The sequence below is a fragment of the Citrus sinensis genome, chromosome 6, assembly GCF_022201045.2.
Source record: "Citrus sinensis cultivar Valencia sweet orange chromosome 6, DVS_A1.0, whole genome shotgun sequence".
NCBI lineage: Eukaryota > Viridiplantae > Streptophyta > Magnoliopsida > Sapindales > Rutaceae > Citrus > Citrus sinensis.
Genome location: NC_068561.1, coordinates 3,144,997 through 3,216,147, shown reverse-complemented (window position 1 = coordinate 3,216,147; position 71,151 = coordinate 3,144,997). Strand labels below are relative to the sequence as shown.

The 71,151-nt window shown below is 35.6% G+C and overlaps 7 protein-coding genes across 11 annotated transcripts in view; 2 read left to right on the top strand and 5 right to left on the bottom strand.

The window, feature by feature from the left end:
* The window catches only part of LOC107177334 (receptor-like protein 1), a 4,020-nt gene extending 3,854 nt beyond the window's left edge, over window positions 1–166 (top strand). The window contains exon 7 of the mRNA XM_025100062.2: window positions 1–166. This exon is cut by the window's left edge and continues 1,987 nt beyond it. Coding sequence (XP_024955830.2) covers window positions 1–166 — 166 coding nt within the window.
* Window positions 167–9,463: 9,297 nt separating this feature from the next.
* On the bottom strand, window positions 9,464–11,600 carry LOC127903066 (uncharacterized). The gene is made up of 2 exons (XM_052443722.1): window positions 10,760–11,600; window positions 9,464–10,650 (listed from the first exon to the last, which is right to left on the bottom strand). Exons 1-2 carry the CDS (start codon window positions 11,598–11,600, stop codon window positions 9,464–9,466), a joined length of 2,028 nt encoding a protein of 675 aa, XP_052299682.1.
* A 9,337-nt stretch (window positions 11,601–20,937) lies between these two features.
* LOC102610695 (probable transcription factor At1g11510) lies at window positions 20,938–23,337 on the bottom strand. 2 transcript variants are annotated; one of them, XM_015531027.3, is made up of 2 exons: window positions 22,048–23,337; window positions 20,938–21,359 (listed from the first exon to the last, which is right to left on the bottom strand). In XM_015531027.3, exon 1 carries the CDS (start codon window positions 23,208–23,210, stop codon window positions 22,086–22,088), a length of 1,125 nt encoding a protein of 374 aa, XP_015386513.1. In that variant the 5' UTR covers window positions 23,211–23,337; the 3' UTR covers window positions 20,938–21,359; window positions 22,048–22,085. The 2 variants fall into 2 exon arrangements, with proteins under 2 accessions (XP_015386513.1, XP_006480465.1); XM_006480402.4 differs by having other exon boundaries at window positions 22,090–23,328.
* A 4,577-nt stretch (window positions 23,338–27,914) lies between these two features.
* LOC102611212 (calreticulin-3-like) lies at window positions 27,915–34,239 on the bottom strand. 2 transcript variants are annotated; one of them, XM_006480403.4, is made up of 14 exons: window positions 34,073–34,239; window positions 33,476–33,583; window positions 32,149–32,341; window positions 31,314–31,572; window positions 31,021–31,077; window positions 30,889–30,936; window positions 30,602–30,688; window positions 30,443–30,500; window positions 30,292–30,359; window positions 30,088–30,180; window positions 29,939–29,995; window positions 29,738–29,836; window positions 28,884–28,910; window positions 27,915–28,214 (listed from the first exon to the last, which is right to left on the bottom strand). In XM_006480403.4, the coding sequence occupies exons 1-14, from the start codon at window positions 34,149–34,151 to the stop codon at window positions 28,203–28,205; spliced, it is 1,245 nt and encodes a 414-aa protein (XP_006480466.1). In that variant the 5' UTR covers window positions 34,152–34,239; the 3' UTR covers window positions 27,915–28,202. The 2 variants fall into 2 exon arrangements, with proteins under 2 accessions (XP_006480466.1, XP_006480467.1); XM_006480404.4 differs by lacking the exon at window positions 28,884–28,910.
* Window positions 34,240–38,183: 3,944 nt separating this feature from the next.
* LOC102611885 (acyl carrier protein 2, mitochondrial) lies at window positions 38,184–42,233 on the bottom strand. Its single transcript, XM_006480405.4, has 2 exons — window positions 41,945–42,233; window positions 38,184–38,666 (listed from the first exon to the last, which is right to left on the bottom strand). Exons 1-2 carry the CDS (start codon window positions 42,149–42,151, stop codon window positions 38,490–38,492), a joined length of 384 nt encoding a protein of 127 aa, XP_006480468.1. The 5' UTR covers window positions 42,152–42,233; the 3' UTR covers window positions 38,184–38,489.
* A 1,772-nt stretch (window positions 42,234–44,005) lies between these two features.
* Window positions 44,006–49,406, bottom strand: LOC102612176 (uncharacterized). Of its 3 annotated transcripts, none has more exons than XM_015531025.3 (6): window positions 49,085–49,406; window positions 47,649–47,870; window positions 47,449–47,565; window positions 47,134–47,283; window positions 45,109–45,167; window positions 44,006–44,355 (listed from the first exon to the last, which is right to left on the bottom strand). In XM_015531025.3, exons 2-6 carry the CDS (start codon window positions 47,826–47,828, stop codon window positions 44,220–44,222), a joined length of 642 nt encoding a protein of 213 aa, XP_015386511.1. In that variant the 5' UTR covers window positions 47,829–47,870; window positions 49,085–49,406; the 3' UTR covers window positions 44,006–44,219. The 3 variants fall into 3 exon arrangements, with proteins under 3 accessions (XP_015386511.1, XP_006480469.1, XP_052299537.1); XM_006480406.4 differs by having other exon boundaries at window positions 47,649–47,843; window positions 49,085–49,404; XM_052443577.1 differs by lacking the exon at window positions 44,006–44,355 and adding an exon at window positions 44,368–45,030 and having other exon boundaries at window positions 47,649–47,843; window positions 49,085–49,405.
* A 17,770-nt stretch (window positions 49,407–67,176) lies between these two features.
* On the top strand, window positions 67,177–68,688 carry LOC107176621 (uncharacterized). Its single transcript, XM_052443721.1, has 3 exons — window positions 67,177–67,329; window positions 67,762–68,350; window positions 68,465–68,688. The coding sequence occupies exons 1-3, from the start codon at window positions 67,177–67,179 to the stop codon at window positions 68,686–68,688; spliced, it is 966 nt and encodes a 321-aa protein (XP_052299681.1).
* The last annotated feature ends 2,463 nt before the right edge of the window (window positions 68,689–71,151 follow it).

Here is a 71,151-nt window from a genome sequence, read left to right as displayed (position 1 = left end):
CATGGATAGTTTCTATATCACTTTTACAGTATCTTCTGTAATTGTGATTTTGGGAATCATTGGAGTCTTATGGGCGAATCCTTATTGGCGGCACAGATGGTTTTATCTTGTAGAAATATTGATCACCTCTTGCTACTATTTTGTTGTACACAATCTTATTCCCTGAAGATCTTATTGTGGTTATACGTTTTGTGTGTAACTTTCAAGTATTTGTGTTTTTTATATTATTATGATGTAGCAACTCAATAAGAGTATTTTGGTGCAATTTGCCCAATCACGTTGTATATAATTAATGATATAATCTGACGCTGAATATGTTGATTATGAACCAATTCTCATGATACATTGAGCCAAAAGGTAGCAGTCGAGTATCTTTCATGTTACACTGCAATTTAGTAATCACAATTTTTTTTTTAACAAACATTTTCATGCATGTTTAAGTCTTTCGCAGACAACACAAAGATACTAACAAATTAATTAAACCTCTATAAAAAGCGAACCCCTGAAATATTGTACTTATGATAAGGGGGCATATCAGCTTCTAAAAGCAACAGTTGGGGTTGTTTGCGGCGATGCCTTATCATAAATTGCTTTTAGTGAATTTTATTTTTTTTCAATCGAATAGCTAAAAGCACACAAATGAAGAAGCAAATTTGCCTTTGCAATCACGAGGAAAATGATGAAAAAAACTAACATAAACTAACGGAATCCAGAAAACTAAATAAAATGCCAAACAAAAACAAAGTTTGAACGTTGGAACCTTTAAATTGGTGTGCTTGGAGGAAAATCAAATCATTTGAGTCTGCTCGCTCAATTTAGCAGATCCCCGCTGACATATTACTTGTTGCTGAGGTTCTTCGGTGGTGATCGTCTCAATACGTACTGAAACCGCCTGGCGGCTGATTCCTCACTAAAACCTATTCCATTAAAATGTAGAAGTCGAATCAACATTGTAAAATCAGCTTGCAGGTCGGGTATCCTGGACTCTATTTACAAAATCTGAATTCTGTTTATAAAAAGTTTGGATGGGAATACTTTTAATTTTAGATGCTATATCAAACAAGCCTTGAAAAGGATAAAAGATTCAAAGAACAGCTACTATTTGGAAAGCTTTACGGTCATCCTCGGAAGAGGTTAATTCTCTCATGTGACAATGAACTTAAGGACTATATCCGACGATTCTGCATCTCCGAAACAAATGGCCCAAGCCGCATATATATAAGAAAATAAAAAATAATAATAATGAGATTTCATGGCCAACTGAATCAATAAATAGGAGATTGTGAATCTCTCCCCCACTGTAATTAATACATACCATTTACTCTCTTTATGTTTTTGTAATAGTCAATAAGCTCTTAACAGTGATAAGTTTATAACATTATCCTTATTTTCAAATACACTTTTATTTATATGTTTTAATGTGAAAAAAATTAATAATAAAATATGTTTCTTGAACTTTTTTTATTTTATAAGCATTTTCTTATAATAAATACATAAGAAAATAATTATAAAATGATCAAAGTTATTATAAGAAAACTTGATGATAAATAAAAATTATTATAAAATAAATAATAAAATATTTTGCTTGTACTTTTACATTTAATTTTAAAATATTGTAAAATATTTATTATAAGAAAATGTTTACAAAATAAAAAAGTACAAGAAAAAATTTTATTATTAATTTTTTTATATCAAAACATATATTTCTTGTTTTTAATACTTAATTTTTTAATTTTAATTTTCATTTATGTGATTTATTTAATCTATAATAAATATAAATAAAATTGTATTTTAAAATAAGGATAATATTGAAAACTTAAACTATCGATAGGGTAAAATAACAAGGAAGTAAATAGTATATATTGATTACAGTAGGACGAAAATTGGCAATCTCACTAAATAAACACTAACTATTTATACTTTGGAATAGGGACAAAATATAGTAAGCAAAAAAATCCAATACAGATTAATCCTTTTACTAAATAAATTGTTGAGTACATAAAGGCACCAGGTCAGCCATGCTACTGTGGTACGAGCAGAACACGGGGGTAAACATTAGCCGAGCAGAGATGGATGCAACCAGGGAAACATACCGACCAGAAGTGTATGCCGAGCCGATACTCATCCCCAGGAAAGCGGGGACACGATCCCACAGAACCGCGGCCGTTACGCTTTTCCCAGAGCACAGAATCGCGGCCGTTACGCTTTTCCCAGAACACAGAATCGCGGCCGTTATGCTTTTCCCAGAACACAGAATCGCGGCCGTTACGCTTTTCCCAGAACCGTTGAAGGACACGTAAGTTCCCACGTTTGCCACGATGCAACGGTTAGAGTCCCATGAGGGCTGCCATTACCCGAAAAAGGTGGGAGGAAGGGCAAACGGAAACATGGGGACAGCGGCTATAAAAGAAAAGGAACTCGACGGAGAGAGGGAGAGAAAAAAAACGGAGAGAGGGAAAACGCTGCCAAATTGCATCCAGATCATTTTCTTACAAATTTCAGATAAACTTCTTGAACCCAAATTGATTTGTTTTCCCGTAAACACCTTGAGCTAACTTAGGCATCGGAGGGTTTACGCCGGCAAAACCACCGGCGTCTCTGATCCGTTTTTTGTGAGCGCAGGCTTATTTAGAGAAATGAGGGCGATTCCAATCTTAGCGAACGAGTAACAGTAGATAACACAAGCGTTGGTGAAAGAATCTGGTCGGCTAAAAGGCGAGCAGATTTCAGCATCAATATTTTGGCGCCGTCTGTGGGGATTCTGGATAAAAAGCTACCACCAAATTAGCGGTTACCGGAGAAGCAGTGAACGGTCAGATATGGATGTGTCGAGAAAGGATACTCTGAGGGAGGACAATGAAACGGTGGAGACAACCACTCTCCGGGAAATTGCGAATGAAGCCCGAGAGAGGATGATGCAAGACAGACTGGAGCGGATGGAAAAGCAAATGGAGACTCTCACAGCCGTATTATTTGAGCTGAGGGACGAGCGGTGAAGGGATTGTGACACCCCCGTGGGAAGAGATGAAGTCGGAGTAGAACCCAGCCTCCGGAGACGTAGAGTCGAGGACATTCCTCCGCCCGCAGACCAACCTAATGAGGCGCATCCCCACAGAAGGGAGAGACCAACCTCGCCCCGGACGGGTACTGGAAACTACTGGCCGAGGTGCCGGTGTTGATGAAGGGGAGCTCAGACAGCGGCTGCAGAACGCCGAGCAGGAGCGAGACCAGATAGCTGCGCGTGATCCTAACCGTGCTATAGAATTGGAGGGAGAGGTGCGCAGGTTGGCGCAGGTGATAGAGGAGATACAAGGCAAGAGAAAGCCCCCGAGCTGGAGGATAATGTTAGATGAAGAATCTCCGTTATCAATTGAGATCATGGGTACCATAATCCCAAGAGATTTTCGCTTCCCCGACCTCAAATACTCCAGGCGAAGTGACCCATTGGTGCACATTGAGCGTTTCAACGATATGACGGGTGTGCAGGGGCTGACATCAGCTCAGAGGTGCAGGGCGTTCCCGTTGACACTAGAGGGACGAGCTCGAGATTGGTATCGCAAGCTGCCCCGAGGAAGTATAAAGGGGTACGAGCAGATGTGCCAGGAGTTGGCCGAGCAGTTCCGAGGGGCAGTAGCCCCAGAGGACGACATGATGGAACTGATGGGGATGAAACAGGAGGAGCACGAGTCCCTACGGGATTTTGTAAAGCGATACCACCGAGCCGTACTTGATTTGGGAGCCTTCAATCACCCGCAGGCGTTGAGGGGTTTAAAGGAGGGTGTGAGGATAGGCCGGCTATGGTATAACCTGAGAAGCCCCTTGGTGCAGAATTATTCAGCAGGGTATGAGCAGGCGAGACGAGATATTGAAATTGAAGAGGAGAAATCAGCAAGACTAAAAAGTGAACAGCTAGAAGAGCTGAGGCGGAAGGAGCGGAGAGCCCCGAAAGGGAGCGGAGAGCTCCGAAAAGGAGCGGGTTGGGAAAGCGAACTGGAGAATCTTCAGGGATGGGCGGAACATCAGCTCGGTCCCGCCCTTACCCCATAACTCCGAGAGCACAACAGTTCCAACACAACCGGGCTCAACCTCCACGCCCCCCAATCCCAGAGCGGCAGCGAGAATTCCGGCAGATGGCTGCCCACCCCTATCACAACACTCCCAGAACATTACATGCAACCGATTCCAGGGCTAGTCAACCAGATCAGTTAGCAACTGGGACGGCCCGAGGTGACATTCATGATAGCCGATCAGTTCAGCTAATAGATCAGAGCTCGGCCTATAGACAATACACCCCATTAAAGATCTCAATGGAGGAATTATATGAGAGGATCGAGGGAAGAGGCCTGCTATACCCTTCAGCCCCAATAACAAAACCGGCTCATCGACGGGATAAGAACAGATTCTGCAAATTCCATGACACTCACGGTCACACTATCAGCCAATGTCGTGACCTGAAGATTCAGGTGGAAGATTTAGTAAGGAACCGATACTTGGATGAGTATGTAGACGGAGTGTCCCCTGTCATTGAGTCAGAGTACACACGGGATGAAGGAGTCGAGAGGGGTCTGGAACGAGAACAGCCGACCATCCGTGTGATAGCAGGAGGGCCAACATTGGCCGGGGATTCAAACAGAGCACGGAAGAACTATGGGAGATACGCCATGGCTGGCAAAGAGGTGCTTCTGAATTTACCGGCAGCCAAAAGAGCAAAAGTGCAGCAAGTTCCTATTATGTGGACGGAGGATGACGAAGAGGGTATTTTGTATCCTCATGAGGATGCCTTGGTGATTAAGGCAAAGGTGGCCGGTACAGAATTGCAGCGAATACTGGTAGACACGGACAGCTCAGTAGACATTCTGTTTAGGTCGTCCCTAGATGATATGGGGATTTCAGATTTGAAGCTGGAGCGGACAAATACTTCCTTGAAAGGATTTGGAGGGGGACGGTTAACTCCCTTGGGGATCATTGAACTCCCGATTACTGTGGGGACAAAGCCGTTTGAACGAACGATGATGCTGGACTTCGTCGTGGTAGAGGAAAGAAGCCCTTACCAGATGATATTGGGGAGACCGTTCATGAGGATAAGCCAATGTGTAATGTCCACGCATTATTTAGCGCTGAAGTACAGAATAAATGGAGTTGTGGGTGTAGTAAAGGGCGACCAGAGGATGGCCAGGAGCTGCTATGCTACAGCGGCCAAAGAAACGTTGCAGGTCACCTCTCTAGATAACCGAGGGGAGACAAAAAACGGTCGCCAGGAACCTGTTGAGAAGCTGGAGGAAGTTGTTGTTAGCAGGAGTGACCCGAGCAGAGTGGTTAAAGTCGGATCGGAATTGGGTGAAGAAATAAAAGGCGAGCTGGTGAAGTGTCTACAGTCCCATGCGGACATATTTGCCTGGTCTCATGAGGATATGCCAGGTATTGATCGAGGGGTAGCTTGTCATAAGCTGGCAGTCAGGAAAGGGGCAAGGCCGGTGAGGCAGAAAAGGAGGTGCTTCAACCAGGAACGGTACGAGGCCATAAATGCGGAAGTAGAAAAACTGTTGAAAGCGGGATTTATAAGGGAAGCCAAGTACCCGGAGTGGATTTCCAATGTAGTACTGGTAAAGAAGACCAATGGGAAGTGGAGAATGTGTGTAGACTTCACGGACCTCAACAAGGCATGCCCAAAAGATAGCTTTCCCCTACCAAAAATAGATCAGTTGGTGGACTCAACCGCGGGTCATAGTCTGCTCAGTCTCATGGATGCCTTCTCCGGATACAACCAGATACCCATGAACGAGCAGGATGAGGAAAGCACGACCTTTATAACTAACATGGGTTTGTTTTGCTACAGGGTGATTCCTTTCGGCTTGAAAAATGCAGGAGCTACCTATCAAAGGTTGGTGAACAAGATCTTCAAGCCATTGATCGGACATACAATGGAGGTATATGTGGACGATATGATCACAAAATCCAAAGAACCAAGGGATCACGTGAAGCATCTTGAGGAAACCTTTGAATTACTGAGGAGGTACGAGATGAAGCTAAACCCGGAGAAATGTGCATTTGGGGTCAGCTCGGGCAAATTTCTAGGATTCCTGGTGAGCCATCGAGGGATTGAGGCCAACTCGGAAAAGATACGAGCAGTGATAGAAATGAGGTCGCCACGAACAGTAAAGGAGGTGCAGAGCCTTACGGGGAGGTTGGCAGCATTGAACCGATTTATTTCGCGAGCCACTGATAAGTGTCACCCTTTCTTCCAAGTCATAAAGAAAGGGAGGAAGATGGAATGGACACCGGAATGCGAGGAGGCATTTGGACAGTTGAAGGAATATCTAGCCTTCGCCCCGTTACTATCAACTCCGAGAGAGGGTGACCAGCTGTTTTTGTACTTAGCAATCTCTAAGTGGGCTACCAGCTCGGTTTTAGTCAGGGAAGAAGAAGGGAAGCAACACCCGGTATATTAAGCAAGCAAGGCCCTAGTGGACGCAGAAACCAGATATCCGCTAATGGAGAAGTAGGCGCTAGCTCTGATAACGGCGGCACGCAAACTCCGACCATATTTCCAAGCCCACCAGATAGTTGTGATGACCGACCAACCCCTTCGGCAAGTACTTAAAAAACCGGACGCGTCTGGTCGGTTAGTAAAATGGTCGGTGGAATTGGGCGAATTTGACCTGTCGTACAGGCCCCGAGGGGCAATCAAGGCTCAAGCCCTGGTAGATTTTATGGTGGACCGCGTTGAACCAAGGGAAGGGGTCCAGGAGGGACAACCAGCGGAACAGGAGGATTCGAAGGGGATATGGTTGGTGATGGTTGATGGGTCACGTAGTGAACAGGGATCCAGGGCGGGAGTTATAATACGAAGCCCAGAAGGTGTTGAGGTATCCTACGCTGTAAAGTTCGAATTCCAGCTTACGAACAACCAAGCTGAATATGAGGCCTTCATTATTGGTCTCGGTCTTGCGCATACGCTACGAGCAGAAAGGGTTGAGATCCGAGCAGATTCCCAGCTAGTATGCAACCAGCTCAGCGATCAATTCCAAGTAAAGGAAGAGAAATTGGGATTTTATGTAAAGAAGGCGAGGCAGATGGTTGAACTATTCAAGGAAGTAGAGGTGAAGCAGATATCCCGGAACGAAAATTACCGAGCTGACATGTTGGCTAGGATGGCCGCAACTGTAGATCCCAAATTACCTAAGTCAGTTCCACTAGAGGTGAGAACCTCGCCGAGCATAGGAGAAGAAGTAGAGGTAATGAGAGTAAGCACTGAAGAATCCTGGATGGACCCGATCCTTGCATACATCCGCGATGGAGTTTTACCAGAGGACAAAAGGCAAGCGAGAAAGCTAAAATGCCGAGCAGCGAGGTACACATTACTCGATGGAGTACTCTATCGCCGAGGATTCACTTTGCCCCTGTTGAGATGTGTGGATGATGAGGAGGCAGATTATGTATTAAGGGAAATTCATGAAGGAATTTGCGGCAATCACTTGGGAGCGAGAACTTTAGCCTTCAAGGCACTCCGACAAGGATACTTCTGGCCAACCATGCATCAGGATGCGAAAAGGATGGCAAAGAACTGTAAAACCTGCCAAAGCTTCTCCGAGGTTCCTGCACAACCCCCAAAGAAGCTGACCACCATGACATCCCCGTGGCCTTTCGCTCAATGGGGAATCGACTTGATCGGACCATTACCTAAGGGCCGAGGAGCGGCGACACATGCAATTGTGGCGATAGACTATTTCACCAAGTGGGTGGAAGTGGGAGTCCTCAGCCAAATCACGGAGAAGAAGACAACAGATTTTATTTGGAGAAATATCATCTGCAGATACGGGATCCCCTATGCCATCGTTACAGACAATGGGAGACAGTTTGACAACGGCAATTTCAGGGAATTTTGCCGAAATTTGGGGGTGGACCTGAAATTCTGCACCCCCGCACACCCCCAGGCAAACGGACAAGTGGAAGCAGCCAACAAAGTGATAAAAAAGCTCCTGAAAACTAGACTGGGAGAGAAGAAAGGGGCCTGGGTTGACGAGTTACCAGGAGTGTTATGGGCCTATCGGACAACTCACAAGACCGCCACAGGGGAAACTCCGTTCGCCTTAGCTTTTGGTCATGAGGCGGTAGTCCCAGCAGAAATTGGAGTGGGGACACATCGAACGGAATATTTCAACGAGGAGCAAAATGACGAGCAGATCTGCTTAAACCTAGACCTGCTTGAAGAGAAGAGGGCAGGGGCATCGCAGAAAGTGGCCCAGTGTCAGCAAAGGATGATGCGTTATTACAACAAGAACGTACGCGTGAGGCAATTCCGAGCAGGAGATTGGGTACTTAGGAAGGTGAACCAAAACACCAGGGAACCTAACCATGGCGCCCTCGGCCCGAAGTGGGAAGGCCCGTACAGGGTGATACGCGCCACTGGACCAGGAGCTTATAAGCTAGCATACCAGGATGGGAGAGAAGTGAAAAGGTCGTGGAACGCCAAGCACTTGAAGAAATATTTCCAGTAAGCAAAATACTCTACTGAATTTTCGCTCTAACAAGTTATTTTTGTTAAATGCATGATAGTCTGTTGTACATGCATATGTTCTATGTTTTTTGTAATGCATTCAAATTTCAATAAAGATGAATTCAGCATGAAGTCCCCTGGTAGCAAGACCAGTAAAAATATTACTAAGGCAACAAAATGCCTGCTTCTGCTCGGTCAATGAGGACCAGCAGCTAAATTTATGAAGATGTTACTAAGGCAACAAAATGCCCGCTTCTGCTCAGTCAACGAAGACCAGCAGCTAATTTCTCGAAAGTGTCACTAAGGCAAGTAAGTGCCTGCTTCTGCTCGGTCAACGAGGACCAGCAGCTAAATTTATGAAGATGTTACTAAGGCAACAAAATGCCTGCTTCTGCTCGGTCAACGAAGACCAGCAGCTAATTTCTCGAAAGTGTCACTAAGGCAAGTAAGTGCCTGCTTCTGCTCGGTCAACGAGGACCAGCAGCTAAATTTATGAAGATGTTACTAAGGCAACAAAATGCCTGCTTCTGCTCGGTCAACGAAGACCAGCAGCTAAATTCTCGAAAGTTTCGCTAAGGCAAGAAAATGCCTGTTTCTGCTCGGTCAACAAAAGACCAGCAGCTAAAGCTACGAAAATTCTACGAAGGCAACAAAGTGCCTGCTTCTGCTCGGTCAACAAAGGACCAGCAGCTAATTTTTCGTAAATTTTATTAAGGCAAATAAGTGCCTGCTTCTGCTCGGTCAACAAAGGACCAGCAGCTAATTTTTCGTAAATTTTATTAAGGCAAATGAGTGTCTGCTTCTGCTCGGTCAACGAAAGACCAGCAGCTAATTTTTCGAAAAATTTTGCTAAATGCAAGTAAACACCAGACAAGAGATCCAATAGAAAGTATCTGAAAATCTCATAAATGTTCAATTCTTTATCAAACGAATACAACTCAAGAGTTCATACAAAAAAAAAGGGGCCTAAAGATTATGAGAGTCAGCGGCTCCAGCAGCTGAAAAATCAGCGACCTCGGGAGGTAAAGGGTCAGTAGTCTCAGGAGGTGGGGGATCAGCATTACCGGGAGGTGCAGGCACGGATCCTTGACCTACTTCGAAAGCACGTCCCCCAATTTCCTCCTCCTGCGCCCTATCCAAAGGAGCCTCCACCTGATCCTGCTCACCCTGCTCCTTATCTCCCTGGCTGGCCCCAGCCATATACCTCTCCACCCCAGATTCCAGCTTGCTCATGTCGAGCTCGGGGTATTCTTCCTTGAGTACAGACATGATACACTTATAGCTGAAAGCAACCCCGGAGTTGTACTCAGCATCCAACCGATCATCCACATCAGCGGATTTGCCTTTCTCTTCAGCCAGCTGGTCACTCAGGGATTTGATCTCTCCCTCAAGGGCGGTCCTCAAAGTATCCCTTTCACTTTGAGCAACTTGAAGGTCAGACTTTAGGCCACCCAACTCGTCCTCAAGATTGGAGGAGGTGGACTCAGCAACCGCAACCTTCTCCGCCAGCTCCAACATCTGCTGATTCAGTTCGGCCAGCTTCTCCTTGGAACGATCAGCAGAGTCAGCTTTCTTCTTCAGCTCCTGATTGTCAGCTTGAAGCTTCCTCTCATGGCGCGCGGCCCCGGCCTTGTAACACGAAACCATGGTGGCCAGCCTGAAGGATACTCTCTTAACAGAAGCAGCCAACTCTGAGAGGTCTATACTCTCAATGTCCTTCACCATCTTAGGCCCCACCGATCTTTTGTAATCCTTCTGATACAAGCTCAGGTAGTCGCCTTGTTCCCGAGATGGCAGAGAGGAGGATCGGTCCCCAGACTGGAGGCTGACCTCGGGACTCTTGTCAGAAATTCTCTCCCCACCACTCTTATGGGGCGGGGGAGGGGGCAGAGCAGGAACAGGAGCCTTGGATGGGCCTACGCTGGTTTTCTTCGGAGGAGGAGGTGGGTTGCTGGAGCTGCCTGAAGCTCGACCACGCTTTCTGGTCATAGCACTGAGAATCTTGTTATCCATCCCGGCAGCTATATCCACTAAGCCCGAGCCGACCAGACTTGTTGGTGACAGGAGGTCTTGGCAGGTAGACGCGTTCAATAGAGCCGTTTCCACCTGAAGTAAAGGCCGATCTTCAAGCCCCCCAATCAGACCCCACGATTCTGAAATAGCACAAAAGGTTAAAGAACTCAATAAGTAGCAATTTTATCAATAATATAGGCAAAAATGAACGACCTGGGGTGACAAAATTCGTTGGAAGGTAAATATCACCACTCAGCGAGTGAGCTGCTGGACACCAATTCCCCCCAGCAAAGAAGAATTTGTTCTTCCAATTTTTGCACGAGGAGGGGAAGCCGGTGATTGGTTTCCTCTTCGCAGAGCTCGACATGAAATAATACCAGCCTGCTTCCCTCGGGCTACTCCTCAGCTGGTATAGATGCTTCACTTCAACAAGGGAGGGCTCCTCTGATTCACACCTCTTCCACAACACATACATAGCCGAGAGAACCCTCCATCCATTGGGATGTAGCTGACCTGGGGCCAGGTGCATACCACCCAATATCTTAGCAAAATAACGTTGAAGGGGCAGTCGAGCTCCTAATTTGAAGCTCTCCAGGTGCATCGTCACATACCCCCGCGGAGGCCGACTGGGGACGTCACCTTTTCCTGGAACTACCAGGAGAACCTCTGAAGGAATGTCGTAAAGGTTCCTCAGCTTGAACAGATCGGTTTCGGTGGTAGCACAAGCTGTGTAGTCAATAGGGTAAGAATCCGCCTCTGCCCTATGACCAAGATGCCTTCTTTGAGGAGGTCTGCTCGGTCCGGAGCTGCTCCCCTCACCATCACCGACTCCTTCAGGAACCCTAACCCCACCATAGCTGTGGTTCTCACCAGAGCCCGAAGCAGGTCCGCCTCTATTACCTACAAGCTCTATTTCGGAGGAGGGAGAGACAATTAAGGGGCGTGGATACTCAAGGGTATCCCTCCCATGGGAAGGACCTACACTACTGGAGGGACCTAAAAAATCGGTGGGTATTGGCACGTTGAGGCCTGAATCCCCTGACTCTTCATCACCCTCATCAACAATTAATTTTCTTTTCCGGTTTGACATGTCGGAACTTCAAAGAAAAACCAATACAAACCCAAGTACACAGGTACAAAAAGGGGTAACACAGGACCCAAACAACAACAGCCAAAGAAAGGGTTAAAGGCTATACCTGGAGTAGACTGACACCGATAGCGCTGCCGCGACAAAGAAAACACCCAGCAAACGGATACTTCGGACGCTAGAAGTAGTGAGCAAAGTTCAGAGAAAATTTGTTTAATGGCGGAGAAACGAATAACAAGATGATGATGACTCTAGTCTAGGGATTTGAAACGAAAAGGGGAAAAATGGAAGTATTTAAGTGATGGGATATGCCAGCTCACTCCCCATATATCGAGGACGGATAGCCCGTCGTTTCAAATTTCAAATACGAAGAGTCTGGAGATGCCACGTCACCAACCGTTACAAGAGGCCAGGTTAGATATAAGCCCAGATATACAATGGACATGTTCACTTAGGCTCATGCTCAGGTTGGAGTCTCCCCAGAAGAGAAGCTCCCCGGGCTGGTGAGATTCAACCATCAGTTTCTGCTCTTAACTCATTTTACTCGCCAGACCAGAAACTGGGGGACTGGTGTTGAGTACATAAAGGCACCAGGTCAGCCATGCTACTGTGGTACGAGCAGAACACGGAGGTAAACATTAGCCGAGCAGAGATGGATGCAACCAGGGAAACATACCGACCAGAAGTGTATGCCGAGCCGATACTCATCCCCAGGAAAGCGGGGACACAATCCCACAGAACCGCGGCCGTTACGCTTTTCCCAGAGCACAGAATCGCGGCCGTTACGCTTTTCCCAGAACACAGAATCGCGGCCGTTATGCTTTTCCCAGAACACAGAATCGCGGCCGTTACACTTTTCCCAGAATCGTTGAAGGACACGTAAGTTCCCACGTTTGCCACGATGCAACGATTAGAGTCCCATGAGGGCTGCCATTACCCGAAAAAGGTGGGAGGAAGGGCAAACGGAAACATGGGGACAGCGGCTATAAAAGAAAAGGAACTCGACGGAAAGAGGGAGAGAAAAAAAACGGAGAGAGGGAAAACGCTGCCAAATTGCATCCAGATCATTTTCTTACAAATTTCAGATAAACTTCTTGAACCCAAATTGATTTGTTTTCCCGTAAACACCTTGAGCTAACTTAGGCATCGGAGGGTTTACGCCGGCAAAACCACCGGCGTCTCTGATCCGTTTTTTGTGAGCGCAGGCTTATGTAGAGAAAGGAGGGCGATTCCAATCTTAGCGAACGAGTAACAGTAGATAACACAAGCGTTGGTGAAAGAATCTGGTCGGCTAAAAGGCGAGCATATTTCAGCATCAACATAAATGATAAACTCTTCCACTTGCGCATAAGCTTAAGATTTTAGTGATGGCAACAATCTTTTAGTGATGGCAACAATCATTATTAGTATTGAAAAAGTTGCACGACATTTCATTTTAGAGAATCCAATAAGAATTTAAATTACATAAAATAACTAGGGATAAAAGATCTTTCACTGATAATGTCGTTTGACTAATATGTTAGAGTTTTATCTCAAAGATGAGATTAGATGAGAAAGAACTTTATAATGCAATATTTGGTTGCCAATTTTTAGGAAATTAAGGATCCCAACAATCCTATACGGCAATGCTGTAACGAAAGTGAAATTGAGAATAAATGAAGATAAATGGGACATAAAACTTTTATGTAGAATAAATTGGACTAAAAAACTCTAGGGCAAAATAGAAAGATTTCACCATTGGAATGAGAATTACAACACTTATATTTAAATACAAGGAGGGGAAAATTGTACTCCCTCTTGTACTAGAAGAAAACAACTCTCACTTGAATTTGGGGACAACCATTGTAAAGGAAAAATTATGTTTCTCTCTTCATAAGGTCACAACTCTCTTTTCTAATATTAAATGAGATTTCTTTTGAAGGCAATTAAACTTCTATTAAGTAAAAGAAGTGAATAAAGATATTAGTTCTGAAGCTGCTAAAAGCAATTAAAGCAGAAGTCACGGGCTAGCAAAAGAGCTAGCCATTTGAATTAATCTCCATAACTGGTTTGATCCATTCTTTTATCCCTAAATTAATTATGTGCAACTAAATCTTCTATACTATGGTAAGATGGTAACTTATTCAATGAAATAAATTACTTTTTATTCAATTAATTAACTACATGTGTGCTTTAATGTTTATGGTTCTTATTTCACATGTTTGATTGAACATTATTAAATCATTTCACCAATTTTATCATGCATTATTGATTATTAAGATTAATATTTGACTAAACCGATGTTTGGATCTATAAAGTTTATACATGATAATCTTTAAATATGTGTCTTTCATTAAATTGTTTATACAGAATACTTAGAAAAACTTTAACTCTTTGTTATCCAATATTGTTTACATGAAATGCTTAGATACATGCTATTAAGTAGAAAAAATAGTTTTAATTGGAATCAATTGTTATATTCATGAGTAGACAAATATTGATTTCAAGTTGTCACGCTGAAATTGGAAAATAATTAGCAGTTAGGAAAAATGGCTGAATTAGCAGTTAGGTAAATTTTACAACCTATAGCCAATGAAATTGAGAGAACCTTTCATCAAAGAAAGAAAGTTGCTTTAAAAGAAAAAATTGATCAAATTGAGAAAAATATAATTGAAGATAAAATGGCTGAAGAACCGCAACAAAAACCGTTTAAAGATTACTTTAGTCCGTCACCTAATCTAAACATCTCATGCATTTGATATCTAGATGTTGCTGCTAGGAGTTATGAAATAAAACCTAATATCCTTAATTGTCTCCCATCTTTTTATAACTTAGATAATAAAGATCCCTATAATCATTTGAATAATTTTTATGTTGTCTGTCAAGCTTTTGATTATGAAGATTTTTTGTAGATGATGTTAAACTTCGTTTGTTTCCATTCCCATTGAAAGAAGAGTCATATCATGGTTTAACATGTTACTAGTTAATAGCATAACATCTTGGGAGAGAATGGCTGAAAAGTTTTTAATAAATATTTTCTTGTGCATAAGACTAATGATATTCACAAGGAGATTATAGAGTTTACACAATAAGAGAATAAACAATTCCTTGAACAAGGAGATTATAGAGTTTACACAATAAGAGAATAAACAATTCTTTGAAGCATGGAAGAGATATAATGGCTTCATCTTGAAGTGTCCACATCATATGTTTGAGCAATGTCATCAATGCCAATATTTTTTAGAAAGTTTATTGCCACATATTCAAGAGAGGTTAATGGCAACTAGTGGAGGTCAACTTACGTCCATACGTGCGACGGAAATTTGGGACTTTTTCTAGAGACAAGTAGATAATTCCTAACAAAGGTGTCAATCTTCAACGAATAGTAAAAGAATAAGAGGATTAAATGAGGTCTATGGTAGTGAATCTAAATATGATATCAAATAACTTAAAAAGTACATGGAGGGAATTTCTAGCCAACCAGCCTTATTGATGAGTGTTAATCCTAGTGTGCCATATGCTTAAAACCAATCTAAATAGGATTCTTATCATGATCAAGTCAACTCCATTAATATGATGAGAAGACGACCAACCTATAATCCCTACTCCAAAACCTATAATTCAAGATGGAGGTCGCCCCAATTTTCATGGTCACAAGGCTTTCAACAAAATAAGACAACAGCTCAAGTTTCTCAACTTCCTCAACTTACCTTTAGACTTTTTCATAACCTAAACCATGAGAGGAAGCTTTTCAAAAATGGTCAAAATCTATAGGGGGTACTATATCAGAATTAAGGAATGAGAGGAGGACCACCCAAAATTGTCAAGTGCAATCCATGTCTAACCTTGAGAGGATGATTGGACAAACAACTTGATCAGTTCAAAATATAGCAATGACTGTAGAAAAAGGGAAAATTCCAAAGTCATTCCATTCTTAATACTCAAGGAGTGTATGCAGCTAGATCGAGTTCAAGCCATTAGCATAAAGAGACAAAATATGTCATGACTTTAAGAGGAGGAAAATTGTTCAACAACAAGCTAAAGTTTCCAAAAAGAAAGACATCTCAACCTACTTGCTTAGATCCAGTTCCACCAAATGACTCATCACTAAATGATCCAGAAGAAAATAGACCACCAGTGTACATTCATAATGCTCTTTTTCCTCAAAGGTCAAAAAAGTTAAAGAAAGAGACTTCAATAGGCGAGATTATTGAAATCTTCAAGTAGGTAAGCATACATATCCATTTTCTCAATAGTATTAAGAAAATTCCCTCTTATGGCAAGTTTTTAAATATGTGCACTAAAAGAGAAATTCCATGTTACCAAGAAGCCATTTTTAACTAAACAAACTAGCGATTTACTTCAATGTAAAATGCCACCAAAATTTAAATGTCTAGCCCTTCTATATCATGTGTTTAAGGAATCAGTTGTTTGATAAAGCATTACTGGATTTAGGAGCTAGGGTTAATCTCTTGCCATATTCTACTTACATGCAGCTTCGGTTAGGTGAATTAAAGTCAACTTCATCGTTTTTCAACTTACTAATAAGTTAATGAAAATAATTCCTGGTACCGTTGAGGTTGTGCTGGTACTGATTGAAAAATTTTATTATGCTATTGATTTTATTGTTATTAATGCTCAGGTTCTACAAGATCTTAATAAGAAACACACTTCAATTCTTCTATGTCGTCCTTTCTTAGTTACAGCTAATACTCTTGTTAATTATAAAAATGGAAATATGCAACTACCCTTTGGTAACATGACCATGGAATTAAATAATTTAAAATTACCATTTTCAACATTTAAAAAAAAAGTATCACAAATTAATATTACTAGTATATCAACAAATTAAACATAAAAAATAACTGACACTGAAGTATCAAAAGTTTAAAAAAAATATTAATATACAATTTGTTTTAATTCCAACTCAATCCTAAGACTTCTGAAACTCAAAACTTTTACATTTGGACCACAAACCACTAGACTATAGCATGAAGATATAAATATTATATTAAAAAACTTAATAGTGCATATATATATATAATTAGAAGATTCATTTTTTATCTGAAAGAGTCATTGCCTTTTCTTTTTTTTTTGTGGTGGTTCGATAGACTTTTCATAGACCCTTTCTACCCTACCGCAATCGAAGAGTTGAGAATCCCTACGTACACTTCGGGACAAGCCTAGGTCCCCAACAAAGATATTTGATATTGGTTTGGTGGACAGAGCCTGGGTCGCCAAGCCCAAGCCCCCCGACAAAGAGTATGGATCACTATATCACAAAAATTCGTCTTGCTTAGGTTGAAGCAAATGCCAGTGTAACCTGTGGCTACCTCAGGACTATCTGACTACACTATTTGCGTTAAGGCACTGAAGCCAGAGTTTGCTTGGTAGGGGTTAGCTTATTCCCAGACGAACTAACCTAGTAAGAGCGATTCCCCCAGACACCAATACATGCAAGAACTAGTAGCCACACTACAACGTATGAGAAATTCCCTTGTGGCATCCCTTAACTGAAGGTCACAGTTGCTTCCTTCGCTTTTGAATCTAAAACCATATATGGTTTCGCCTCCCCTTGGAGCGACCCTTCCGAAATAGCATTCTAGCAACTTTGTTTTCATCTAGTGTTCTCACCAACCAGTGTGTGTGTGTGTGTGTGTGTACGCGCCTGAATGCAATCCCTAATTCTCCTTCTCTTTCTTGACTTCTTTTTTTTTAATCGATACATTCGCTCAGAGATGCCCATGTCCACGCTATAGCATTTGGTAATCCCCTTTGCTTTCTTGACTTCCTATGTCTATCATTAAAGCATTCACTCACACACACCCACACTACAGCCACTAGCGCTGCTAACAAATGACCAGAACCATGGTAATATGACCATAGAATTAAATATTTTTAATATTACCAAACAACTGCATAAAGAAGAGGAATTTGTTATGCAGATATGCTAGAAGAACTAAATATTAATTCCATGGTAATATGACTAAGGAATTAAATATTTTTAATGCTACCAAGTAGCCACATGAAGAAGATGAATTTATTGATGCAAATATGATAGAAGAATTGGTAGAAGATTCATTTATTTCTAACCACAGTGATGATCCATTAGAAATATGTTTAACTCACTCTAGTTTATCTTCTAATGATGACAGTGTAATTATAAAAGTCAATGTCTTACTAGATGCAACTCCAATTATGGACACAGTTAAATAGAAGACAAAGCTAGAAACCACTGCCTCATTTGAGAATAAGATTAGTCATCTGCTGTGTCACCACCAAAATGGAACTTAAAGCACTATCTGACACTCTGAAATATGCATTCTTAGGAGAATCTGACACCTTACCTATTATTATTTCTTCTTCCCTTAATCCTGAGCAATTGGGTATTCTACAAGAGCACAAAGAGACAATAGGGTAGACCATTACTGTTATTAAAAATTATTAATCTAGTAGATTGCACGCATCATATTTATCTTGAAGAAAATGCTAAGTCTATTAGTTAGCATAGATTAAATCCAAATATGAAAGAGGTGGTAAGAGTTGAATGAGATTACTAGATGCAGGAATTGTTTAGCCTATTTCAAATAGCTCTTGGAGTAGCCTTATAAGTTGTTCTTAAGAAATCTAGTATTATAATAGTTACTGATGCTAACAATGAATCAATCCATACTATAGTAACTTTAAGTTGGCGTTTTTGCATTGATTACAAAAGATTAAACTTAGTCACAAGAAAAGATGATTTTCCTCTTCTATTTACTGATCAAATACTTGATAGACTTGCAGGTCATGATTTTTATTGTTTTTTAGATGCTATTCAGGTTATAATCAGATCCATATAACTCTAGGGAATCAAGAGAAAACTATCTTTATTTGCTTTTCTTGGAACTTTTGTATATAAGATAATGCCATTTAATTTATCTAATGCACCTATTACTTTTCAAAAATGCATGCTTAATATCTTTTCTAATGTGGTTAGGAGCTTTCTTGAAGTGTTTATGAATGATTCTCTATTTATGGAGAATCTTTTGATGAATGTTTGCATCACTTAACATCAGTGTTGCAGAGATGTAAAGAAAAGAATTTGGTTATAAATTTAGAAAGTGTCATTTCATGATGAAATAAGGTATCATTCTTGGTCATATAATTTCCAACAGAGATATAGAAGTTGTCAAAGCCAAGATGGATTTAATTGTTTATCTTCAAACTCCTTAAATCAATAAAAGAATAAAGATCTTTCCTTAGACATGCTAGTTTTTATGAAAGATTCATTAAATATTTTAGTAAAATTTATATTCCTTATACAATTTACTTGTTAAGGATACACATTTTATCTTTGACGATTCTTTTCTTGATACTTTTGAAAAACTTCAAAAATAGTTGAATTTTTCACTTATTATTCAACTACTTGATTAGGATTCACATTTTGAAATTATGTATGATGGATCTAATTATGTTACAAGAGCAGTTTTAAGACAAAATTAGATCATTTGCCTTATGTGATTTATTATCCTAGTATGACACTCAATGATGTCTGATTAAATTATTCAACTACAGAAAAAGAAATGCTAGCTACAGTGTTTGCATTGAATAAATTTAGATCTTATCTTATTGGTTGTGTGAGGTGATTATTTTATTGATCATGCTGCTCTGAAATATTTGCTTACTAAGAAAGATGTCAAGAAAAGATTGATTTGTTGAGTGCTACTTTTGCAAAAATTTGACATTGCATTTTGAGATTAAAAAAGTTCTAAAAACGTTATGACGAATCACTTGCCTTGCCTTGATCTTAAATTTATTTTAAAATCTTTACTTTTGAATAATTTTTTCACAGACGAACAACTTATGAGTGTCAATATCTTATCATAGTTTGCTAACATAGTTAATTATTGTTTTGTAGGTTAAATTCCACGACACTCGACCAAGCAAGATATAACAAAACTCTTAGATGAAGTGAAGAAATTTTTCAAAATGATCCTTGTTTATCCAAATATTGTACTGATCAAATTAGTAAGAGATATATTCCAGAGAATGAAATTCAAAGCGTCTCTTTTTGCCATAAACAAGCTTGTGAAAATCATTTTAGTACTAAAAATGTAGAGTACATTTTTACTGTGCATCCTTGTCGATCACTTGATCTGGAGAAAGGGCGTACCAGCTTACAAAAGAGTGCTTGGTGAAGTGTAAAAACCTCCTCGAAAAGTGAAGCCTATTGGGAACCTTTGGTAGTTCGTGGAATATATTAAGAGATTCAAGCACAAGAACACGACAAGGATGTTGTAAGCTTAAGTGGGGAAAGATGTCACAGACCACCCAAATTTGCAAGCCAAAGAGGCTTGTGTGCTAGCTTAGCTCAATTCTAGAAGATTTTAGGTCAACTCTCCATACTTAGAATACTCTAGAATTAGCAAGCCTCTCTATAAAATAGAGCTTGGCACTTGCCATTTGCAACAAGCAAAAGCAACTAAACACTCATAAGCAAGCTCTCTTGTACACACACTCTTATGAATAATATATTTTCTCTTTGCCTCAATAGTTCACTTTTCTCTTTAACTTTTCCGCAAACATCTTCGTTTAGCTAGTCGAAAAGCTCATAGCTACTTTAATAATTTTTGCGCAAGAGTTGTCTCAATACACAGGGGTTTGCCATGCAAAATACTCATCCCATGACATATTGCTAAGGTTATATGGATGGTGAACAAGACTCAAAACCGTAGGGTGAAAGCTTGGTATAATGAAGGCAATGCCATGTGTCAATGCAGTATTTTTCTTCCTATGTGCTGCTGTCATCTTTTTAGCTCTAAAGTGATGAATTTTTAACTCTAAAGTGATGAAGTTGGGTGTTTTGTGTTTTTGTAGTTTGCAAGATAAGTCTTTCATGTCTATCTAGTGCTTAAGTGCAAAAACTATATATGCAAGTCTTCTGTCTATATAGTGCTTAAATGCAAATCCTATGTAACATTTTTGTCTAGGTAAGTGCTTAAAAGAACGCTAATACGTATTTTCAAGCTAAATTCATATCAAAAATGTTTATTCCATCTTGCACACTTTGTATCTAAATACACTACCAGCAAAATGCAATTCTTAGAAACAGCATCAAAATGAGATTTGATTCACAGCCAATCAATAAACTTTGTACAACCTAAAAGACCACTATCAGCATACTCATCTAAATGCAATAGAAGCATGCAAACTAACAAGGAGTTCAAATTGTCAGAGTATCACAATGTAATTCTTCCGCAGCCACACGATCAAATTATATACAACCTAAAAGACCACCGACAGCATTAACTATCCGATGAAGCGATAATAACACAGGTCACCTATGTAACACCCAAAATACGAAAACAGCATCAGAATATTTAAACGAAACCAGCAATTGCATTCCAGCAGAAATATAACATAAACAGTATCTGTTTTGGCAACATGCAGTAGCCTTAACACAGCAAGCAACAGCTACAATCAGCATTTCAAACTTCTGTCCAGTTTGCAATAATTAACCAAGCAGGCGTAACCCACAACTCGTCTTTGGCGACAATACATGAGTTCGTACAAACTAAACAAAATAATAAAAGTCTCAAAACTATGGTCAGTCTGAGCATAGTATGATCCATCATCTCCCAAGCTAGGCCCAAAAAGTATTGTATCATCTAATCCCTTCAAAAAAAAATAGTTAGTGGGATTACGTAGCTCTGCCTCTGCCTATTTTCATCACAGCACCACCATGACTGATCTGCAATATGCTGGATGCTCTATCTGTTATGGTTTCATTATTGAGTTGTCCTGAATGAATTCAAACAGATTATACAAATTAAAAGTTTGATTCTTGATAGAACAGTAGATAATCAAGTTAAGTTATGAAACAGAAGCATATGAGTTCACCATTGTCAACGACAGTGGACTGGTGCATATTCATACACAAATTCACTACAACAAGCAAGCCCAAAACCACATACAGCACCTATGTCATTATCTTTATAAAAATTTATGATAAAGTCATTTTACCATGTACAGCTGTTGTATACTGCGACCCAGCCAAGCATCAACAAAATAATTTATATGAATCAATACACTCAAAACCTGAACGATGCATCTCATCAACAGCAAAACCCAAACGGTCATAGACAAAAAAATAGAAACTTTTAATATCACTCTTCATTTTTACCGACTAAAAAGCATGAATCAGGAGCAAAAGCCCAATTTTACTTATTTTACTTTTGATTTTAGCACAGTGATTTAAGCAAAACAAACCTCCTAAACATTAGACTTGAAGGTTCCTGCAAAATAATTAAACCAAATTGAGTACATATCAGGAACGTGAAATATAGTTATCTGGCTCTTAGGAAGACTAAATTACAATCCATCTATCCATGACAATAACCATTACAAGAAAATTGCACAATCGACCAAAACTAAACACAAAAAAAGAACTAATCACCAACTAATGAAAGAACTATTAAGTATCTTATACCTAAAGAGTTGAGACAAGACAAGCAGCAGCTTAGTTACTTACTTCCTTGAAGCTTCCAAAATCAACAATGCCTGCTCCTTAATCAACTCATTCCGCTGCAAGAACAACTTCAACTGAGCAACCTGCAAGTTTTTCCACCTTTCCTCCAACTCTGCCTTTTTCGCTCCACTGATCATGTTAAATCCATCATGGAGCACAAACTCCTCCAAACCAGCCACACCCAGAGTTTTATCAAAAAAAACCGCTGCATTCCCTTTCTTATCTCCTACGGCCCCTTCTTCACCCAACAACTCTGCTTTCAAAGCAGCCAATAACTCATTATTCCCCCTTTGGCTCTGATTCTTCTTATAAGACTTAGCAGCTGATAATGCCATGACTCCACCAGTACTTTCTTCGCTTCCTTCCCATAACTTTTTAGACAGATCATACGCTCTCTGCTCGTGTGGATTCGAAAAAGTACGGACGCCTCCTTTCTTGGCACTCTTTCTAAGATTATTCACACACTTTTTCTTCAATCTCCTAATCTTATCCATCAACTGAGCTTTAGTATAGTCCCCGTGTAGCGAATTCTTGACATAATCATAAAAAGCTTGTGTATCTTGACTCGGATCAATACCCTTTTCTGTCGAATACTCGATCATTCGCTTCAGCACAATAATTTCATCATCCTCACTCCACAGTCGTTGAAAAAGCGGCGGCTGCTGTTTCTTAGTATCCTCTCCGGGCTCTTTCTTGTGCAGCTCCTCATCGGCACCACCATTCTTTTTAGCTCGCTTAGAGTCTTTCGCATTCGCGGCCTCCTTGTTCTCAGCCTCATTCGGGCGTTTCGACGACGTGGGTTTCATCGCTTCGCTAGGCTTCGGAGAAGCACCGGGTTCGGACCCGGATTCTGATTCCGATTCCGACTCAGAACTGGGGGCCTTGGTCTGGGCGGTTGCTTCTGGTTTTTTGAGAGCCGGTTGCTTCTGGGTTTTTGGCAACATTGTCGTCGCGTGGTCTTGGCCTTGAGTGTCTTTTTCTTCTTCTTCTCCATCGTCATCGGATGACGACGACGACACTTCTAATTCTGAACCTGAAGAGTCGTCTTCTTCTTCTTCTTCTTCTTCTGCTGACGAAGAAGCAGCTGGTGGTTCTTCCCTTGGATTCGGCTTCTTCGGTGCCATAGTGTGCGATCTGTGAGAGACTGAGATGCGAGAAGCTGTAGCGTTGTTGTGGAGCCCTCGGTAACTGGTAAGTCAAATGAAATTTCCAGACATATAAAAGGTCCTCAAATCGGGTCGGGAATCGGTGTTTGAAATTTGATCGGTTGCGGTCCGGATCTCCTTGGGCACCGAAACAGACTCGAATTAATTACTCATTTAAGTTTTTTTTTTTAATATCAAATTGCAATTAATTTATTTTCGATAGAAACAACGGTACACTGATTCGATTTATTTTATTATTTGAAAATAAATTTAGTTTGGTGTAAGATACGGATTTAGGGCTGATCTATATTTTTAGAGCCTAAATCAATAGTTGTTTAAAACGTAAAATATAAAAATAAAATTAAAAATAAATCTTGATTAATATGATTCAATATTAAGTGAAAGTTTAGTGCAAATCATAATTCGTTTTTTTATCAATCCTCTATGAATCTTTGGGCAATGACACCCCCCCCCCCCCCCTTGTTTTTTGTAAATCCACCCCATTAAAAATAATTAAAATGAATTTATTTTGTAAACCCACCCCATAAATACCAAAAATACCCCTGTCTATTTAATATTTATAATACTTTTTTTTCTTTTTCTTTTCTAGATTTTTGTTTGTTTTAACTTAAAAAATAATAATAATTGTTGACAGCTCATAGACCAACATGTTATCAAAGCCTTCATTTCGTAATTTTTAAAATATTATACATAAATTATATAACAAAATTTAAATAAATTTAACATATCAAAGAAAGAAAATCATGCTTACGAAAATGTCAGTAGCTAAATATTCAAAACAGTTTAACATATATGCTCTAGAAAGATTTGACTTACTTAACTAAAAGGAAAATTAATTCCCAATAGAAAATTATTAAACGAAACCATAAAAGATCACATGAAACTAGACAAACCATAAATTAATCCACATGAACAAACAACTTTTTAATTAAAAATTACTTTCTAAAAAACAAAACTTAAACTTACTAATTCCGTTTGGAATTCTTCCCTTGGCATATCTTCTTTTTCCATCAATGTAATATTAACTATTTTTTATTTTCCAAATTCTTCCGTTTGTACTTTTTCTTCATCCATCATTGTAATATTGACTTCTTTTTTTATTTGAACTATTAGGAAAGAGTTTAAGAACATAAAAACTCCTGCATTTATATGGTATAATAAGTTTAATTATAAATTGTAATAGATAATAATTTAACTAATAATTATTTATTTATTTATCTATTTTAGTCATTTCACCGAAGGATAATATTGTAATTACAAAAAATCTATTAAGTGGAGTGATTTTATACAAAAGGTGGGGGAAAATATGGCCACCCTGAATCTTTTAAGGCTCCCTATAATTTTTCAAACAAGAGTCTATTTAAATAAAGTTTTTACTAGTATAGCTTTGAAAAATAAAGTTTTTTCCAAAAAAATTTAGGTTATTTATTTGCTTATGAAAGTTTTATTAAATATTATAAAATTACTTAAATAGACAAGTATTTTATAAAAAGAATGAAATAAATAATAAAATAAATGAAGAACATTTTAGATAATTATCTTTTATAAAAATTAATAGAGATAAATTAGTTTATTTTACTTTAAAATTCTACTCAGAATACAACCAATCAATACTAAAATTTTTTAAAGAACTTTTAAATTAAACACTTGTGGTTCTCAAATAAATCATACCAACATGCACTAAAATTATGGGTGGTAGCCATTACAATGTCATAAAATTTTTTGACATGCTTAAATTACATCAAATATTTTACTGGGCTGTTATTTTAACCATTTGGGATAAAGGAAAAAACAAAGAGGGATTTTTTAATTTAAATAAATCCTATTTATCCCTAAATACTGAATCTATACCTTATCACATTTATATGCCTCATGAAAGTGGAAAAAGTCAAAACACACCCTTAAAAATACCATGAATCTACACCATTTCTCCCTCTCACCGTTCTTTTCTCATGGTTTCCTCTTTTCACCATTTCTTCCTCTCACGGTTTCCTCCTCTCTCACCATTTCATCTCTTACTTTTAATATAAAGGTTTTTGATAAAAATAAACTCTTCAAAAGGTGCATTATCAAGTGGTGGATAAGATATGTTTGAAATGCAACCATTTTGTATGCTTAGGGTTTAATTTGATTTCATCACAAGTATATTTGCTAATGATTTATGAGTTTTAATAGTACGTTATTCATTTTTGTGCTTACATACACACATTATTGCATAAAATGTAGGGATTTAAGATCTCAATTTAAGTTATGAATGATTGAAAAATCAATCTAGGAAGAAGTTGAGTATGAAGTTGGGTAAGTGAAGTATTTAATCGAGTAAAAAGTGAAGTAAAGTAGATAAGTAAGTCGAGTATCTAGTCAAGTAAGAAGTAGAGTAAGTATAATGAATAAGTCGAATATTAAGTTGAGTAAGAGTCTATTAATTTTTAAAATAAGTCGAGTAAAAGTCAAATAAGTTTTCTAAATAAATTGAGTAAGAGTTATGTAATTTTTTTAAAGAAGTCGAGTACAAAATTAGGTAAGTCGAGTATTTAGTTGAGTAAGAAGTAAAGAAAGGGAGTTGAGTAAGTCGAGTATCTAGTGGAGTAGAAAATTGAGTAAATCTATTAGATAAGTCAAATAAGAGTATAGCAATTTTTAAAATAAGTCGTGTAAAAGTCACATAAGTTTTTTGAACAAATTGAGTAATTTTTAAAATAAGTAGAGTAAAAACTTGAGTAAGTTTTTTGAACAAATCGAGTAAGTATCCAATAATTATTTAAACGAGTAGAGTAAAAGTCGAGTAAATTTTTTAAACAAGTTGACTAAGAGCTGAGTAATAAGGTCGAGTAAGTCTTTTGAACAAATTGAGGGGATGTAACTAAAGCAAAATCTTAGGGCTCACTTTAAGGACATTGACATTGGTAGTATATTTGAAGCAGCTTTAAAAGTATATCGACTAACACACTTCACATATCATATGAATGAGATACACAAGGTTAGCAAGGTAGTTGGAAAGTATTTCGAGGAAGTGGGGATTGACAAGTGGGCACGTTCGCACTTCGACGGGCGATGTTACAATATTATGAATAGCAACATTGCTGAATGCATGAATGAGATTCTAAAATTTGATCAATTGTTATCTATTCACAACCTAATAGATGGGATAATTGACGAACTACGAGAGTGGTTTTGTAACCGTCGTGAAGAGGTCACTGCTGCAAATAGTCAACTGACAAAATAGACGGATAAGGTAGTGAGAGGTAGACGAATTGCCTCTCAAAAGTTTTGGGCGATCAACTTAGAGCTATATGACTTTATTGTCAAAGATGATGATCTTGATGGGCATGTAAACATTAGAATAAACTTTCACTTGTCAAGAATTCCAACTCAAACAATTACCATGTGTACATGTTGTGGCAGTGTGCAGGCATCATGATTTTTCAATCTATGATTACTACTCCTATTACTATTCAAGTGATGCATAGGTGTTAATATATTCTGAGACCATTTACCCTGTTGGTCCTTAAGAGGGGTGGAGTATTTTTGGTGATGTATGTGCCATTGAAGCATATCCTCCTCTAGAAAAGTGGCCAAGTGGGCGTCCAAAGAATAATAGAATATCTTTTAAGGGCGAGGAAAAGTTGCCTTGTAAATGCAATCGAAGTTAATTGACTCAAATGCATGACACAATGCCATTACATGAGGAGTAATGTCTTGTTTAAAATTAAAATGCAATGCAAGTGACTCAATTTTTAGTATTCGTTTATGTTTTGCCATTAATTTATGGTTAATTTATCCCCTTAATGTTGTTTAAACATGTAATATAATTAACATTATGTGTCCATACAAAGTTTGATGGACAATCGTAAATGGTATGTTGTCTTTAAGGGCGGCGTTGTGGAGTTTTTGGGCCATGGCTTGAGTGCTTGGAGCAATTGAAAGACTATATCCTGAGTCATTGCATAAGGATTTTCGTACTGAAATTGTATAGAGATGAATTAGTTGTTATGAGATGATATTGTTGGATAATTTATGGTTGTTGTAGGTACTTTTTAATAGTTATTACATATCTTGATAGATGATTTCATATTGATACAGTCAAAGTCGAGTGCAGTTTGACTTTTTACCCGACTTAATTAAAAAACTTTTCATTTTAATTTAGGACCAGTATTCTCGATTAGTTACTTAACCTTAATACAAAAGTCAATATTTTTTGCTAAATAAATACTTGTGCAATGTTACATTGAAGTTGAGTATTATCGACTATTTACCCGACTTCAATGAATGAATCGAGAGTTAAAGTCGAGTATTTTCGACTATTTACCTAACTTTTATGAGCGGAGAAATTTTGCTTAACATTGAGCATTCAGTTTAAGATGATTATTCTCAACTATTTACCTACCTTTGCTGAGAGAAAAGAATCCGATGCATTCCCCTAACAAAGAGAGATTCTGCTTTACCCGAAAATTATACCAAAACTCAAAAAGACGTCATTTTAAATTTTTTCAAATTGGATACGATTTCGGGCGTAATTTTCAGGCATCGCCACCACATTTTTAATATTAGCATCCAAAGCAATTCATAAGTTGAAATTTCATATGCAAACTCACTATCAAAACTCATGTGATCACTATCATAGCAGGGAAATGCAGTAAGCATATAATAATCTCGACAAAATATGAATATTCTTCTTCACTCTCAGGCATTGATGGTAAAAAAAAAGTGTTTTAATTAACTCCAAAGTAAAGCATGTACCATACAATAAAAACAAACTTCAACTAGTTCGGTATCTAGAAATGCTGGAGTGTTGCCTCCAAATAATACTACAATAATCAGAGCCAAAAATACAACTTCAAGGGCGAATGCTACTGATTTATAGCAGTTGCAAGCATCAATCCTTCACATAAAAGGCGATGGCACCACTGAGGAGGGCAGGTGAAGGAACACCAGTGAGGGACCTCTGCCTCATAGCTCATCCTGCAAAACATATCAACGGACTTGTTAGATCTGTGGTGATTCAGCAGTTTTTCAGGTTCACCGGATGCCTTCAGAAGGTCAAATTTAAAAGAAATGCATGGATGATGAGGATAAAAATTGGTCCATGAAAGATATTGCAAGATAAAATCACTCATGTGATAAAAGTATTCAAACATCAGAGGAAATTTTAAGGAACATGTACAGGGAAGATTGGACAAACAGATTGCTGGTCTTATCTTGCCAAACAACCGAACTAAAGGAAACAAATTGTGCGGCTCAATAGGCTTCCCTGTACAACTAACAGGGATTTAAATCTAATTTGGGATTGTGTTGTGATAGAAGTGTAGGATATAATAAAAGAGTAATGATACAGCCACAAACTCTTGTACAAACTTATTTTGTACAAACTGACGTGGCATTAATTCATTGGTTGAATGAAAATATAAATTAATAAAAATAAATCATGTGGGCTAAGTGATATTTAATTCAACCAATCTTATCATGCCACATCAGTTTGTACAAAATAAGTTTGTACAAGAGTTTGTGGTTGTATCATTACTCATAATAAAATGGTAAAATTTGACAATTCAAAAACAATTAGGAGCTCTCTTATTACTTCACAACTCATTAAATTAGAAATGAAATGAATAAAGTTGGATGGATGCTTACATGATAATCATCGTCCAAGTAATCATGCTGCAAAACAAATAATCTGATTTAGAAACTACATTTTTGTGCAAAATATGTATGAAAATGTCTAGATTTAATAAGCATTCAAATTACTTTAGAATACCATATACACCAACATTATTTAAAATGTAACAAAATGCCCATTTATATGACAACATCATGTCAAGCAGTTTATCATCGTGTTGCTATATCATCGTCTATTAGAAGCTACATGATCTTGAAAAGAAAGAAAAGCAACAGCAAAGGAATGAAAGAAGAAGCTTAGTCCAAAAATAAGATGAATACGCCAGATTTATACATATAATACTAGGAAGATGAGTTAGTAAACATGAAGGACTTCAAAGGAAAATTGAAAAAAAAACAAGTAATTGACATCTTAGGCCATTCAAGCTCAATGATTAGCATGCCAATGGGCTCGTAGCCCATTAGCGGCCCATGCGCTCAAGCTTGGGTTCGAGTCCCAGCAATGGTTGGGACTCGAACTCCCCTTTTAGTAGGGATCTACTTGTCTCCCCACATTTAGGACAGAATCGATCTCTCTCCAGCATTAAGTGAGGGTTGACCCATAATAGAATTATTAAAGGAGAGTCCCGATATATCTCGACCTTCGGACTGAACCATACTAGAATTATTAAAGGAGAGTCTAGATATATCTATAATTATAAATATCAATAAAGTTCTTATTTTAATATATCAGTAAATAAAAAAAAAAAGGCTTAATGAGTAGCAGCACATCACCAAAAATTTAATGGAATGGGATAAGAAGAAGAAGCAAATAATATTTAATTGAAATGAAAAATTATAATAATTGAAAGAGAAAACAAGATGCAAACCCTTCGGTATTTATCTCTGTAGCGATCCCGATATCTTCTTCGATCATAACCCCTCTCTCTTCTCCTCTTTTCCCCTTCCTCTCTTGCTCGTTGAGCTTCCTGCACGTACAAGGGTTTAAATTACTTAGAATACAAGTGAAAAACAAAAGTTCTCGGCTGAGTTATGCAGTTTCTACAGTGATATTAAGTAATCCTACTAACCTCTTCCTCTCGCGCTTTTCTCACTTTCTCTGCTTCCTCAAAACCCTCTTTTTCAATCTGAAATATCAAAGAAGGAAAAAAAATTACAAATCGGGCACCAGTACATTCAATCATTGTACAGTAGTAAAGACAAAAGAGCTGGAACACACCTCCCTGTTAGAAAGTACTTCCTCGACCACTTGTTTTGCATATGCAGGATCATCACAGATCAAAATGTTGTCATAAACTGAACCCGCCTTGACCTGCACTCAACCACGTAATCTAAAATAAATCATCAAAGGAGAATTGGATTTGCTTTCAACTTAAAGGCAATCCCAACTTTGCATATTCATACTGATGATCAATAATCATACCTGCCAAACTTCAATGCCTACATACTTAATTGGCTTAAGCACGTAAAGATCGGGATCATCTTCAAACTCTGTATAGAAAGAAAAATACTTCTAAGCTGCTGATCAAAATCTTTCTCCAATGGTTAAAAATGTATACGGTAAGTAACAATACCTGGATTGTCAATGTAAGGGATCTTCCATTTCCCTTTATAGTTCGGGTTCTTGATCCTCTGCCATGTCAGAAAAACAGTAGCAAAGTTAAACTGGATGATAATGATAAAAGTAATAACTTCTAGCTTTTAATGACCTTATAAAAGGAAAACAGACAGACCTTGGGCCTCCATAGTCCTTTATATGCGGGATTTGGTATCTTTGGTGGTTTCCATAGGCCATCCTCGTCTTCATCCCAATTGTCAGGCTAATAAAGCAAAAGAAAAGTAAGTTTAAAGGTTTTTTTCACTTGTTTTTCTTTTCTCAGACATCAGATCACAGAGCAACCTTTAGGGACCTCATTAGCACACTAAAAGCAGTAGAGAGGTGGGTTCAGAAGCAAAAGGCCAGCAAGCTTGCACATAAATGGCTCTATCAAAATTATTGTTGTACCAGCGGTGTACTCACCTTCTTAGCTTTCGGGTCTGGAATTTCTTTTGGAATTGAATCATATCCCTAAAAAAACAAACCACTAGTGAGTGGAAGAGCGTACTTTATGCATTGAAGTGAAACAAAGAAAACAGATACAAAATTTCATACCTCTGGTTTGACGGCATTAGGATCATCAATATATTCTCTATCATCCCAATCCGCTGGCTGTGAAACATTTCAAACAACACTTTAAATTCCGTGGTTTGCACAAATAAGCCTGGAACTAGAATAAACTCCAATTATATACAAGGTAAATCCTCAATATCCTAGCTAAAACAGCCGAAAGTAATAGAATCTTTTCAAGGAGAATCAGGGATCAAGAACAGTAAACTACCACAAGAAATAATGTCATTGACTACTCTAGGCTTAATGTATCTTAAGTTTGAAGCTCAATTTGAAACCTTTTTGGCATTGACAGCTTTGATTTTCCGTGGAGGAAGAATATCCCAATCCGTGTACATGCTACCAGAATCCCTCTCTCGGTTATCAATGAGGATACTATAACTGGCATCAGGCCTGAGAATAAATGTGTAGAAATGAGTCAACTTGTCTGTTTCACATTCCAGCTCCTTTTTGATGGGGTAATTCTGACCCTGGTAGGAGAGGATAACATGGAGATGCTTCTTTTGCGTGCCACATATATCTGGTCCAAACATTAAACTGCAAAACCAATTTGTTAGTCAATAGACATTTACAAGGTATGGTGAGGATAGATCATAACTCAATCAAGAGGGAAAAGAAACAAGCTTAGGAATTAAAACACAAGGAAAACATGAATTAACTGAAATATTTGGATTGACAAAAATATAAAAACTTTCTTCGTCTTAGTAGAGATAAAATTAGATTTGTTGTCTTAAACAAATGATTTACAGTTGATTCTAAAAGATCTTTTATGATGAATTAATCAGAGTAACATTATGAGCAAACAATTCTTAACTAGATTTTATGATTTTATAGTTTTTGCTATCACAATCCAATATGAGTGAACCTTTCTATAGATAGAAGCCAAAAATGCATATATTATTATTTATTTCATCCCGTTAAGACTCTAAATCAGCTACCTTTATAGAAATAATGCTCAATGAAATGTATTATGTTCCTAAATATTTTTTCTGGTATCCCATTCAGAATCCTGATCATGCAAAAAGGGCTCTTATTTAGAGGTCCCAAACAGGTAGTATGCAATTCAAAAGAATTAAGGAGCAGAACAAATGAAATATATGGTATGAAAGCAACCTGTAGGGAGCATCTCCGCCAAATTTCTTTTGATTGACATATGCAGAAAGAAGTTTTATGTATCCACCACCACATTCGATGTCTTGCTCAAATCGTATAGAATACTGAACAACCAATGTTCTGTTTTTGTTGCTAAATTCTGGTATTTTTGCAGATATGGCATAGTGTCTTGCATCGGTGTGAGTTTGAATACCTACAACAATACCAACATCATTAAAGAAACCATCAAAAGGGACTTTGCAGGAATTGCCTTTTAGCTTGCCTCTGCATTAGTTCAATTCATAAACCTTTTTCCCATTTTATGTATAATTTATATTACATTTTTATTTCAGCACATCACAAACTACAAAAATGGACAAAAGTTTACAATGTTCCATCATATTGATGGGGATTCCATTTTATAGCAATTTGACTCGGCAATTTTGATCCCAAGTTCACTTCAAATAGGTGGAGAATTCAAGTTGAATGACATCTCATTTAAATTTGTTTTCTTTGCTTAAAATCAATTTTTTTAAAATTATGAATGCACTGAGTTAACCATCAATCGAATTCTAACTGCGTGTCAGTACCATCTAACAGAACCACAAGCACATTAGACATGTGCATCATATGTGATCAATTCACAGAAGCAGAGAGACTATTCAATAACAAAAGCTAGCAGTTCAAGACAGGCGAGAAGAGTGGTGGGAGTACCAGCCATGAGAAAAAAAATATGCAGGACTTGGTGGGTGTAGGAAAGCAGGGGCAGCAGTTAACTTTTGGATAACATAGAGCTAGAGCAACTACACATCTAGAGGGCTTGGTGGGTGACAATTGCAGTAGGATGATGATAAGATGGATACAAGCAGAAGCCAGAGAGGGTGATGGAAAGAGTATGCTAGTAAAAACGGTGTTAGGATGATCACAAAAGTCCCAGCAACACCATGGTTGACATTTTGGAAGCTATGAATGGTCTTTTTAGTTAAGACTCTTATCTCAAACAACAATACATATAAGCAAACCTCTCTCTCGGAAACTTCTACATCAACTATAACCTTCCTTGACGATTTTCCAAATATATCATATTACAAAAATCAAAAGGCCAGTAACAATTGTATTTAAGAAAAGAGAATTGAAGGATCTGTGAGTTAACGCATCCAAAGGCCTAAAAAGACAGCTAATGAAGTCATCAACACTAACAATTTCAAAGGTAGCTAAAATGATTTTCCGCATCAAATATTTGAAGAGCACGCACCAAACTTATATACCTGATAACTAGTGTTTTCATTTCGAACTTAAATTCTAAAAATAGCCTCAATCAACAAACCAAAAGTTTGAGATTTAGTACCTTTATCATCCGGGTCACCATGCCACTTTCCAGCTGTGTGCTTAAAATATCCAGCTTTCCCTTCACTTCGTTTCCAGTCTGATATTACCCAACGACTTCGCCATCCATCTTTTACAATACCAAGTAATAAACAACCAAGAAGAAATTGTCAATCGAATCAATTTTTTTTTTAAGAAATAAATAGCTTAAGAACCTACATATAGAAAATAAAAATATCATCACAAGCTCATTGAATTTGAACTATTTCATTGAGAAAAATTTCACTTAAAAGACTGATTTTTTTTTTTTTAGTTTTGCTTTCACTTTCCTCTGCCAAACAAAGCATTTGATTCAAAAAAAAAAAAAATTGGTACTTTGCATCATTTAGTTCAAGCAGAAGGGTACCGAAAAACTCAATTTTCTACTACAGATGTTGACTCATTAAAATTTTCTCGCATTTTCTCGGCGGCCAAACAACAAGTACTAAACATATAACTGTAAACAGTTAGTTAACTAACTAAAATTTGTTACGGTTACTGACGTGGCAAAATTAATGGAAAAACAAGTAAAAATAAATAAAAAGTACAAGCAGCCAAAGCATGAATACTAAGAGAGTACCGTCAAATCGCTCTTCAAAAAAGATCTCAGAAACTGAAATTTGAAAGAAAAGGAAAAGTACAAGCAGCTTAATCATCATCTTTAGGATCCTTGTGGCTTGTAGTTTTAAGAATCTCACTCCAATTATCTGAGTTCTCTTAGTCTCAGCGTTGGCTAGTTATAGAAACTTTGGCGGAATGTTTACCCTTGTTTTTTAGTTTAATTACAATATTGCCACGAGACTGTTTAGTGTGGAATTGACCAATTATTTAATAAAGGATGGGGCCCACGGTTTGTCATAATTTAAGACTATTTGAGGTTTTTGGCCAATCAGAAGAGAATAAGACGTTGCATTGTCCAATTGTTGTTTTTCAAACTCACTTTCTTGGAAAGAATTAAAAGTGAGATTTGTAAGTACTTTTACATTTATAAAATTTAAAAAACTACGTATTTTATTTATAATTATTTACTCCAATGTCTATGTTAGCCGAATTGTAGGTTTTATGTTGGCATTGGTATCATTGTTTTTTTTATAAAGAATTAAAAATAAAAATTGAGATTTGTAAGTATTTTTAGTTAAAAATTTAAAATACTACATATTTTATTTATAATTAGTTACTCCAATATCTTGATAAATAGTAGCCAAACTCTAGGTTTTATGGTGACATTGGTATCATTGTATGAATAATTTTATAATCTTTGTTGTTCTTGCTACTTTTGAAGCTGGGTAAAATTCATTAAAAATGGAGGGGAGAAGAAATCATTTTGTTTAAGAATCTAACTAATTAAATAAATAAGAAGCTCGAAGCATCTATTCATGTTTCCTTCAAAAATTAGGTAGTGTTTGTTTTTTTATTTGAAATTTAAATAGGTCTAAATTTGACTGAAATTTAAATAGTTATGAGTACATATATATAAAAGACATGTTTTTTTTTCTAATATCTAAATATAAGTGTTAAATTATTTGTTTTTCAAAAATAAAATATTTAAAATAATATTTTGACATATATAACCTCATAAATATTAACAATATTTATATTTTTATTAATTACACATACGACAAGTTATAAATAAATTATTTGATTAGTAAAAAAATTGATAATTTTAAACACGTGAAAAAAAATTGATATTTTTTCTTGCTAATTACACAAACCAATCATGAGTTGTTTAATCATTTGAATTAAAAATAATATATTAAGTAAAATTTAAAATATATTATAAAAATGATAAATATAAATACAAAGAGATGAATTTATTATAAAATACACTCACCTAAAGTTCTATTATATTTAAAATTCTCATTCACAAAAACGGGTTAAATACAAGCATATAAAAAAGGGATAAATAAAAAATAATTTATATAATAAGAAATAAATTTATTTAATAGGGGGAGAGATAATATTAAAGTTTTTATTTAGATGCTTTGCCATTCAAATAAAAATCATAATATTTAATTTTTTTTCTATCCAAACCTAAACATCTTATAATCAGACATAAGTGATAAAAAAGCAAACAAATTAAAAGCTACAAAAGCTTGAAAATAAGTAAAATTCAGACTTCAAATAAAAAATAAATAACCCCTTAGTCATTTTTTGTTTCAAGTTGTGATGATTGAGTGGGAAAAATAAATATAAAAGATAAAATGATTTAGAAAGATATATGATAGAAAGTTTATATCAATTATATGATAGAAAGCTTGTATTATTAATAATATGATTTTGTATTTCAAATTTTTATGCAAGAGATAAAAAATGAATATTAATAAGAAATTAGTACATTTTGATATCATAACTTATGTTCTTACAAGTCTCTCTTCTCTTACTATTGCTTGAAAATTATTTTCTTTTTTGTATGAACTCCGTTATATTTTTAATTTTACTTGTTTATTATATCATCAATGTGTATTTTCACTCATTTGGTTTTCTTAATATAATTTTTATTTCTATCCAAGTATACGTGCTTTTACCCAATGACTTAAGTAATAAAATATCAAATCTACCAAATTGCACCTTATTGTACGCGTGCACCTGTCAAATTTTCATTGGATGAACTGTGAACGTATGTATATTACAACCAGAAATCCTATATATTATACAAATGAATAAGGAAAATGATTCTGCTGATTTGAAATAGACACCAAATAATAAATTTCTTAAAAAGAAAATTCAAATCTTTTCACAGTACTTGAGATTGAGAACTCATTTCAAAATTTATTTCGATGAGAATCGATCTGCTATAAGAATAAATTTTTTTAATAAAATTTTACATCTTTAGAAATCCATGACTTTTTTTTTTTTATGCTCCATCATTTTTCGTGTGATCAGTCTAATGACTACAAAAATTAAAAAAAGTTAAAAACAAGGTCAAGTCCACGGTCGAGTCTTGACATCAAATGTGGTAAGGCATTATTGTAAATTAATTGAAAAGAAGGGTGAGTATGAGGAAGACTTATTCGTTGACTCAATTTATTTTCTTCGAAAACTTCCAAGTCTTCCCCCCTGCCCCCAAGTCTACGGCCGAATGAGGAGGAACAAGACAGCTTAGTTGGCGAAAATGACGTATTTCAGCCACACATATGACATAACGCGTTTCGTCGGAAGACTTGACCCTGTGACTTTTTAGTAATATTTTTTTATATTAAAATTATGTAAGTTAAAATTACGAGAAAATAAGAACAAAAGAAAGGAAAAAAAAAGTAATTTTATACTTGATCTAATGATTTTTGAATAGCTTTATTAAATTAGCAACTACACTTTTAATTAAAAAAATAAATATTAGTCAAATTAATATACCATTTTACAATATTAAATTATTTTTTCTATTTTCAAATCCAAATCTGAAAGTTTATGAAGATGTAAATTTTAAAAAGGAGACCTTAAAATACTAAATTAATGAATTATTATTTTTTAGGCATGGGCCCTTTTTGGTTATAGGTATTACCATTGTCACAAAAGAACTGCTCAAGACAATTATTAGGGACATTTCTTCTCAAGAATTAGACTAGAGAAATATCAATTCAAAATAAATGAATTTAAATAATCATAAATTTTTTCCATTTTCGTCCATTAAATAATATTTACGTACTCGAAAAAAACTGTTTTAAATTGTCAAATTTCAAATTTTTAGTTACCGAGAACTGAGAATGAGTTATTAAATAGTAAAATTAATGTGCTTATTGACTTGTATCTTCCAAAATTTCAACCATGATTTTTCATTTTAAATTTACCAACAATTTTCAAAAAATAATAATTTATTTAAAACGATGAAATTTTTTTTTTTAAAAAAAAAAGCCATGAAGTATGAAGCATGTAGATAGTTGAATTTAAGAGTTGACCACAATAACTACCACTGTATGATATGATAATAGATAAATTTTAGGGTAATTTTTAAAAACCTCCCCTAAGGTTTGAGCTTGTTGCAAGTAGATGGTGATAATTTATTTATTTGTAAAAAACTTCCTACCGTCAGTTAACTTTAATATTGACCGTTAGTTTATTGTACAAAGACAATATTACCCTTAATAATGATTTATAGACGGAAATAACTAAAAAAAATTAAAATTATTGGCTATTTTACCCTCTTTAAATTATTGATATTTTCTTAAAATTCCTACAAAAAAAATAAAATTAAAAAATTAAAAAATTCTCTTTAAATTATTAATACTTTCTTAAAGTTCCTATAAAAAAGATAAAATTAACAACTTAAAAATGAAATAGTTATAATCTTTACCTATGATATTGTAAATCTTTAGAATTGACAAGGATAAAATTGTCAAAAAATAGAGTTTGTACTTTTTGCGCCAACAATTTTAATTTTTTTTTAGTTATTTCCGTCTACAAACTGTTGTTAAAGGTAATATTGTCTTTGCACAGTCAACTAACGGTCAATGTTAAAGTTAACTGACGGTAGAGAGTTTTTTACAAATAAACAAATTCTCGCCATCTACTTGCAACAAGCCCAAACCTCAGGGGAGGTTTTTAAAAATTACCCATAAATTTTATAAATAAATAAATAAAAATTCCATTTGCAATAAGATCTATGTATTATTTCAATAAGTTTAAAACACTTCAGATTCTTGATTGCATGTGACATATCAAATAGATATTAACTTACAAGCTAATGAAAAATTGCAAACAACAAATGTCTCCTACATGATCTTTATTAAAATGAAAGAACATATATGATGAGTAGTGAAGAAATACCAGACCGTTCCAATCTTCCAATTTAATGGAATGCATTTTCGACGCGGCAAGAGTCCCAAAAACAATACTCTTCAAGCAGAGTTCAAATGGGGTGGCAAAACCAGAAAGGCTTTTAAAGTTTACTCGTTTTTTAAGGAACAAAAATTTTAGGTACCGAGATAAGAGAATTCTAATGCTGCTGCTAATTCTGAACATCAAAAGAGTGAAAATAGCATCGTAGGGCTTCATAGTTTCCCCTACTTAGCCTGAGGATGAGAAGCAATGAAATCGACAGCCATATTGATGGTACTGATCTTGTCTGCCTCATTATCTGGGATCTCGAATCCGAATTCTTCTTCAAGTGCCATCACGACCTCCACAGTGTCCAAACTATCCAACCCAAGATCATTCTGGAAATGGGCATTAACCGTAACCTGCAAAAGAGGAAAATCAGATATCCATTATGATTTATCATACAATATGCATGTAGCATTTAAAGAAGAGACCAAGATATCCAGAAATGGGAGTATTGTAACTGCAGCATAATTTTTATACCCCACCATAGTATGTGCAGAGAAGGTGAAGACTATTAATTCAAAAAAAAAAATGAAGAAAACAAGACACTGAAGATCATGTCTCATGGCAGCAGCCCACATCTTAATAAGCATACTTTTTCTGTCATAACAACAAAATCCCATGCTGGAGGGATTCTATCAGTACAGAATTGGTTAGAAGATAGTTAAATGCAAAAATTTTCCACAGAGCATTCAAATGAAAAGTGAATCAACATTGCCCTAGAAAATCACAAAGAAACAGGGACAACTGCACCAAATTTGCAAATGTCCAATTGCTGCCAGTACTACAGGCTATATGATGCAAAATTTGGAGTAGAACTTTTACAAAGGGTAAATAATGAATCTGTCAAACTTCAAAATTTGGCAGCAGATTCACCCAACAATAAGTTTTCAGGCCATATCACGACAGACTCAAAAAAAAAATCAACCAAGAACATACAGGATTCGAAACATCCTTTGGATTTATAATTCCCCACATCAAAAGTACCACTCAAATTGGAACTTCAGTCAGCACAACCAAGGAATGACTATCTGGTGCTATCCCAATATATAAAAGCTAAGGCCATCTCTGTATGACCTGAGATCAGCACCACATCAATTGGATAGCCAAAAAGCAGGCATACATGTAATACAAATGACACAAAACTCAAAGAAAAGGAAGTTTAAGAATAAAGAAATTCAAAGACGAGGTCTGATTATTTTCAGGACCGCTTGGAGTTTCTGGATTACTCAGTGATAGAAAAATTCATAGGTTTCTTTATCTAACAAGTTACTGATGTTGAAAAAATAGTTATGAACATATCTCATGCTTCCCTATGCAATTCTTATGTTCTTTGAATGTAAATGCACTGTAGGCAACTAAAACTTATGAAGTAATAAGATTAGAGCTCAGTTCTAATTCTTAAACTTTCCATACTAATTTGTAAGCTTTTAAGCTAATGAAGTGTAATGGTCAGAAAGTGAATACAGCTTATTATCTTTATCTGGCTACATCCACAGAAGAATGGGTACAGCAAACTATTACGGGCCATAATCCACAGACTTAAGCTTTGCTCCAGAAGCAAGATATTGCAGAACCTTACAAAATTCCAATTTGCCAGATCCCCAAGCATGGTCCAATATATTCTATTATAAATTGATCATAAACAAGTAACAGAGTTAATTCGCCAATAAGTTTACAAAGAATACAATAACTTTACATGCACAACCCATAGCTATACCAATCCTCTCAAGTAAGACCAAGTCAAAATCCTAAATTTAACTTTATTACAACCTTTAAATACATAACAATATGTCTATGAGCTAAACTCAACAACTGTAAGACTCTAAAACCATACACAATTTATGCAAATTTGAAGCTTGAAAATTTACAATACAATAAGTTCTCTCTAAGGATTGTATATTGTATGAATGCACCATGCAGTAAGAACGAATGCCCAAACAACCATTTAAATGTCAAATAAAGGGTAGAGTATCTGAATTAAGAGCCTAGATTGATTTAATAATAGTAGTATGGGCTTAATCACTCTAAAAATAATTTGTATGACAGCTCAAAAATTCAAACTATGCTTTTAACTTGGTTTGTTATAGTAGATAAGTAAGCATGTTTAATTATTTCCCAGCCTTACTGATAAATTAAAGATACACCAACATAAAAACCAAAGCACATGCAATCGATGTTCCACCTCCCACGATAAGTATACATAATGAGTACATAAAAGTGACATATTTGTAAATTTAAACTTCATAAACAACTTAAATATTTATATTCTCAGCTCAATAAAACTCCATCTCAAACTAGCTTTTGTTCGTCGCATGAACCGTCTCTCCATACCACACTATCTAGGACCATAATTTTTTTTCGAGTTGGTTATAAAGTAGACCATTGTTCAATAGTTCAATCCACGTAATTCTGCACCCCCACCACTTGATTTGATAAACTCTTCTATACTGGGGCATCTATAAGTCATCACAAATGACCTATTATCTTATTCCATATTCCATGATTTCAAGGAAAACTGCGTTGGATACACACATGTATACCTCAACCTATCTAAACAAAATATAAAAATTGTCTCTTTTTCCCGCTTTCATTGATTAGCCTTCCAAATTATTTTCCATGTATTTTTTGAACACCTCTGACTCGCATAACAAAGCTTCAAAGTGCATGAAAAATGTCAAGCATACAAAAACATATGAAAAAGAACACTCCAAATACTACTGATACATGTGCAAATTTACATTCTTGCACATAAGATCATAGAAGATATGCATATGCTTATCCACAAACCACACACACATAATATACATAAATGTATTAACACATCTGTAAATAAAAATGCCACATGCCTGTACAAGAGAGCATATATAAATACATGTGTGCTGTTGGACAGGAGAGAAATCTTGCATTTGATTAGGGCCATAAAAATACACTAACCCAAAGGCATTTATAAATCCCGATAAGTTAAAGAAATGATGTAAAATATAGTTTCCACATCAGAACAAATAAATTCTCAATGGAATGTACTCCAAACAAAACTGGAAAAATGTAGGTGCAACAAGTCTTCTAATTGCAAAAAACCGACAGGGTAACTCATAATTTACCAGAGTATTCCCCCCTCCCCCCAAAAAAAAATGCCATCAATATAATAAAACTGTCAGAAAATTTTCCATCAATGCAACTAATTTTTTTTTTTAAATCGTCAACAATCTCCTTAGACACAACCAAAATCATAAATCTCGAAAGCTTAATTTCCTTTTCATTCTCTTTTTTTGTTTCTTTCTCCTAACACCATAACAAAGCAGCACACAAAACATTCAGTGTTTTTTTTTTTTTCATTTTATTGATAAGTAGAAAATTCCACAATCTTAAATCTCCTAGTAACCCTAAAAACACGCTCCACAAGTACCTAAATCAACTTAACAATTTTTAAGTTTCAGCAACCAAACATAATCAATTCTTAATTTTGAACTAGCACAGCAAATAAAATTCCGTATACAAGTAATCCAAAATCTTGGAATTAAAAAAAATTTCCCTTGAATGTATCAATTTTGAAACTTTTGCTAAAAGATTTTAAAAAAAAATCTTTTTTTTTTCTAAGAAAAGATTTTCTTTTGTTTTTTTGGGTTGTAGTTACCTTGGAAGGATCAACTTTCTGGAAGTTTTTAACGACGGAAATGACGCGATCGGTGACTTCAGATTTGTCGAGGAAAGAGCCCCTGACCTCTTCCGCGAAACAGCGGCGTATGGAGTTGAATGAGAGAGAAAAGGGGCTAGGGTTTCGTTGCACGGTGGTCACGTTCACTCTCAGGTACTTTAGCAAGGCACCTCTCGCCGCCGCCATTTTCAGTATCTGCTGCCGCTGCTGCTGCTGTGAGTGAAATGGGGTTTTAGTTTTAGCTTTTGTTATCGCTGACAAAAATATCGACCGAGTGTTAAAGAGTGAAATGGGAAGCGGTTTCAGGTTGCTTTGAAACGATGTCGTTGGGCTCCGGATATGGGGTTTATCATTTAGGTCCCTAAGTTTTGTTATTATGACTGTTATTACTATATTTATACAATGCAAAAATGGATCATCACAAGCCGAGAATTGACGTCCAGTCCAATGTTTTTTGGGAGTGTTGGATACAAGCACTCTAATTTATTGTCTTCTCAGAGTCTTGGACCAGGCTCCATAAGTTCGGCATGAACATTTGGTTATATGAAGATTTGAACACTTGACTTCAAGAACGATTTGTTGAGATTTGTAGTTGAGTGTAATTTCTATTGGAAGCGTAGAAGAGCTTAAACACTAATTACTGTAATTTATTAGTTATATTGATATAATTTTTTATTTGTATAATGAAAAATTTATTATATCTTTAATAATTTTATCAAAAATTATTATTTAAAATTTATATTTATTACATATTATTAATTTTTAATTCATAATTATAATTTTTTTCTACAGCAGCTGTAGTTTAACTACCGCACCTCAATTCCAAATAGAATTTTAGTGTCAAGGACCAGCCTCAATAAGTTTAATATGAAAATTTATTTGGTAGAAAATATAATTACTTATACAAATGTGAAGACTTAAACACTGACTTAAAAAATGAAATAAGAAAATACACATTATTTAACGAAACCATTTTACTAATATCAAGAACATAATTAATAATAAGATAAGTACTATCAATAAATGACTGGCTTGTTATGTCTTGCCAATGTTGGAATTGGATCAATATTAATTTAAATCATTTGACATATTTATTAACTGTGTTAAGTATCCCAAACATAGCACAATCTATTTTCTAATCATCACTAGATCACGTTAATTTCAGAAAGAAAAAAGAAACAAATTGATTTAACATATTTTTAATATATTTTCAAAATGTTTACCATGCCTCTGATGATTTTTAAATGTAACTAAACAATTTTTAAAATATGAGAAATAAAACATAATTATATTGGCTAAAACAAGTCAATAAATATATGATTAATTGAATGCTATCAATGAGTTCACATGTCAATATTCCGGAACTCTAAATCTAAACCCAATATAATTAGATTTCGTTTAATATAACTTTTCAAGTAAATCTTATTTAAGTAGAACTTTTATTAGTTGATCTCTTACAAATAGAGTTTTTACTTCAAAAATTTTAATTGTGTTAGTTGTCCATAATATCTTTTATTAAAAATTATAAAATTACTTTAATAGATAAATTTTTTAAAATTATATTATAAAAAAATTAAGATTGTCAAAATAAGAAGAGAATATTTTAGATATTTTATCATTTACAAAAATATTTCAACCTCTACTCCAAAAAACTTAAAATTTAAACTTTTGTTAATATAGGTAAAAAAAAAACTTATTTAAACTTTAAATACTCTTCTAAAAAATCAACTAAAGAATAACAAAATTTTTTATAAGAGCTTATAAACTTAAATAAGCACTTATGATCATTAAATATACCAAACCAAATAGACATTTAGTATATAATTACACAAACTTAAATCTAATTAACAAACATGTTAAGTAAACTCAAAACTAGCTTACCTTATACCTTATTCAAGTTTGATGAACAAATCTTGTCACAAAAACGCCACAAATCCACTATCACAAGGGATGTGATTTTCAATTCAATAAAGTAAATAGAACACCATCTGACAATCATATCATCTCCAAAACAAGACGCGTGCACTTGAATGAGAAAAGTTCCGCGCAATGTGTCCATTTTTCTATTAAAGTAAAACAATAACAAATATTTCTTTTTGGCTTTCCAACGAAAGAGGAGCGAATGGGCTCCCTCACTTCACAATTACAATCTACAAAAATAAGGCAACCGATCTTTGTCTCATTCCATTGCCTCTCCTAATTTACAAATAAAAATAACCCCCTCCCAAAACAATGTACAAATGAACAAATTGATTCAATCCAGGTAAAAGAGAGTTACAATTTTCCGGAGATTTTTTGCCTCTTGACATGTTTCCATGAGCAACCTGCTGTCATGGAATGCGAAGCAGATCACTTGCTGTACATGTGATATGATGTCCATATTACACAGCCTGGAATTCACCAAAATTACACAGAAGAACAATAAGTAAATGAAAAACCAGATGAACTTTGCGAGAATATTAATATAATCTAAATTATATGGCTAGTCCAGCACAATGATTGAAAACAAAAGCCAAATTGTTCCTATGATTGGATATAGGAATGACAGATTTGTCACAGCCAGTAACAGGATGTTGAGTTCACTCATTAGCCTAGAAAGTATTTGAACAAGAGCTCATGATTCAGTTTCTATTGAGTTCAGAAATTAGCTGCATCACTGAGATTCTTTTCTCATTGCAAAGAACAAGGTTCTTCTTGATCTGTCAAAAGGTAGAAACAAATTGGGGTTGTCGACAGTAAGTGTTTCTTGTGAAACACATTTGAATATATTGGCATCAAAACTCCAACACTTATAAAATTCAAACCAATTGCTAGAATTGAAAAAATGTTCTGGAATCAGGCATTGTTATGCTCAGGAACAACAGTGAAGTATGAATTCAGCTCACTCTTTACCCAGGGAGTCAAACCCACAACATTGATTTCTACTACCGCTAACTATAAAAGAAACCAGGGAAAAAGTTTCGGCGGCTTCAACCTTTTGCTGAAGGATCCCCACATGGTGATAAGAGTTGATTTCCCAGATCAGCTTTTGTAAACTAAACAGTGATGTCTAATATCATCTTCCCCTGTGCAAACTTACCTCTCACTAATACTTATTATTTAAAAGTTAACAAAACAAAAAAAATGCAAAACTGATCGTGTACCTGCTGGCTTCTATTAGAGGAAGATGATCATTATGAGGCTTCTCTATCACGGTCTTCACCTTCATGTTCAAAAACAAATCAATAATTATGACAAAGGCAATAATGATTTAGCACACAGTTCTACTACTATGCCCCTTAAATCGGTCTATTTCAGTTTCAGTTCGAAATTACCAACTAAAACAGTTCATAACATAAACAGCCCCAATGTCATCATGAAAGTTACATATTTATAACACTTGAATTGCACAAAAGATATGCTGATTTATCACCGTAAAATTCCTCTGCCTTTAACTACTGACACTCATGGTTGGACAATAAGGTAGAATCATAATAAAAAGAAATGAAAAACCACTTATAGAACAAAAGGTTCAAATACAGGATGCCCTACAGGCTACAGCTCATTCAAACAAAGACAAGAAAAAGGGGGGGGGGAGGCTTTTACATCTTCTCGTGCTTCTCAGCCTTAGCTAGAGTGGAGGGTGTTGTTTGGGGAGTTCAAACACAATGTAATGGATTCACCAGAACGGGAATTTCATCACATAATGAAATTAGCAAAGTGTCAAAGAGATATCATTAATGCTATTTGGAATATAGGATCTATTATTCACTTTCACCATATTCTCTTTTCCATGGATCTTAAAATAGGATCCATAATTTACTTTCAACAATACCTCTAAAGTGAAAATAATCGCAAGGCCTTTGCTTACAAATGTACACGTGCAGAAAATGGAACAGGAATGAATGCCTTAACCAAACTGATCTAGTAAACAGTTTACAGTTAATTTCTACATAATTCTAAGGTTTCATACTTACGGGTTAACAGTATTTAACTGTAATTACAACTCCTCCAGTACATTAAGGTTGTTTTGCTGATTGACTTCAGTATTAACTCAGATATCAGATCTTTAAATAAGTTTTAGCTGATTTGGTAAAGGTTTTCACTAAAAATTCCAAATTTTTTGATTTATGAATACTAGTCCTCTTGGGATAAGAATAGAAGTCTATATATGCCTATGTAACCAAGTATTATATTACTTTGTGACTAATTAATTAATTGAGTTTTTGGTTTAATATTCTTGGTAAAGCGTTCTTTTTCTTCTTCTTCTGCACTCATTGCAAGCCTTTCTACTTCTAGTCATTACTTGATTTATTTCCTCTTACAACTAAAATTTAGAGTTACAGTTCACCACAATGTTCATGTCAATATTCGCTGCATGCTTCACAATAATGATTCATTTTGTGATTTCTATAGCACAATAATCGAACAAATTTTATGCTGCCAAATCCTACATCCCCTTTTCTTCACATTTAAATTAAAAAAACTTGCAAATAGTCCCTTGCTGCCCTTAAACCAATGGCTACTTTGGTTGGAAAAAAAACAAAAACATAGAAACTAGAAATTTTGAAGACAAAATTCTTGAAAATGAACTGATATAGTAAAGGCTTATGCATGACTTATATCTCTTCATCCAATTCCAATAAGCCCATATCACAACCTAAAATTTAATTGTTGCCTTACAACAAAGAAACTTAAAGACTGAAGAGAAAGATGCCACCATGAGGAAACAATTTCATAGACATTTTCAGTTAATTGTAAGGTGGAGCTGTAATTTTGGTGATTCCTAGTAGTTAGCTTAATTGCCTCAAACTCTTAGCTAGATTATTAAGTCTTGATTTGTTTCTAGTTGATTTAGCAAAAATTTGTGTTAAGGGACTCTTGATTTAGAATCCTACTCTCATCAAAATAAGAAGTTTACGAATAATTATATAACCACTTAGATTTTACTCAGTATATATTCTTTCTCTTTCTTTATTGTACTAAACACTTTTTCTTCTTCGTGTTATTTCTTGATATTTTCTTCTTACAATTTAAAATTCAAGTTTCCTTCCACATTTCTATTAATTGCTCTGTTGACGACAGCCACTTAAGTGCAATCGTCAATCATTTAAAAACCATATGAGAAAATCTATGCTGAATTCTAAAATCCTTAATTTGGAAAATCATCATGTAGTGGAAACCCTTACTTTTGCCAACAATTCCTGACTCTCAGGGGGTTGCTTCTTTAAGCTTTGAGGCAAAATTACAGTAAGCAAATCTGGTCTCTCTGCTCTTAAAGCACCTCTGATGACAGCTGCATTAGTCCCGGATGCACCGGATGTATAAATATGATTTTTCTGCATAAAATGTTATACAGCATTTTCAGTAATAAAAAATTATAAGATAAACTCTTCATAACGAGCAAGCAAGTGAAGTTCAACATTTGGTCAACATCTAAGGGGCTCTAAACTGCCCACATCACCACAAAAAACCTTTACATGATAAAAAATATAGTGTCTTACAGTTATAACCAAAGCATAGCTAAGAATCTCAATTAGTTCTTGATGCATGAACCCCATATTCCGTGTCCCAAAAAATCCAATAGCTCTAGGCCCCTGCTGTTGGATGGCCAACAACTCCTGCAGAAAAAAGAATCGCATGTATATAGAGATCGGACAACTGCTCAGCCATGTAAAAGTTCTACAGCAGAGACAATACACACCTGGAGATAGTCTACATCAGGAACAGGCTTAAACTCTGACACCATAACTGCCCCTGATCCTTCCACAACTGATTGGGCTTGGGTAGGTATCTGAGTGCCAACATCTTCATCGGAACCAAACATGCCAATTACATTCTCCTCTTCGGATCTCAAACCATCCATGTCTTGATCTTTTCTCATATTTCCACAAAGCCACTAAACCAGTACATAAAAACACAGGCCCTGCTAGTAAATCATTAGTGAAAACCAACTGAACATAAGGCAAGAGATTAAAGAATGCATTGCAATCAAATAACCTCAAGCTCAAGAATGTTTTTAACAATTTATGAAGAACTATAGCCCATGTGTTACACGAGAGCAGTCGAACTTGAAGAATAGTCCATACATATCCAAAATTTAGAACCATCACAGTTCAATAATTTGCTTATAGGCAGATTAAATCTGTGTTGTTGCCCACCCATTAAGCAAAATGGCAATGTTAAATATACAGAAATACACATGACATCAACTCAAGAAAGCCCTTTATTCAACAATTGCTATCAGACAGAAGTGACTATTACAGAAGCGTATGTCTTAATACTTTCTCTAGATCAAAAAATTTGTATAGTTTCAAATGACATATTTTCCCTGAAACCCCTTTTATGTAAAGCAAAAGGCAACTAAAGACACAAAAGAAATACAGCTAAATTTAAACTTTCTTAAAAATTTGACATGGAATATAACTTATGTAATAAAGACTACAATTGCTACTCTGCTTGATAAAGTTCGGTAAATTAAGTAAACCTGTTACTTACACATACGTACAGCAATAAGAGAAACTCTTAGATGCAATTGGAAACAGAAACGAAGAAAAGGACCAGAAGAACTAATTCAACAAAATCTAGATAGAACAGATTAACTTCTGCACACAGGTACAAAGTTCAATTTAACAAACACATAATTGAGTATCCAAGCAATAAAACAGAGACCTAGAAGAGCCAGATAAAAACAGACTTTTCTAATCAAATTGAGCATTTAGACGAAATAAACTTGAACAGCAATTCAAGAACAAATATTTCAACAGTTCAGCAACACAAGAGCTTTACCTAGCAATTATTAACAAAAGTTTCATTCTTAAAATTCTTAAACAAACATAACAAATACTCAGAATAGCTTATTCATTCCAAAAGCAATTCTACTACAAGTGGGTGCACACTGGCTTGAACAAGCAATTCAGCAACAAATTATTCAACATTTCAGCAACATAACAATTACCCAGAAAAGCTTATTCATTCCTAAATCAATTAATTCCACAAGTGGGCATACACTTCAATTCCCCCAAAAAAAAAAAAAAAGAACATGAAATTCTGTACAAAATTTTCACTATTTCAGCAATGAAACAGAGACCCAGACGAACTAATTCATTTCAAAAGCAAATTAAGCAAGTGGGTACTAACCGTTTTCTTGGTTCTTCTTGGACGCCATGAATGCTGAGTAGGATGAGAAGAGAAGGTAAAGAAGTTGAAATTAGGGTTAGGTGATTTCAGAAATTTGGAGGGAAAATCAATAGAGTTAAAAAAGGGCGTGGTGGCGTTGGTCGTTGATACTGAAGACAGAGGCAGCAGAAGCCTCATTGGTAAGGCTGTACTCATTGCTGTTGATTTGCCCCTCCAATACTTTCGGCTGACTCTCTCTCTCTATCTCCCTAGGCGGCTATAAATCTATCTTACTTTTTCTTTCTTCTTTGTTTCTACAAATCCCCTCTCTTTTCCTTTTCCATTCCCTTGCGAAAAAAGGGGTTTAACTTTTTACGTTATCTTAATTCGAACAATTACATGCAGCACCCTACAGTTTGGATATATTAAAATGTTAAGTTATTATTTTTTTATCTTCGTCAAAATAAGTCCAAATGTTCTATGGACCCAAGTCTTGACAGAACATGAAACTCTTGACTTATGTTTACTGGGACATGTCTTTGATGAACTAATGTTGAAGTCCAGCCTGAAAATATACTCTCGATGAAGGAAAAAGTATAAACTTAAATATTTGGATGCACACAGAAAACCAACCATAAACTTAAAGAAACTCTTGATTAACTTAAAGAATAAAATGTGGAAGTGTTGCCATGAGGTATGTTGTCTGATGCAAGTGCTCTCAAGAATTGTGGAGTCCATGAGGACACCAATTTGAGTACTTCAGATTATCAGCATATCGAGATTTTACCATTAATACTTGGAACTTTATTACTATTATTTTAAGTATGTTTAGACATATGTAGTCCGTTACTATAAGAGTTCACATAATATTTTAATATTGTATTACTATTATGGCTAAAATAACATACTCCTTTATAAGGAGCTTAGTAATATTTGCAGTATGTTCAGACATCTATATTGACTTTTATTCACAATAGAAATTTATTTTTCTTCTATTAATTACCATCAATATGTCTCAGCTTATCTATATATTTGACCATTTTTATTAATTACTATCTCAACCTGTTAAAATTATAGTATTACCTATAAAACCCGTGAAAAACTTCATTTGACTCAGAAATTCTTGCAAATCAGTCCCTAAATCAAATTAGAATTTGGATATATGAATAATAGATTATAACTTATCCTTTAAAGTTTAAACTTTTGGACTTTATGGACTAAATAAACATGGACTTTGGACTTTTTTAAAACTACAATTAAGGGTTGAAATTTAAAGGTCGGTGTTTCTTAAAAGTTGTTTAAAAAAAAAAAAGAGTTCCACATCTCAAACTAAGTACTTGTTCCTTTCATTTTTCCATATAATTTCTTTTTTTTTTCTTTCGCACTTTATTTATTTATTCTTTTTTTACATTTATGACTCCAATGCTTTGACTTTCTAGCTAAGAATGCAAATTTGGCTTGAAGGTCATAGTCTCCTCTAAGGTTGTAAAAGTTTATAATTGATAGAGATGACTAGGGCTTACTCGATAGCTCATAAGAACCAGTTGTATCTCAGTTTTGTGCATTGTCTACTATGTAGTCTAGATAAACTATTGCAGCTTTATGGCTTTTTTCTATAAACTCACCATTACACATCATTTCGACAATCTGTCTACTTGGGGATGTGAGTTCCTCATAAAAATATGACACTAACCTCTATGTTTCCAAACCATGGTGTGCAAAAAATATTTTGTAACTCTTTATACTTATCCTAAGACAAGTGAAGGGTATTTTCTAGTTTTGAGTAAAAGTGGTGATTTGACTTTTGAATGGATTTGTTTTGTGCGATGGAAATATTTTTTAGAACCATGCTTATATTTCATCCCAAGCTCTCATGGATCCTGACCTAAGGTATTGTAACCATATTTTAGCTTTTTCTTTTAGTGAGAAAGGAAAAAAAATAAGTCTGATTATATTCATATTATAATTTTGATCAGTACAAGTGTTATAAACTTCCTCAAATTCTCTTAACCCAAATGTATCACAACCCTTACAACCTCTCAATTTGATTTTTCAAAAGGATTACAAATAATTTATCTATTGAAAAACAGTGTTCATAAAAACTACACCGAATACATTTTCACTGTTATCATTTTTCTAGACAATCCACTAAAATATTTCAATCTTCTTATTCTTGGATATTAGTTTCCAAATAAATCACTAAATAAGTTTTCATTTTCATGAAAAACTAATCATTTTTATTTTCTAAACCAAATTAAAAAAAATATCATTTGAAATATAATACCAAAAATACCCTAAACTATTTACAACTTTGTAAATAGGAGAAGCTAGTCTAAAAATTTTCATAATCAAGAAGGGTGCTCCTACCTAACTAAAAATTCTAACTTTAAAAAGTAGCCTAAGCTTTTATCCATTGGATTTACTCAATCCAGTTGTAGAAGGTAGAGACATAAATACTACTATTCAACTTTAAAACCTCACCCTAGATATATGGGGTTAGTAAATATCAGTTCATCTATGTGTTCACAATTGTTCTTCATAGACTGTAACTCAGTCACGGCAATCATAACAATTGTTCTTCTTGTTTTGATATTTATTCTTAATAGATTAAGTAACTTTGTCATGGCAATCATAATGCAATGATGCCCTTGAATTTGTCATGGCAATCGTGATACAATGAAGGCCTTGTATTGAGACTCTTTATAAATTTTTTAAAAAAATAGTCTTTTAGCATCAAAATGTAAAGTTAGTCACAAAAAGCTGGATAAGAGATTAAGTAATGTGTCCTAGAAACATAATATTTTGGTCCCAAAATGCAACGTTAATATAGACAATATTTTGAATTACTCTTTTTTAGTTTTGTTATTGGAGGTAATTATTTGTGACAATAAAATATTTTAAAATTATAAAAAAAATTACTATAGATTTTTAGACTGATGTTTTGTGTTACGGAATACAGATGGTTTAGCTAAATTTACACTCGTTTTCTAATTATAAAATGCATAAGAATTCAGTGCTGAGTTGAGCTATTACTGAACACTAAATAAATAATTGTTAGATAAGATAAATAAAAAAATAAAATTTAAAACAATTCTAATAATTAATTTAATGCTCAGTGAAAACTTAGTTCAACACTAAATTCTAATCCTTACAAAATAATATCATCACTTATAATTATGTGCAACTATTTACTTTATCATAAATGTTGAAATATTGTCCCAAGATATTCAATTTTGGAGGAAACTTTTTGCGCTAAAAAAATTTCCTTTTATAACTAAAATAATATTTATAAAAAAGATAAGTTGAATCAAGACCAATTAGTGTATCTCAAGAACAAAATATCAGGGTGATAAGAATACAATATTAGTCAAGACAATCTATTAAAGCAATAAATGAAGCTATCATTGAGGAAATTAGTAATTATGTTTTGATTATACACACACACACACGCATCCAGTTGTAAAGATGACGATGATGTGATTTCCATGGTCCCCGGTTCACTTGGTCTCGTGGTTTTCTTATGAAGAGGCTGGACAGAGCTATGTCGAATACAGAGTGGCTACACAAGTATCCAGACAATGCAGTTTTACACTTGCCAAAAATTGCTTCAGATCATAGACCCATCTTAGTTCGGTTTAATAATGATGCCAGTTGCGTTAGGGGACAAAAACCTTTCCGTTTCTTAGCTGCATGGCTTACGGACAACTCTTTTGGGGAGTTTGTATCTAATGCTTGGATTAATAGTTTGCCGTATCTAAATGCTGCTGATATTTTTGTGAAGAAGGCCTTGGAATGGAATAGAGACCATTTCGGGAATATTTTTCAAAAGAAGCGACGGATCTTAGCACGCCTGGGGGGGATTCAAAAGGTGTTAGAAACTAAGTCCCGACGAAGTTTGGCCAGGTTAGAGCTAAAGCTGAAGAAGGAGTTAGAGGAAATTCTTACACAAGAGGAAATTTTGTGGCTTCAAAAATCTCGTAAAGAATGGCTTATCCAAGGGGATAGAAATACGGCTTATTTTCACCAAAAAACGTTGGCTAGACGTAGAAGAAATCGTATCACAACTATCCAGAATGCTAATGGGGAATGGATTGTGGATAATGAAATTATTAAGCAGCATGCTACGGCTTTCTTCTCGACCCTTTATACTAGTGAGACTTTGGATTTCCGACCATATCCAGTCAGGGGCTGCTTCCCTATCCTTGATGCAGCTCTCACTCACGGGCTTATGGCTCCCATCGAGGATAATGAAATCCGACAGACTATTTTTAGCATGAAGCCACTAAAGGCACCTGGCGTGGATGGTCTTCATGCGATTTTCTACCAATCCCAATGGCATATCGTTGGCCACTCTTTCTGTAAATTTATAAAGAATAGTTTCAGCAGCGCCAGTATTTTGAAGGATATTAACACTACGCTTCTAGTTCTCATCCCAAAGGTTGACCATCCGGTTAATCTAAAAATGTATCGACCGATTAGTTTATGCACAGTGGCATACAAAACCATTTCTAAAATTGTGGCTAACAGACTGCAGGCCCTAATGCCGATTCTTATTGGTCCTCAGCAAACTAGCTTTGTGCCTGGCCGTCATATCACTGATAATATTGTGATTGCCTAAGAAGTTATTCACTCCATGCGCAAGAAAGCGGGGAAGAAAGGATTCATGGCAATTAAAGTGGATCTCGAAAAGGCGTATGATAGACTTAACTGGGATTTTATTTATGAGACGCTGCAAGAAACGAGACTGCCTAGAGATATGATCCAGATCATTATGGCATGTATTACTTCAGCTACAATGAGAGTATTATGGAATGGTGAAGCTTCTGAGGAGTTCGTTCCCTCCCGTGGTATACGACAAGGAGACCCTCTTTCCCCGTATATTTTTGTTCTTTGTGTGGAGAGGCTCAGCCATGGGATTAATAGAGCTGTCACTGCTGGGGATTGGCGGCCAATTCGACTTGCTCGTCGTGGTACCCCTCTTACTCATTTATTTTTTGCCGATGACCTTTTACTCTTGGCTGAAGCAGACATTGAACAAGCTGGGGTGATAAATATGGTCTTGAATAATTTTTGCCAGAGCTCGGAAGCCAAAGTTAATAAGGCTAAATCTCAAGTTTTCTTTTCCAAAAATATTTCGGCTTGGGACATGAAAAGAATTGGGGCTGAACTTGGTTTCTCCGTAACCAAGGACTTGGGCACGTACCTTGGGATGCCGCTGCTGCATACTCGTGTATCACATCATACATATCAGAACATTATTGACAAAGTGGAAAGGCGTCTGTCGGGCTGGCATGCATCTCTGTTGTCTTTGGCTGGCAGAATAACCCTTACTCAGACGGTTTTACAAGCTATCCCGGTTTACGCAATGCAAACAACTAGCCTCCCCACTGGAATTAATATGAAGATTGATAAAGCGTGCAGGAAATTCATATGGAGTGGTAACTCAAATCAGCAGCGGATGAGTATGGTTAGCTGGGATACTTTGTGCAAACCAAAGGCTTATGGAGGCTTAGGACTTAAGGACCTAAACGTGATGAATAAAGCGCTTTTAATGAAGCTTAGTTGGGGAATCATCTCAGCTAAGGATAGCCTATGGGTTCAGGTTCTGTGTACAAAATATGGGGTTAATAATTCCAACCCCCCTCTGTCCTTGCCGACTCGCTATGGATCTCATATGTGGAAAGCTATTGGAAGGATTTGGAGTGATACGATGTTAAGTAGGAGCTGGTCTATTAGTGATGGTAAAAGAATCCGTTTTTGGTGGGATTGTTGGGTGTATAAGGATAAGCCCCTTGCGAACCAGGTCACTTCTCCTATTCCCGATCACCTCACTAACTTAATGGTTGCTGATTGTGTGGCAGCAAATGGGCAATGGAACTGGGCATTATTTGATCTTTTTCTCCCTCACACGGCCATCATGAAGATTGCGTCCATACATCCTCCCTCAGATTTGTTAGGTCCGGATCAATTCTATTGGTCGCATTCTAATAAAGGGAATTTCTCAGCCTCCTCGGCTTATAATGTTATCAGATCTCCGGATATTTCTTTACAGGATACTAGTTGGAATATGGTTTGGAAGTGGCAAGGCCCTCAGGGTGTTAAAGTTTTCATTTGGTTAGCTCTTCATGGCCGATTGAAAACCAAAGCTGAAATTGCACGGCGCCACATGGCGATAAATACTGAGTGTGATAGATGTGGGGCCCCGGTTGAGGATATCTTGCATGTGTTAAGAGATTGCATGGGTACGAAAGGTTTTTGGTATCGAGTGATTCCTGTAGCAATGAGGCAGCGTTTTTTCCAAGCTCCTTTTAAAGAATGGATGATGAATAATCTCCAGAATGCATGGCCTATTTCTGGAGTTCGAAATTGGGTTTGCTTCTTTGGTATAGCGATATGGAGACTATGGTATTGGAGGAACCAGTTCTGGGTGAATGGATTAGCTATGGACAGTCTATCCATGGTTAATGATGTCAAGGCTCGCACGGAGGAGGTGATTTTAATTCAAGGGTCTTCTTTGAGCTTGACAAATAAAAAAGTCAACAAATGGATTGGTTGGTCGCCTCCGAATTGGCCATGGTACAAGTTGAATTCAGATGGTGCCTGCAAAGTGAATGGTGTAGCTGCTGCAGGGGGCCTGATTCGAGATCACAGTGGTCATTGGGTTGCTGGATTTGGGATGAATATAGGGAATTGTTCAGTGACCACGGCGGAATTATGGGGTCTTTACCAAGGGCTGACTCTTGCGTGGAATAAAGGGATCCGTTGGCTTTGTGTTGAGGTTGATAGTCGCTGCGTTACTCAACTTGTGAAGAATAACATGGTGAATCCCAATGAGTTTTCTACCCTCATTCGTGCCATTCAAGAACTCATCAGACGCAACTGGCGGGTGGAGATTACTCATGTTTACAGGGAGGCGAATTTTGCCGCGGATTATTTGGCTACTTTAGCTTGTTGCCTCCCGCTAGGGCTTCATGTCTTGAACTCTCCTCCTAAAGGAGTGCTCCAGTTTATGTCCCAAGATAATTATGGGGTAGTCTATCCCCGTCTTGTTATTTCTTAGCTCTGTTAAGAGCCCCTCTTAATAAAAAAAAAAAAGGGAGAAAAAAGGCGAATATGTGTGTCTATAGTCCATATTAATTATGGGCATAGTGGCTCAGGAGCACTAAGTACATTATTTGGGCTACAACTGTTGCTTGTCAAGAAACAAAGGGGGAGTGGAATTTCCTTGTTTACTCATTGTTGATATTCATTTTGAATCTTTGATGTTCATTTGAATAATAGCTTACATTTTATTGTGACTGGAATTTCCTATCGGGGGGGGGGGGGGGGTGCGGGTGATAAGTGTTGCGACCTAAAAGAAAGTCTCAATAAATTACCTGTCTTATTCATCTCTAACCTGCTTCACAATTGACAATATATTATCATACTTAGAATTTTGGTCAATCATATTTTTGCTCAATTCGTGTTCTAAAATTTGAATCGGGATTCTTTCTTCCAACGAGTCAAAATTGTCGCCACTTTTTTCGATACCATGTAACTAGTTGGGAAAAGTCAAAATACATTGTGTTTAAAAAAGATGTGAAACGAAATAAATAATCACAAAAAAACATTTTTAGAAACTAAATTTTTTTAAAACTAAATTTCTGTGAGTAAAATTGATTGTCTTGGATTTTTGCTGACAGCGACGATACATAACAATAACCTATCTAGTAGCGAAATAACAAAATACATTAGGCTTAAAAAAAGATTGAGACTAGCTACTATATTAAATACCAATAAAAAGTGTCTTAGATAAATTACGCATAAATTACATCTTGATAGCTAACATTTAGTGATAAAAACGTATTATGGTTGATTGTATTTTCTAACCACCGAAAATGTTTATTTTCAATACCAATTGCCGCTATTTTTACTTACCCTTGAGACCAATGGTGGTGTCAAGAATTCAATCTAATAAGAATTAAGTTATTTAAAAAAAGTCAATGAGGAACAAATACCAAAATAAAAATTTATTAATATATTCAATTCAATACATTTACAATTGATCTCAAAGTGTTTTCACATGTTAAAAACATTGAAGAATAATCTTATTGATACAAAATAAATCTTTTTCTATTTATACAAAAATAATATCACTCAATCATTGATCTTTCATTCGATTTCACTGATGATTTTTAAAAAAATTCATAGCCAAAAATGCCTTTTTTTATTGTAGCCGTTGTTGGTGCAAATTTGTCAACTTATAATGTGGAAATTTCAATTAAGGACGACCCCCTTAGGACTTGGGTTTCTTTTTGTTGGATTTGACGATAATGAGTTTACCCTTTGGGCTAATCTTAATAGGCCTTTATATCTCCTCCTCTGACTTTATTTCCTTAGGTAATGAGAATGTCCTTATTTAGTGAAACTCTAAAAACACAACAAAAGGGTTGGAGGGCTAGCTTTGCCAGCGTAAACCCTCCTATGGGCAAATCAGTCATCGGATCTTTAGAAATATAAAATTAAAGAGAAAAAAAACTAGAGAGAGAAAGTCAGCATTTCCTCTCATGAATCAATTTTTTTCATAACTTTTAGTGAGAATGATGGACATATTTATAGGCGAAATTGATTTGACTAGAGTCCTAATTACTTTGATAACAAGTGTCATTATTCTTGTGACATTTAACAACATTTGTCTTCTAGCGCTCATGTTGATTGACATATGGATATGCAAATTTGTCTATGGATTAAAAGAAGAAGCATTTTATCCTTAAATTATTTTTACTGAGATTTTGGGATTATAGGAATCTTGGAACTTAGGAGGTTTGTTCAGGATAAGAGCCTAGGATCTCGATACCTTTTGGGTTTTGAATCCTTGCTACCTAGTTGATTTATCCTAGGTGGTTTGTCTTAGGATAGAAACCTAAGACCTCGGCTCCTTTTAGGCTTTGAAGACTTGCCACCTAGTTGATTTACCCTAGAACGTTTATCTACCTTTTCATAGGGATTGAATTTATTTAGGCCCTAACTAGGCTTATTCTATTTTTGGTCAAACACTTGCCTCACCCCCCCAGCCTAAAAATTTCAAAGTGAAAAAAAATTAGACTATTTTTCTTAGGATAATTTTTCTCTAAGGAATTTTTCCTTAAATTTCATCCTTATGAGGATTTTATCATAGTATATTCTTAAGATGATTTTATTTTATGATGATTTTATTTTCAAAAAGGAATTCTTTCTTAAATTTAATCGTTAGGAGTATTTTATGCTAGGATATCTTTAAAAGGATTTTATCCTAGGATGATTTTCTCTAAGGAATATTTTCTTAAATTTCATCTTTAGGAGGATTTTATCCTAGGATATCCTTAAGAGGATTTTATCCTAAGATGATTTTCTCTAAGGAATTTTTCCATGAATTTCTATTCATAGGAGTATTTTCCCCAAGGATTTTAATATTTGATTTTCACCTTTAAGAGGATTTTCTCTGAGGATTTGTTCTTTAAATTTCATCATTAGGAGGATTTTATCCTAGGATATCCTTAGGAGGATTTTATCTTAAAATGATTTTCTCCAAGGCATTTTTCCTTGAATTTCCATCTTTAGGAGGATTTGCTCCAAGGATTTTTATATTCGATTTTCAGCTTTAGGAGGATTTTATCCTAGAATGATTTTCTCTAAGGAATTTTTCCTTGAATTCCATCCTTAGGAGGATTTTCTCTGAGGATTTTTATCCTTGATTACCATCCTTAGGAGGATTTTCTCCAATGATTATTTTATTTCCTTCTTAGGATTATTTTTTCCATCTTTGGATGATTTCATTTCCATTCTAGAATGGTTTTTTTTTTTCCATCCTAGGATGCTTTTTTTTTTTCCATCCTAGGATGCTTTTTTTTTTTTCCATCTTTGGATGATTTTATTTCCATCCTAAGATTTTTTTTCCATCTTTGGATGATTTTATCTCCATCCTAGGATGATTTTGTTTCCATCCTAGGATCATTTTTTTTTATGATTCTATTTCCATACTAGGATTATTTTATTTCCTTCTTAGGATTATTCTATATCCATCCTAGGATGATTTTCGGATAATTTTATTTCCATCGTAGGAAGATTCTTGCCATCTTTGGATAATTCTATTTCCATCCTAGGATGATTTTTGGAGATTTAAACTATCTTAGGAGGATTTGTTTCCTTCCTAAGAATATTTTATTTTAATCATTACTTGTCTTAATTACAGATCTTTTTTAATTTGCTAAGATCATCTTCCTCTCCTATATAATGCCTCATTTTCCATTCTCCTTTCTTATGCAAGTCTTTACAAAAGAGAGGAGAAGAGGTTAGAGAGAAAAGCTCTCAAGGTGCTTGACTGCGGTGATCCACGGTGCTTGACGGCGGTGTTCATAGTAGCTAGCGATGAATTTTCGGCGGCCTTTTGGCAACTCTCTGGTGATTTTCCGACGACTTTCTATGAGTATATATTTATTCATTACTTTTTATTATCTATTGCCATTCTTAGGAGAGTAATCATAGGTTATTGTGACTTTGTAGGTTTTTCTTAGTTCAATAAGACCTAGTATCGAAATGACCAAGGTTAAAAATATAATGGTGGATGCTATTCCCTTGACAACTATTCATGCTACTATGAGTGATGTAGGTAGTTGTGAGTTAAAATGGGAGATAGACGAGGATGGCAGTGCATATATAGATGAAATAATAAAAAGAAAAGAGGTGATTAACTTAGAAAATTCTGAGGATGAGGACGAGCCTGTAGTTGAAGATACCCATCTATGGCAGATGTAAACGATTAAATGTGGATTAGATGAGATGTCCCTTGAGATACTAATGATTAGATATAACATTAATTGATTAATAACACTTCATCGTGCTTCACTTCGAAGGAGCATTACCAATCCTCCTAAGGGCTTTGTTGGGATCACTAGGTGTATGTGGAATTCTGGAGTACAAATCTCATTTCATCGTTATGTTCGAAAGATATTATATGCCTCAGGACTTGTTCTAGCTCAACTTTCTCATAAAGCTTGGTGTTATATTACATGTCGTATGATAGGTAGATAAACACCAAAATTCTTCAGCCTTAGGACATCTCTGTGGATGAAAAAAACTTTTAAATTCAGCTACAAAAGGATCCTTGAAGCCTAGGTAACGCCAAAGAGACCGCATTCCAACAATACAATACTAAACTTTAGGAGAAAGTTGAGCTAGAACAAGTCCTAAGGCATGTAATATCCTTCGAACATAGGGATGAAATAGAAGTCATACTCCAAAATTCTACATACTCCTAGTAATCTCAGCGAAGCCCTTAGGAGGATTGGTAATGCTCATTCTAAGTGAAGGACGGCGAACTGTTATTAATTTAGGAATGTTATCTTTAATCATTAGTATCTCAAGGGACATTTCGCTTAATCCACATTTAATCATCTTCATCTGCCATGGATAGGTATCTTCAACTATAGGCTCGTCCTCATCCTCATAATTTTCTAACTTAATCACTTTTTTTTAATTATTTCATCTACATATGCATTGCTATCCTCATCTATCTCCTTTTTACTACCTACATTACTCGTAGTAGCATGAATAGTTGTCAAGGGAATAACATCCACCATTATATTTTTATCCTTGGTCATTTCGATATTAGGTCTTGTTGAACTAAGAAAACCCTACAAAGTCACAATGACCTATGATTACTCTGTTAGGAATAACAATAAATAATAAAAAGTAATGAATAAATAAATACTCACGGAAAGTCATCGGAAAATCACCAGAGAGTTGCCAAAAGGCCACCGAAAATTCAATGCTAGCCAGTATGAACACCCCGTCAGGCACCGTGGATCACCGCTGTCAAGCATCTTGGGAGCTTTTCTCTTTAATCTCTTCTATTCTCTTTTATAAAGACTTGCATGAGAAAAGTGAATGGGAAATGAGACATTATATTGGAGAGGAAGATGATCTTAGCAAATTAGAAAGGATATGTAATTAAGACAAGTAATGATGGAAATCAAATATTCTTAGGAAGGAAACAAATCCTCCTAAGATAGTTTAAATCTCCAAAAATCATCCTAGGGTGGAAATAGAACTATCCAAAAATTATCCTAGGATGGAAATAGAATAATCCTAAGAAGGAAATAAAATAATCTTAAGATGGAAATTGAATCGTCAAAGAATGGTCCTAGGATGGAAAAAAAATCATCCTAGGATGGAAATAAAATCATCCAAAGATGAAAAAAAAAAGCATCCTAGAATGGAAAAAAATCATTAAAGAATGGAAATGAAATCATCCAAAGAATCCTAAGAAGGAAATAAAATAATCGTCGGAGAAAATCCTCCTAAGGGTGAAAATCAAAGATAAAAGTCTTTGGAGTAAATCCTCCTAAGGATGGAAATTCAAGGAAAAATGCCTTAGAGAAAATCATCCTAGGATAATATCCTCCTAAGAATGAAATTCAAGGAACAAAATCCTTAGAGAAAATTCTCTTAAGGATGAAAATCAAAGATAAAAATCCTAGGAGAAAATTCTCTTATGGATGGAAATTCATGGAAAAATTCCTTAGAGCAAATCATTCTAGGATAAAATCCTCTTAAGGATATCCTAGTATAAAATCCTGCTAAGGATTAAATTTAAGGAAGAATTCCTTTTAGAAAAAAAATCATCATAAAATAAAATACTCTTAAGAATATCCTATGATAAAATCATCATAATGATGAAATTCAAAGAAAAATTCCTTAAAAAAAACTCATCACAAGAAAAAAAGTCTAATTTTTTTTTTACTTTGAAAATTTTAGACTGGGGGGGGGGGGGAGTGTTTGACCAAAAGTAGAATAAGCCCAGTTAGGGTCTAAATAAATCCGGTCCCTATAAAGCCCATGAAGAGGTAGATAAATATTCTAGGGTAAATAAACTAGGTGGCAAGGGTTCAAAGCCCAAAAAGAGTCAAGGTCTTAAGTTTCTATCCTAGGACAAACCACCTAAGATAAATCAACTAGGTGTCAAGGATTCAATGGGCAAAAGGTGCCGAGATTCTATGCTCTTATCCTGGACAAACCTCCAAATTTCCTATAATCCCAAAGTCTTAGTAAAAATAACCTAAGGATAAAACGTTTCTTCTTTTAATCCATAAATAAGTTTGCATACCCATGTGTCAATCAACATGGGCACTAAAAGACCAGTGTTGAAAAATATCACAAGAACAATGACACTTGTATCAAAGTAATTAGGACTCAAGTCAAATCAATTTCGCCTTTAAATTTGTTTCTCATTCTCACTAAAAGTTATGAAAAAAATTGATTCAAGAGGGGAAATGATGATCTTTTCTCTCTAGTTTTCTCTCTCTTTAAATTTATATTTTTAAAGATCCGATAACTGACTTGCTTGTCAGAGGGTTTAAGCCGACAAAGCCGGCTTTTTGATATTTTTCTTGTGTTTTTAGAGTTTCATTGGACAAGGAAATTCTCATTAATTAAAGAAGAAAACTGAGATGAGGAGATATAAAGTCCCATTAAGATTAGCCCAAAGAGTAAACTCACCATCATCAAATCCAACAAAGAGGAACTCAAATACTAAAGGGTTATCCTTAGTTAGAATTTCTACATGAAGTTGCCAATGGCTCAACCGCCACCCACTTTGTGATGTAATCAATGGCAACTATAGCAAACCTTACTTGCCCTTTTCCTTTTAGATCAATCCCTCATTGGGCAAATGGCTAAGGAATGGGGAGATGAGTTAACTACTTGGAGGTTGCTTGGGTATAATAGTGAAACTTGGCATTTATTTTACTTTTTTACTAGCTCCAACGTATCTTGTTGCATCGTCGGCCAAAGGTATTCTTGTCTCATAGCTTTGTAGGCAAGTGTTCGTTCTTCAAAATGATTTCCACATATCCCCTCATAGATTTCACGTCGGACATTATCTCCATATTTGGGTGTTAAACACTTGAGAAGAAGAAGTGAATATCCACATTTGTAAAGTTGATTATCCATGATCACATACTTTATAACTCGGTATCTCACCTTTTTTTTATTCATTCTTGTTCTCAGGTAAAGTTCCATTCATAAGATAACTCATAATTGGGTCTATTTAGGAACTTCGATAGTCAACAATTTCCAATTCATTTTCTTCGAATTTGATTATGCCTGGCTCGGGAATGATATCTACTAGAACTAATCTTAGTAAGTCCTTTTCTGGTGAGAAATCCAGTTGAGCCAATGCATCAGCTCGTGAGTTTTTCTCCCAAGGAATTTGCTTTACCTAATAATTAAAGTCCCTTAACAACTCATTAACTCAATCAAGATATTCAATCATGTTGAAATCTCGATCTATACAGTTGCAATTCACTTGATTAACTACCAATTGAGAGTTGCTAAAGACAAGTAAATCATTTGCATCTAATGCCCGAACTAGCCTAAGGCCAACTAGAAGAGCTTTATACCCTGCATCATTATTGGTAGCATTGAAGCCATGCCTAAGAGCTCATCCGATCTCAACATTGTCTAGGGTGATTGCTATAAACCCTTCTCCACATCTTAGTTTACTAGAGGATCCATTGACGTAGAGAGACTATTTATCTTGATGTTCTTCCTTAGGATCAAGTGATATTATCTCTCCTTTAGTGAAATCAGTAATGAAGTTTGCCACTGCTTGCCCTTTCAATGATGTCTTAGGATGATACAAGATGTCAAACTCTCCAAGCTCAATAGCTCATTTTGTCATCCTTTCTGAAATATCAGGCTTAGGTAAAACTTGTCTAATTGGCTGATCAATGAGGACAATTATAGTATGAGCCTGGAAATAAGGGCTTAGCCTTTTTGCTGAAACAATAAAGGCTAGGACAATCTTTTCAAGACTTAGATACCTTGTTTTTGCATCAACTATTGCTCTATATATATAGTATCTAGGTCTTTGCATTCCATCATCTTCTCGAACAAGGACAGAGCTAGTGGCATGTTCAAACACCGCAAGATAGAGTAAGAGGGACTTACCTTAGATTGGCTTAATGATAAGTGCATATTTTCCATATATTTTGCTATTAATTTCTCCATCTTTTTCTTATTTTGGTCTTAAATGTTTTAGTTATTTTAGTTAATTTTTAATTTAGTAAATTATATTTTATTGTGTTAATTTTTATCTTAGTTTTATTTATTTTGTTATTTTAGGTATATTCTGGAATTAAAGAGAAATTAAATCAGAGCATTTAGAAAGAGAAATTTGATTGAAGATTGAGAGACAAAAGTGCACAAGAGATCAAGCATTGGAAGGAATTAAAAACTAAAAAATATTCTCTAATTAAAGCTTGTATGGGCCAAGCAAAATTAATGTTGCACATGGAGCTAAAATTGGAAAATGGAAGTAAAAAAAGAAGCCAAGCCAATTAACAAGCCAAGCCATCACATGAAAGCAAAATTGGAAAACATAGATTGCAAACCAAAAGTGGCCAGCACGTGAAAGGAAAGAGAATAAAGCCTTTTGGCTTTAGGAAATCATGGCCAAATCATTATTGGCTTATTAATTGAAGCATGAAAATGGCGGTTTTGGGCTTTGGATTTAATTCTTTCCATGCAAGGATTTAAAAAAAAAAGCCACGATTGAAGCATTGTAAAAAGGATCAAGCGGAAGCAACACGGAGGGATTTTGCTTTTGGCAGCCAAGAGGATTTGAGGAACCAGTAGCCACAAGAAGGGAAAAACAAGGGAGAAATCGACAAGGAATTGAAGAAAAAGGCAGCCGCTTGAATTAATCTCCATGATTGGTTTTGTCAATTCTCTTATTCCCAATTCAATTATGTTAAGCTAGATTTTTATTTGGTTGAGAGTGAATTCAAAACTCCAAACATGTCACATGATTAATTTTTAATTTCTATCATTCAATTTATTTAATTGAGATTGTTTATGTTCTTCTATAATTAATATTCATAGTTTATTCTTGTTTTATTTGAGTGGCCAATTAGATAGGATTTGAATAAATTCTATTACTAGATTAAAATTCTTGATCCGTAATTGTCTTGATATTTTAATCATTAGTAGCAGGTTGGAATCAGTGATTTCAATTGGAGAACATAACCTAGGTTAAATAATCCGAGTTTGTGTGTTTATTGCCTAGATCAACCTAATATCTTTCTCTGTTTAATGCTTCCATTATCTTAAATTTAAAGAGCTTGTTTTAAATTATTTAATGATTAGAGATTAGGTGAAGAACTTATTTTACCTAACGACACACTAAGGAAAGATTGAGACTAACAGAGCTTATTGTTGTATACGGTTGATAGTTTCAATATAAATTGATGATAGTATTGATATATTATGTGCATGTTTGGTGGTGGCGAATGATCCTTTAACCAAAGTTTTCATAATTATTATTTCTTTCTCCTTTAATTAGAGTTTTTATTAAATTATTGTTCATAGTTTTAATTTTTTTTATTTCTTACTATTTAGTTAAAAATTCATAAACCCCCCATTTATTTACAACTAGAAAATAGAGCTGCACTTCGCGCGGTTTTGAAAAAAGAATTTAATATTATTCTTTTTTCTTACTTTACACTTGATAAAATTGATAAAAAATATGAATTGATTTTTTTTAAGATGAGACAGCCTTATGAAAAACCAAAAAAAAAACTATTAGGCAGCAATACAAATAAAGAAGCAACACAAGATAAAGAATAAAATTAGAGAATATATTATAGAGTGATTTTATTCATTCCAATTGTGTGTGTACAAAACAAAAAGATGAGCTCTCCTTTTATAGTTATATAATCACTCCATGAAATTAATGAAAAATTATGGATCATAATTCCTTGTGGGATAGTGAGAGTTATAAGGAAGCTAAAGGTTACATTTACTAATGGGAGATAGTGGGGAGACTAAGAGATATATGTTATGAACATTTACATTTATTTTAATAAATTCATAACACTCCCCCTTAGATGTTCATTACAAAGAATATGCCTCATTAAAACCTTTACATAATTGTTGTTGTATAATAACAATCAAATTAATTATGAGAAGATGAAAAGCCAAATCTAAAAGAAAATTTATCTATTTATTAGATAATAGAGAATATACAAAGATGAGAAATGGTGATGCACATCACCTCTTATAGTCCTAGCTTTATATATATATATATATATATATATATATATATAGGCATTTTCTTTAGTTAGATTAATTTATATTATTATTACTACTATTATTTTATTTTAAATCCTGCTTTAGAGTTGATAATAAATATAACTAGCATAGTCTCTGTGGGATCAATCCTTACTCGCTCTGTACTAATTATTTATATTAGTGGTAAGGTTTTAAATTTGGTGCACCTTAACGACACTACCAAATTTTTGGCGTTGTTGCCGAGGATTAGCGTCTAGTTTGTTTATTATCATTCGTTTTATTTTATTATTTTTATTTTTATTTCTTTTCTCATTTTATTTATCTATTTTATTTTAATTAGTTATTTTTTGTTCTATATTTAGATTTTCATGAGTATAGAGGACATTCGATTGAAACTCGAACAACTTAAAGTTAAAGCAACCTCATCATATTCAGAACTCGATTTTGCCATCCACATTTCACTCCCGAAGACAGAGCCAAGCAGCCTAGAACCCGAACCGATGGCTCATAATAACAACCGAACACTTAAAGAGTTGGCAGCTCCTAACTTGGACTAGCGACCCTTATGCATTGAGAATCCAAACCCTTAGGTAAACTTTAAACTCAAATCTGGGATTATTCATCTTCTTCTTACTTTTCATGGTCTTGTAGGGGAGGATCCAAATAAGCACTTGAAGGAGTTCCATGTGGTCTGCTCCACAATGAAACCAACCAGAGTTTCTAAAGAGCAAGTTAAGCTAATGGTCTTCTCATTCTCTTTGGCGGATTCAGCCAAGGAATGGTTGTAGTATCTCCCCTCTGGTACTGTCTCTACATGGAATGAGATGCGTCAGCTATTTTTGGAGAAATATTTCCCAGCATCAAAAGCTGGCAGCATTCGGAAAGAAATTTGTGGAATTCGATAGTATAATGGAGAGCTGCTCTACGACTATTTGGAACAATTCAAAAAGCTATGTGCTAGTTGTCCACACCATCAAATAAGTGATCAATTTCTTATTCAATACTTTTATGAGGTTTTACTACCTATGGATATGAGTATGATTGATGCCGCTAGTGGAGGAGCACTCGTGGATAAGACACCAAAAGCAGCTCGAAATCTCATTGCTAACATGGCTGCTAATTCCCAACAGTTCAACATCAGGAACGATCTACTGCCGCCACCTAAGCGAGTCAATGAGGTAAATACCACTTCTCTAGAACAACAAGTTTCAAATCTTACTTCTTTAGTGCAACAATTAGCTCTAGGGCAATAAATGAGACCGTGTGGCGTATGTTCTATGGTCGGGCATGCGACTGACATGTGCCATGCTATCCAAGAGGGTTCACATGAGCAGGCCAACGCAGTTGAGGGGTTCTTAGGCCAACCAAGACAAATGTATGATCCATACTCTAATTTTTACAATGAAGGGTGGAAGGATCACCTTAATTTTAGGTATGGGAACCAATAACAAGGCATTTCTAATGTGGCACCGTCTCGACCACCGGGCTACCCCCAACACCGAGTGCAACAACCTTACCAAGTTCGGCCACCTCCACCTCCTCAAAATCAAGGTACGTCTTTGGAAGATCCTGTAAAAGCTCTCGCTACTAAGTCTATGCAATTCCAACAGACTACCCAGACACAACTCCAACATTTAGAGAATCAAATTGGCCAACTGGCCACATCTATGAGTAGGATAGAGGGTAGAACTTCAGGAAAGTTACCTTCTCAACCAAAAATTAATCCAAAGGAGAATGCTAGTTCTATGTCTCTTAGGAGCGGAAAGCAATTGGAACCATTATTAACTAAGTCATCAAAAGTGTCCACAACATCATCGCCTTTTGTGACTAATTCCTCCTCTGAGGCTCTTCCTTTAACAAGGAAAGACGATTCCTACTCGGCATTGCCAGTCGATCCATCTGGCCAGGTAAGTACCCCCTCACCTCGAATTAATTCTCTTTTCATTCCTCCACCATTTCCTAGCAGATTTAAACAATCCAAGAAAAAGGAACAAGAAAAAGAGATCCATGAGACCTTTCGTAAAGTAGAGGTAAATATTCCTCTATTTGATGCTATTAAACAAGTGCCGCGTTATGCAAAGTTTTTGAAGGAATTATGCAGCAACAAGCGAAAGTTGAGCGGTAACGAAAAGGTAAGTGTTGGAGAGAATGTTTCTACTGTAATTCAAAGAAAACTTCCGCCTAAGTGCAAGGATCCAGGTACTTTCACTATCCCATGCACTATTGGTAATACCATATTCGAAAGATGTATGTTAGATTTAGGGGCCTTAATTAATGTTATGCCATATTCAATTTATAACTCCTTGAATTTAGATCCAATGGAAGAAACTGGTATAATTATTCAATTGCTTAACAGATCTAATGCTTACCCGAGGGGGGTTATGGAAGATGTTCTTGTGCAGGTCAATGAATTGGTCTTTCCAGTTGATTTTTATATCATTGAAATGGAGGATGAGTTGTCACCCAATCCCACTCCTATTCTGTTGGGGCGGCCATTCCTTAAGACAGCCCGAACCAAGATTGATGTTCACGATTGAATCCTTACAATGGAATTCGATGGTGAAGTGATTCGCTTCAATATTTTTGAGGCAATGAGGTATCCCAGTGATGTTCATTCTGTTTTTGCCATAAATGATATTAATACTTTGGTGCAGGATTTCTTTGAATTATCTGGTAATGACAGTTTTGAAATTGCCATAAACAAAAATCTTACGAAAGATGATTTTAAGGAACATGCAAATTTGATAAAGTTGGATGATGAGGTAGAGGAAGCTATGGCGATCTTAGATGGAGCAGTCACATTACGCACCAATGGGTATAATGTCTCTTACCTTGAATTGCCTTTATTAAACGAGAAACTTTTACCTTCAATTGTGCAGGTACCTACCAGAGCACCTGCAATATATTTACTTGGGTGAGAATTAAACACTTCCAGTCATAATTGCTAAAACCCTCACTTTGGTTCAATAAGAAAACCTAATTAGGGTGCTTTGGGATCACAAGACGGCGATTGGCTGGACCATTATCGACATTAAAAGAATTAGTCCTTCCATGTGCATGCATCACATTTTGCTAGAGGAATGGTCTAAACCAACGAGAGATGCACAACGCCGCCTTAATCCACCAATGATGGAAGTCGTAAAAAAAGAGATACTGAAACTCCTTAATGTGAGGATTATTTATTCCATTTCTAATAGTAAATAGGTGAGTCTTGTGCAGGTAGTTCTAAAAATATCATGCATCACAGTGGTCAAGAATGAAGAAAACGAGCTTGTGCCAACAAGGGTTCAAACTGGGTGGAGAGTTTGCATTGACTATCGTAAACTGAATGCAGTCACTCGCAAGGATCATTTTTCTCTGCCATTCATTGATCAAATGCTTGAAAGGTTAAGTGGTCACTCTCATTATTATTTTCTTGATGATTACTCAGGTTATAATCAGATCGTTATCGTTCCAGAAGACCAAGAGAAAACAACCTTCACATGCCCCTTCGGAACATTTGCTTACCGACGCATGCCATTTGGTCTCTGTAACGCTCCTGCCACTTTCCAAAGATGTATGATGAGTATTTTTTCTGATTATGTGGAGAACATCATTGAGGTGTTTATGGATGATTTTACAGTTTATGGTGATTCTTTCTATAGATGTTTAGATAACCTTACACTTGTTCTTAAACGATGCGTTGACACTAACCTTGTGCTTAATTGAAAAAATGTCATTTTATGGTTAATCAAGGTGTTGTACTAGGCCATGTTATTTCTGAAAGGGGGATTGAAGTTGATAAATCTAAGATAGATCTTATTCGCTTCTTATCACCTCCCACTAGTGTGAGGGAGGTTCGTTCTTTTCTTGGTCATGCAGGTTTCTATCGCAGGTTTATCAAGGACTTCTCCAAGATATCATTACCCCTCTGCAACTTACTTCAAAAGGATGCAACGTTTGACTTCAATGAAGAGTGTCAAAGAGCTTTTAAGAAGTTAAAATAGGTTTTGACATCGGCCCCTGTGATTCAACCACCGAATTGGGATTTACCATTTGAGATTATGTGCGATGCCAGTGACTATGTTGTTGGAGCCGTGTTGGGCCAGTGTGTGGACAAGCTTCCTCATGTCATTTATTATGCCTCTCATACATTGAATGATGCACAACTTAACTACTCCACTACCGAGAAAGAACTTTTGGCAGTTATCTTTGCCTTAGAGAAATTTCGTTCTTATTTAATTGGATCTAAGGTAATCATTTACTCTGACCATGCAGCTATTAGGTACTTGCTCACCAAAAAGGATGCCAAGCCGTGCCTTCTTCGATGAATACTTCTATTGCAAGAATTTGACTTAGAAATTTTAGATAAGAGAGGTTCTGAGAATTTGGTGGCAGATCATTTGAGTTGACTTACCTATAACGAAGATGCACTTCTATTGCATAAGAACTTTTCAGATGAGCAGTTATTACATGTAGGTATAGTTACTCCTTGGTATGCAGATATTGTCAATTACTTGGTTACCAGGACAGTACCGAAAGAGATAACCCGTGCACAAAAGGCCAAGATCAAGAGTGATGCCAAGTACTATGTGTGGGATAAGCCATACTTGTGGAAGCATTGTTCTGATCAAGTTATTAGAAGGTGCATACCCGAAACTGAATTTACTTCTATTCTCACCTTTTGTCATACTTTGCTTGTGGAGGACATTTTGGACCAAAGAGAACAACCCTTAAGATTCTTGTGAGCGATTTTTATTGGCCATCACTATTTAAGGACGCATATTTGTTTTGCAAATCTTGTGATCGTTGTCAGAGAACAGGTAATTTGGGACCTAGAAATCAAATGCCACGATCTCTCATTCTTATAGTTGAGATTTTTTATATATGGGGCATTGACTTCATGGGACTATTTCCTTCATCGTTTGGTAATCTCTATATTGTTCTTGCGGTTGATTATGTTTCAAAATGGGTGGAAACAAAAGCCACCCAAACTAACGATTCTAAGGTTGTGGTAAATT

Bases quoted from the DNA above. Each gene is read 5' to 3' on its own strand.
- LOC107176621 (XM_052443721.1), top strand. From the start codon at position 67,177: ATGGATATGAGTATGATTGATGCCGCTAGTGGAGGAGCACTCGTGGAT. The intron at 67,330-67,761 runs GTAAATACCACT...CAATTCCAACAG, and splicing joins CACCTAAGCGAGTCAATGAG to ACTACCCAGACACAACTCCA. The intron at 68,351-68,464 runs GTACTTTCACTA...CCTTGAATTTAG, and splicing joins GCCTAAGTGCAAGGATCCAG to ATCCAATGGAAGAAACTGGT.
- LOC102610695 (XM_006480402.4), bottom strand. From the start codon at position 23,210: ATGGCACCGAAGAAGCCGAATCCAAGGGAAGAACCACCAGCTGCTTCT.
- LOC127903066 (XM_052443722.1), bottom strand. From the start codon at position 11,600: ATGTCAAACCGGAAAAGAAAATTAATTGTTGATGAGGGTGATGAAGAG. The intron at 10,651-10,759 runs GTGATATTTACC...GTGCTATTTCAG, and splicing joins AGCAGCTCACTCGCTGAGTG to AATCGTGGGGTCTGATTGGG.
- LOC102612176 (XM_006480406.4), bottom strand. From the start codon at position 49,279: ATGAGTACAGCCTTACCAATGAGGCTTCTGCTGCCTCTGTCTTCAGTA. The intron at 47,284-47,448 runs GTAAGACACTAT...CATTTTATGCAG, and splicing joins GCTATGCTTTGGTTATAACT to AAAAATCATATTTATACATC. The intron at 44,356-45,108 runs GTACACGATCAG...GGTGAATTCCAG, and splicing joins CCTCTAATAGAAGCCAGCAG to GCTGTGTAATATGGACATCA.
- LOC102611885 (XM_006480405.4), bottom strand. From the start codon at position 42,151: ATGGCGGCGGCGAGAGGTGCCTTGCTAAAGTACCTGAGAGTGAACGTG. The intron at 38,667-41,944 runs GTAACTACAACC...CCTCTTTTGCAG, and splicing joins AGAAAGTTGATCCTTCCAAG to GTTACGGTTAATGCCCATTT.
- LOC102611212 (XM_006480403.4), bottom strand. From the start codon at position 34,151: ATGATGATTAAGCTGCTTGTACTTTTCCTTTTCTTTCAAATTTCAGTT. The intron at 31,078-31,313 runs GTTTCAAATTGA...AATGTTTCACAG, and splicing joins AAGCTGTCAATGCCAAAAAG to CCAGCGGATTGGGATGATAG. The intron at 30,181-30,291 runs GTATGATTATTG...GGTTGAGTGCAG, and splicing joins TAGGCATTGAAGTTTGGCAG to GTCAAGGCGGGTTCAGTTTA.